The following is a 72,089-nucleotide window of genomic DNA, read 5'->3' on the forward strand; positions in this document are numbered from 1 at the left end:
CTTTACTGCTCCCCATATGTACTCTATGAATGGTATGCTTTGCCCATATAGTGCACAAGAAGCAATACTTTACATTATATCCCAGTACATGTGACAGTAATAAATCAAATCAAATTCAAGCAAACCTGCACAGCCAAAGATGGGAATTCAAAAGGTAGATTGGCCGTGCTAAATTGCCTCTTAGTATCAAAGTAAATACACGGGTAACAGGGATAGGGCCTGGGTGGGATTATTGTCGGTGCAGGCTTAATAGGCTGAATGGCCTCCTTCTGCGCTGTAGGAATTCTATGATTCCCATCCAAATATTGGCAACGGCCATACCAGTCTGAAAAAAAAACCCCAATCTCATCTGATCTCAGAAGCTAAGCAGACTCAGGCCTGGTTAGTACTTGGATGGGAGACTGCCTAGAAATACCAGGTGCCATAGGCAACCTAAAAGAACCCTCCCCCCCAATCCAAACATTTAAGATTCACTGATTGACTGTTTTAGCACAGCTTGAATTAAAAATACTTAAAGATTTTTTTGAATTATCTGGGATTGCATGTGCTTCTTTTTGCATCTTCCAGTGGAAATCTCTCGTGATGTGTCCTGTTATGTGCCCAAAGGAAGTCTGATAATAAAGATTTGATTGTATTCTATGGAGGTAGCACAGTGGTTAGAACTGCTGCTACCTTGCAGAGCTAGAGACCTGGGTTCGATCGCTGGCTTGGGTGACTGTGCGGAGTTTGCATGTTCTCCCCCATGTCTGCAATGGTTACCTCCACATGCTCTAGAGATTTGGAGATTAAGTGGATCTACTCAGAAGCAAAGCTATCTCACTTGACACAACATCTGTGCTGAAGTGTCCCAAGATGTGCTGGTTAGGTGAATTGGCCATGCCAAATTCTCCTTCAGTGTATCTAGATAGGCGCTAGAGTATGCGGGAGGGGGGGATCTTTTGGGTCAAACCAAGTAGACAAACTCAAATTACGCTAGGACAAAGAAAAAGGGGCAGCTCCCCAAAAGGAGGGGGAATGGCCCGAACAAAAACAAAAAGTACAAAGGAAACTTAAGACACGTCAAATCAAAATGTGATTGTCGGGGTCTATAATGCACCTCAGCCCCTGTGGTGCCCAATGGGCATGGAAGGCGTCGACTGTGCCTGCGGACACCGCATGCTCCCTCTCCAGGGACACTGGCCGCGAACGTAGCGGCGGTAGAGGGGCAGACAGTCGGGATGGACGGCCCTGATCGCCCACTGCCTCGACCTATTGATGGCACGTCTTGCCAGGCCCAGGGGCAGGTTCACGAGGAGATCGACATGCGCTAGAGTGTGGTGACTAGGGGATTTTCACAATAACTTCACAATAACCCTACTTGTGACACTTGAAGCAGAGGAAGAAGGGAGGGAAGAACTACATTTCCCAGCGTGCCCCGGGAGGGCAGAGCCGGGCTTGCGCAGGCGCAGTGTGGGGTTGCGGCTGCTGACAGAGCGGCGGCTGAAGCGGGGAGAAAAACGCCGCTTCTGAAATAAAACATCACAACATTTAAAGCAAAAAACGTCTCAAACATCGGGCTGTGTCAAAAAGAATCGCGTGTAATCCCCAAAGGAGAGTCGCCATGGTAAGTGGTGATTGCATTAACCTTCTGGAAGGAATTGAATGCAGGATGAGGCCTAGATTGAGCTCAGCCACTGAAGAGGGGGGGGGTCTCGCCCTACCCCCGCCCCCACTCCACCCTCTCTCTCTATATCCCTCCTCCCCTCTCCCCACCTCCCCCTCCCCCACCCCCACCCCCACCCTCCCCTCTCCCCACCTCCCCCCCCAACCGTCCCCTCCCCACCTCCCCCCCACCCCCCCTCCCCACTTCTCCCCACCTCCCCCCCTCTCCCCACCACCCCTTGTCATCATTCTCTTGCCAAAAAACACCCATTCTAAGGGGAGGAAAGGGGATTATACTTTATTTTTTAATTTCAATCACATTTAGAAATCATAGAATCCCTACAGTGTAGGAAGATGCCTTTCGACCCTTCATGTCTGCACCCACAACAATCTCACCCCAGGCCCTATCCCTATAATCCCACCTATTTACCCTGGTAGTCCCTCTAACCCATGCATCCTCGGACACTAAGGGGCAATTTAGCACAGTCAATCTACCTAACCTGCACGTCTTTGGACTGTGGGAGGAAACCGGAGCACCTGGAGAAAACCCACGCAGACACAGGGAGAATGTACAGCCTCCACACAGTCAGTGACCCAAGCTGGGAATCGAACTCAGGTCCCTGGCGCAATGAGGCAGCAGTGCTCATGAGTGTGCCACCGTGCTTCTGTGGAGAAGTTTATTTTATTGGTGTCACAAATAGGCTTATGTTAACACTGCAATCAACCATGATCATAATGAATGGAGAAGCAGGTTTGAAGGGCCAAATGGCCTACTCCTTCTGTTTTTTGTGTTCTGATGAAGGTACTGTGAAATTCCCCTAGTTGCCACACTCTGGTGCCTATTCGGGTACACTGAGGGAGAATTTAGCACGGCCAATGCAGCTAGCCAGCACGTCTTTCGGATTGTGGGAAGAAATCAGCCAGAATCATAATGAATGGCGGGGCAGGCTTGAAGGCCCGAATGGCCTACTCCCCTCTGATTTTCTGTGTTTCTGATAAAGTAACAGTGAAAAATCCCCAAGGCAGAAAATACTGGAAAATCTCAATAGGTCTGGCAACATCTGTAGGAGAGAAAAGACCCTTTGTCAAAGCTAGTTGCCACACTCTGGATCCTGTTCAGGTACACTGAAGGAGAATTTAACATGGTCACTGAGAGACTGTAACTGTCAGGATAGATTGAATGGGTGTGGAACTTTCAGGCCAGAGAAAGTTGTAGTGAGGTGACCTGTTGGAAGTCTTCAAGATTATGAAAGAATAGGAGAGGGTAGATGTAGACAAATTAATCCACCAGTGAACTGAGGAGAAAATTATTTACCCGGGGAGTGGTGACAATGTGGAACTCAGTCTTGTAAGGAGTAGTTGAGAATAGCATGGTAACGCCAGATAAGCACATGGGGAAGGAAAGGCCGTAGAATATAGTGATAGGATTAGATGAGAACATATGGAAGCAGACATGTGTGGAGCATCTACCCTGGTCTGGACCTGTTGAGGGTGAATAGCCTGTTTCTGTACTATTAACTCTATAAATCCAAAAATGAAAATATGACAGATCAGTAACTTTCCAGGGAATAGACTGTCTAACAGACCCACGTGACATTATGGTTCATTTTTATAAGCTTCCTTTTCAGCGGCATGGTGGCACAGTGATTAGCGCTGCTGCCTCTCAGCACCAGGGGCCTGAATTCAGTTCCAGCCTTGGGTCACTGTGTGGAGTTTGCACGTTGCACGGGGGGCGGGGGATTCTATGATTGTTCTGTTCTTTCAGCTGTGCCATTCTTCAAATGTGCAAATTTCATTTTCTGTTGAGCTCAGTCTTGTCTCTCTGGATCAAATTTAAAAGGGGTATCCATAAAAACACAAGTTGACATTTCAGGAATACATTGTACTGCGGCACATGAGGTCCAAGAAACGAGCTTGTCATTTCCTTAGGACTTGTGTAATTCCAGCATTTTCTACAAGTAAGAAAATAAATTAATGTTTTGGGAATAGATTCTGCATTGGAAATGTGACAAGTGAATGAGATGTCACTATGAAAAAGTGAAGAGGACGACAATAATAAGGGAGATTTGAGTTAGGATCATAGATTCGGAGAGAAAAGGGCTGACATTTCGAGTCCAGATGACCCTTTGTCAACTTTGACAAAGGGTCATCTGGACTCAATGTCAGCTCTTTTCTCTCCTTCCAGATGCTGCCAGACCTGCTGAGATTTTCCAGCATTTTTTCTTTTAGTTTCAAATTCCAGCATCCATAGTAATTTGCTTTTATTCATAGTTTCGGAGATGTTTACATCACAGAAGGTGAGCCAAATGACCTACGTGTCTACCTCAGTGCACGGTATGATATGATCTGATCATGAATTCACAAAAAAAAGCAACAAATGGCTTTAATAGCCAATTAGCAGATTTGGAAGGTGAGTAATTTGCTTTACACAGTAAGAAGTCTCACAACACCAGGTTAAAGTCCAACAGGTTTATTTGGTAGCAAAAGCCACTAGCTTTTGGAGTGCTGCTCCTTCGTCAGGTAAGTGGAAGTCCTGTTCAAAACAGCACTTATGAAGAAGACACAAACTCATTTACAAAATAATGGTTGGAATGCGAGTCTTTACAGGGAGTCAAGTCTTAAAGTTACACACAATGTGAGTGGAGAGAGGATTAAGCACAGGTTAAAGAGATGTGTATTGACTCCAGCCAGAATAGTTAGAGATTTTGCAAGCCCAGGCAAGTCGTGGGGGTTACAGATAGTGTGACATGAACCCAAGATCCTGGTTGAGGCCATCCTCATGTGTGCGGAACTTGGCTATCAGTCTCCGCTCTGCAACTCTGTGTTGATGTGTGTCAAAGAACAAAGAAAATTACAGCACAGGAACAGTCCTTCGGCACTCCAAGCCTGCACTGACCATGCTGCCTGACTTAACTAAAACCCCTACGCTTCCGGGGACCATGTGCTTCTATTCCCATCTTATTCATCTATTTGTCAAGATGCTCCTTAAAAGTCACTACCGTATCTGCTTCCACTACCTCCCCTGGCAGTAAGTTCCAGCCACCAACCACTGTCTGTGTAAAAAAAACTTGCCTTGTACATCTCCTTTAAACCTTGCCCCTCACACCTTAAACCTATGCCCCCTAGTAATTGACTCTTCCACCCTGGGAAAAAGCTTCTGACTATCCATTCTGTTCATGCCTCTCATAATCTTGTAGACTTCTATCAGCTCTCCCCTCAACCTCTGTTGCTCCAGTGAGAATAAACCAAGTTTCTCCAACCTCTCCCCATAGCTAATGCCCTCCATACTAGGCAACATCCTGGTAAATCTTTTCTGTACCCTCTCCAAAGCCTCCATCCTTCTGATAGTGTTCGATTCTGGTCGCCATGCTATATTCCAAGTGCAGCCTCACTAAGGTTCTATAAAACATCAACATGACTTGGCAATGTTTAAACTCAGTACCCCGGCCAGTGAAGGCAAGCATGCCGTATGCCTTCTTGACTACCTTCTCTACCTGCGTTGCCACTTTCAGTGACCTGTGTACCTGTGCATCCAGGTCCCTTTGCCTATCAATACTGTTCAGGGTTCTGCCATTTACTGCATATTTCCGATCTGTGTTAAAACTTCCAAAATGCATCACCTCACATTTGTCCAGAAGGCGGCCTTCATGACATATGGCAGTGCAGAGTGACCGATAGCCAAGTTCCGCACACACGAGGACGGCCTCAACTGGGATCTTGGGTTCACATCACACTATTTGTAACCCCCATGACTTGCCTGGGCTTGCAAAATCTCACTAACTGTTCCGGCTGGAGATACTACACATCTCTTTAACCTGTGCTTAACCCTCTCTCCACTCACATTGTGTGTACATTTAAGACTTGATTACCTGTAAAGACTCGCATTCCAAATTATTTTGTAAATTGAGCTTGTGTCTTTATAGGCCCTGTTTGTGAACAGAACTCCCACTTACCTGATGAAGGAGCAACGCTCCAAAAGCTAGTGGATGTTGCTACCAAATAAACCTATTGGACTTTAACCTGGTGTTGTGAAATTTCTTACTGTGTTTACCCCAGTCCAAAGCTGGCATCTCCACATCATAACTTGCTTTACAGCAGAGGGGAGGATACCTCAGTTCGTTTTTCTTAAACAAAAGAAGTTTATTTATTAGTCACAAATAAGGCTTATGTTAACACTGCAATGAAGTTACTGTGAAATTCCCCTAGTTGCCACAGTACAGCGCCTGTTCAGGCCAATGCACTAACCAGCACGTTTTTCAGAATGTGGGAGGAAACCTGAGCGGCACGGTAGCACAGAGGTTAGCGCTGCTGCTTCACAGCTCCAGGGACCTGGGTTCGATTCCCAGCTTGGGTCACTGTCTGTATGGAGTTTGCACATTCTCCTCGTGTCTGCATGGGTTTCCTCCAGCTGCTCTGGTTTCCTCCTACATTCCAAAGATATGTGGGTTAGGTTGATTGGTCATGCTAAAATTGCCCCCTATTTTCCTGAGATCTGTAGGTTAGAGGGATGAGTGGGTAAAATATGGGTCGAGGGGTAGGGCCTGGGTGGGATTGTGGTCAGTATGGACTCGATGGGCTGAATGGCCTCTTTTTGTGCTGTAGGGTTTCTGTGATTCACGCGGAGGTGAATCATACCATGCCGCCCATTCAGAGAGTAGATACTAGGAATTCGGAAGATAAAGGAGTGAGTTAAGCATTGCTGCGCAATGGAAATTTAAGCAAAATGAGAATGACCTCTAACTGGATTATATGGAACTATTCAGTTCATCTGGTCTGTGCTGGTATAAACACTTCACACAAGTCCTCTTTCCTGCACATGTCATATATCTCTCTCAGCCTCCACTTGAAAGCATCTAAACTATTTACCTCAACCATTTCTAATGACATTGAATCATACTGAAAATAGATGCAGCGAAGGTGTGAAGATAACACTGAACCCGGAGAGCTGAAAAAAATGTTTTAATTCATTCATTGTTGGGATTGGTGGCAGGGCAAACACTTGTTGTCCATCCCCAGTTGGCCTTGAGAAGGTCGTGGTGAGTCACCTCCTTGAATCGCTGCACTCACAGTGCTGTTTGGGAGGGAGTTCCATGACTTGAACCCAGCGGTGGTGAAACAACAGCGATTTATTTCTAAGCTTGGGTGATGTCCTGCTTGGAGGGGAGGTTGCGGGTGACAGCGCTCCCACTTGCCAGCTTCCCTTGTTTTTCATTGCAACAGGCTAGAACAACCAATGGAATGAATGTAGGATGGCACAGTGGTTAGCACAGTTGCCTCACAGGTCCAGGGACACTGGGTTCAATTCCCGGCTTGGATCACTGTCTGTATGGAGTTTGCACATTCTCCCTCGTGTCTGCGTGGGTTTCCTCCGGGCACTCCAATTTCCACCCACAGCCCAAAGATGTGCAGGTTAGGTGCATTGGCTGTACTAACTTGCCCCCTAATGTCCTGGGATGTATAGGTTAGCGGGATTAGCAGGGTAAATATGTGGGATTACGGGGATACGCCTGGTGGGATTGTTGTTGGTGCAGACTCGATGGGCCGAACAGCCTCCTTCTGCACGGTCGGGATTCTATGACTCTTAGTGGTGGAGGTCATGGGTTTGGAAGATTCTGTCAAAGCTGCAGTGCCCACAAAGAATATGCAGTACTGTTACTGAAGTTTGCATTTAACCTGGGTTAGGCCAAAAGTGTCAGAGTGACAATAAGAGGAGGCCTAGTTGGTGAACTTCTGTGGAGAAGTTTGAAGCTTATTTTATTAGTGTCACAAGCAGGCTTACATTAACGCTGCAATCAGCCATGAGCATAATAATTGGAGGGGCAGCTCCTGCTTCCATTTTGTGTGTTTCCAATGATGTAACCATTGGGGGAAATATGGATAAACAGATATTCTGCAAAAGAGTCATTCGTTACGCGACTGCATCATGACCAGCATACACAATGAAGGAAGCAACTGTTGATTTAAATCTCCAATTTGATGATATGATTATAGGACTGTGTAAAGTTAGATATATATTACTGCTGTATTACTGTAACATGGCATAAACTAGAACTGAAAATTCCTAGCCCTGAGCTTCAATAGCATTATAGCAAGTGCGCTGTCTGTAAGGCTAATGGGGTGCTGGCCTTCATGGCGAGGGGGATTGAATATAAAAGTAGAGAGGTCTTGCTGCAGCTGTATAGGGCACTGGTGAGGCCGCAGCTGGAGTACTGTGTGCAGTTTTGGTTGCCGCACTTACGCAAGGATATTTTGGCCTTGGAGGGAGTGCAGAGGAGGTTTACTAGGCTGATGCCGGAGTTGAGGGGGTTGAGCTATGAGGAGAGGCTGAATAAACTAGGCTTGTACTCGTTAGAGTTTAGAAGAATGAGGGGAGATCTCATTGAGACATATAAGATGATAAATGGGATGGATAGGATAGAGGTGGAGAGACTCTTCCCGCTCAGAAAGGACAGTAGGACTAGGGGGCACAGCCTCAAGATAAAGGGGGGGCGGTTTAGAACGGAGTTGAGGAGGAACTTCTTCACTCAAAGGGCGGTGAATCTCTGGAATTCTCTGCCCGTTGAAGTGGTGGAGGCTACCTCGCTAAATATTTTTAAGACGCGGGTTGATGGGTTTTTGATAAACGAGGGGATTAAGGGTTATGGGGAGAGGGCGGGAATGTGGAACTGGGCCACGACAGATCAGCCATGATCTTATTGAATGGCAGGGCAGGCTCGAAGTGCTAGATGGCCTACTCCTGCTCCTATTTCTTATGTTCTTATGTAAGAGTTGTAATAGTGCCAGAGATGCTTGTGCTGATGTTCTTGACACATTTGTTTATTGTCATTTTCTCCACCCTACAGGCATAGCCTGTTGTTAATCTTCAATTTGACTTCATGAGTTGTTCTTTTTGTTCCCATGTCCAATCGGCTGCATTTGCCATAACCGTGATTGAGTGCTGGGTGGGTATATCTGCTCACTGAAGCTTCATACAATGCAATCTTTGCGGTGTTTTCGAGAAGCTGGAGTCGAAAAGCGGGACAGTAACTCCCTCCCTTTCCTAGAGTCGCTAATGCTAATTTTAACATTCATATGTCAAAACGCCTGAGATCAACAAAGTCAGTACACTCCGGAGTTTAAATACAGTGTTTTACGGCAGTAGCACAGTGGTTAGCGCTTCTGCCTCACTGCGCCAGGGTCTCCCTGGTTCAATTCCTGACTCGGGTCACTGTCTATGCAGTTTGCACATTGTCTCCCCGTGCCTGCATGGGTTTCCTCCCGGGCGCTCCAATTTCCTCCCGTAGTCCGAAAGAGGTGCTGGTTAGAGTGCATTGACCTGAACAGGCGCTGGAGTGTGGCGGCGAGGGGAATTTCACAGTAACTTCATTGCAGAATTAATGTAAGCTTGTGATTAATAAATAAACTTTAACTCGTCCTGCTCAGTTGGATAAACATCAACAGGATCTTAAAAGTTTGCAATTCTAGAGCAAAATCTTTTGACCACCCAAAGTAAGAATCCAATGGCTTATTAAACAATCATGAAGAGGTGTGTGCGCTTAGAGGTAACTGGTACCCTTTCCACAAACACTAGCTACAATCGGTTTATCCAGCAACATGCCTCTGCAGGAATCTAAGCCTGCTCATCCCGTACTTCAGAAACTTCTATTTTCCTTCCTGATGCTGTTTCTAAACTGAAAATGTAATAATCTATTTTTTTTCTCTTCCCACTTACGTGGATTTTCTAACTGATAGAGTACATGAGCTGTCTGCATCTCCCTCTGCTCCATAACCAGCTTTGGACATTGTGCAAGTAACGCTTTTGGATTTCAGTAACAATTTGATTCTCCTCTATCTGTGAGAAAAATAAAATTTCCTTTGATGAATCACTTGGGATCAGGAGGCTACATCTGGGCTGCTTTCAAACCTGTCTTCACAGCTTAATTGGTTGGAAAGGCACAGTGGTCATTGTTGCAATGCTGGGGTCAGTGTCTGTGTGGAGCTTGCACTGTGTCTGTGTAGGTTTCCTCCGGGTGCTCTGGTTTCCTGCCACAGTCCAAAGATGTGCAGGTTAGGTTGACTGGCTATGCTAAATTGCCCCTCAGTGTCTCGAGATGTATGGATTAGTGGGTAAATATGTCGGGATACGGGGATAGGGCCTGGGTGGGACTGTGGTCAGTGTAGACTCGATGGGCCGAATGGCCTCTTTCTGCACTGTAGGGTTTCTACGATTCTATGGTCAGTGTGCACACCTATTCCCTCCCCTCCAATGCATGCACCACAACTAGAAAATCTGCTTTGCCTTCAAACTTTAAAGTTCAATTTTTAGTTACAAGTAATGACTTACATTAACACTGCAGTGAAGTTACTATGAAATTCCCCTAGTCACCACAGTTCGGTGCCTGCTCGGGTCAATGAACCTAACCAGCACATCTTTCAGACTGCGGGAGGAAATCAGAGCGACTGGAGGAAACCCATGCAGACACGGGGAGAATGTGCAGATTCCACACAGGCGACCCAAGCCAGGAATCAAACCCAGGTCCCTGGAACTGAGAGACAGCAGTGTGGTGCTAACCACTGTGCCGCCTTGCCATCCAATAACTAGCCATACAATTTATTTTTGTTTCCAGAAAGGCATTTTGCTAATCCATTTACAAAAACTGGGACTAGATCAGGCTGCATCCTACTCCCAGTTTGTCTTCAAGTGGGTGTGGTGGTCCAGGACTTGACATACCCAATTCCTGGGATGAGACGATGTCGGATAAGAAGAGACTGAGTATACTAGACTTGTTTTCCCAGAGTTTAGAAACATGAGAGGTGAACTCATTGAAACCAACAAAATATTTAAGAGATTTATCATCGCAAAAGCTGGGAGGATGAGGTGGAGTCTGGAACTTGGAGCCGTAGATTCAGAATGAGTGGTTACCAATCTAGAATAAAGATAAGACATTTCTTCACTCAAAGGCTGTAAATCTTTGGATTTCTCTTCCCCAGAGAGCTGTTCAGTTCTTGAGCACGTTTAAGACAAAAGATTTAAAGTTTATTTATTAGTGTTGTAAGTTGGCTTACATTAAAATGCAATACTGTGAAATTTCCCTAGTCGCCTAGTCTTCTGGCACCTGTTCAGGGCAATGTACCTAACCAGCATGTTTTTCAGACTGTGGGAGGAAACCGGAGCACCCAGAGGAAACCCACACAGACATGGGGAGAAGATGCAAACTCCACACAGACAGTGACTGATGTTTGCTGATTAGGCTAATATTAACACTGCAATGAAGTTACTGTGAAAATCCCCTAGCCACCACACTCCGGTGCCTATTCGAATTTAGCATGGCTGATGCAGCTAACCAGAACGTCTTCTGGACTTGGGAGAAAACCAGAGCACCTGGTAGAAATCCATGCAGATTCTGCACAGACAGTGACCCAAGCTGGGAATCAAACCCAGGTCCCTGGCACTGAAGCAGCAGTGCTAACCGCTGTGCCACCGTGCCATAGGGTTTTGGTTATTAAGGGATATGAGAGTGAAGGAAGGGAAAATAGATCAGTTACAATCTTACTGCGATGGTTCAACAAGATGGTCACACTGTCACCTCCAGGGAGTGATTAGGAATGGATAGTAAATGCTGGCGTTGCCACAAATGTCAATGAATGAATAAAAAAAAACAGGGAATTGAGTAGAAAAGGAAACATGAAAGTCTATAGGGCACAACAAAGGACTAAAGGGTGTCTATCTTTCTCTCTCTCCCTCTCTCAAACAACCAGCACAGATACAATGACAGAATGGCCTCCTCCTATGCTGTATGATCCAATGAAATAGAGTCAGAGGTTTACAGCATGGGAATAGCTCCTGCAGCCAACTTGTCCATGCTGCCCTTTTTTTTAAAACACCCCTAAACTACTCCCAATTGCCCACATTTGGCCCATATCCCTCTACACCCATCTTATCCATGTAACTATCTAAATGTTTTTTTAAAAGACAAAATTGTACCCACTTCCACTACTGCCTTTGACAGCTTGTTCCAGACACTCGCCACTCTCTGTGAAAAAAATTGCCCTTCTGGACACTTTTGTACCTCTTCCCCCCCTCACCTTAAACCTATGCCTCTAGTTTTGGATTCCCCTACCTTTGGGAAAAGATATTGACTTTCTATTTGATCTGTGCCCCTCATTATTTTATAGACCTCTATAAGATCATCCCTCAGCCTCCTACACTCAGAGAAAAAGTTTCAGTCTACTCAGCCTCTCCTTATAACTCAAGCCGTCAAGTCCCAGTAGCACCTTAGTAAATCTTTTCTGTACTCTTTCTAGTTTAATAATATCCTTTCTGTAATAGGATGACCAGAATTGCACACAGTATTCCAAGTGTGGCCTTACCAATGTCTTGTACAACTTTAACAAGATGTCCCAACTCCTGTATTCAATGCTCTGACCGATGAAACCAAGCACGCCGAATGCCTGCTTCACCGCTGTGTCCACTTTCAAGGATCTTTGAACATGTAACCCTAGATCTTTGTTCTGTAACTCTCCCCAACGCCCTACCGTTAAATGCTGTCACTTATGCATCCAGTGGATAATCCTGGATGTCCTAGGGCATCATTACCATATGTTGGAAAGCACCACCAAACTGTCACTAGACTCTTTCCTTCTGCTATCTCTTATTCTACAGAGCCTCCCTGACTGCCCTCCCCCACACCATCACCTGACCCTTGAATCTTTCCTCCCTACCTCAGCTAGCTGCTATTTCTCAATTTGCCTTCGCTTTGTCTTACTTTCACCTTTGCTGCTGCATGGCCTTGAAGCCACTTCGAACTGAATTTTAATGCTCAGCAAAGCAGCCAGCATAATTAAGGACCCCACGCACCCCAGACATTCTCTTTTCCACCTTCTTCTTTTGGGAAAAAGATATAAAAGTCTGAAGTCACTTACCAAATGATTCAAGAACAGCTGCTGCCATCAGACTTTTAAATGGACTTTCCTTGCATTCAGTTGATCTTTATCTATACCCTAGCTATGACTGTAACACCACATTCTGCACCCTTTCCTTTCCTTCTATGTGAATGGTATGCTTTGTCTGTATAGCGCACAAGAAACAATACTTTCCATTGTGGACTAATACATGTGACAATAAATCAAATCAAGAAATGGGCTCAAGTCCTGCTCAGTCTAATAAGATGAAGGTGTTTAGACTTGAATGGTGAGTTTCTACATTGTTTGAAAAGGGTGAGAGTCATAAACCTGACAGCTGATGAAAAAGAGCATCTTCAGATGGATAGAAAGCTGGTTAACAGATAGGAGTGTAGAGTTGGCATAAATGGGCCTTTTTCCAATTGGCAGGCAGTGAGTAGTGGGGTGCTGCAGGATCTGTGCTGGGATCTCAACTGTTCTAGTTATATGTTAATGACTTAGAAGAAGGAACTAAATATATTCTCTCCAAATTTGCAGGTGATACAAAGTTAAATGGGAGGATGAGCTGTGAGGAGGATGCAGAGATGCTTCAGTGAGATTTGGACAAGTTGAGTGAGTGAGCCGATGCAGTATAATGTGGATAAATGTGAAGTTATCCACTTTGGTGGCAAAAGTAGGGAGGCAGGTTATTATTTGAATGGGTGTAAATTGAGAGAAGTGGATACTCAGCAAGATCTTGGAGTCCTTGTGCATCAATCATTGAAGGTAAGCATGCATTACAGCAGGCAATAAAAAAGGCAAATGGTGTGTTGGCCTTCATAGCGAGAGGATTTGAGATAGGGATAAGGATGTTTTGCTGCAATTGTACAGGGCGTTGGTGAGGCCACACCTGGAGTATTGTGTGCAGTTTTGGTGTCCTTATCTGAAGCAGGATGTCCTTGCTTTAGAGGGAGTGCAACAGGCTGATTCCTGGGTTGGCAGGTCTGTCATATGAGGAGAGACTAAGTCAGTTAGGATTGTATTCATTGGAATTTAGAACAGTGAGATGAAATTCTAGCAGGGTTAGATAGGGTAGATTCAGAAGGAATGTCCCCAAAGGTGGGGGAGTCCAGATCTAGGGGTCATATCTTGAGGATAAGGGTAAACCTTTTAAGACTGAGGTGAGGAGAAATTTCTTCCACAGATTTGCCACTTTCTGGGTGAATTCAATCCCACAGAAAGTAGTTGAGGCCAAGACATTGTGTGATTTCAAGAAGGAATTAAATATAGCTTTTGGGGCTAAAGGGATCAAGGGACATGGGAGAGTAGGTGGGATCAGGATATTAAATTTGAAAAGGAGATGCTGCAGAGAGGTCACGCCTGATGCTGAGATAATCTTGGACACCCGCTGCTGACAGCGGGTTTTAAAAAAGATATCCATGTCTCTTACCTTGCTTATAGCAAAAGTTCACTTAAAAAAATGTTACTTTCCCTTTGCTACCCCAGAAAATTTGCCAAATCTTTTGAGTTTAATTTTAATCAAACGGTGAGTATAAATCATTTTAAAAGTTTTTAACTGAAGTGGGATCCATTTCCAGGGCTGTTTTTTAAGCTGTTTTTCAAAGGATATTGTTGCTTTTTCCTGAGGATTTCCTTGTTTTAAACAGAATTCTCCCACCCTACGTTACCAACGAACAATCTAATTAGAAGCTTCATCAGCGTTGTGTCCTGGGCCCCTGAGTTAGCAGACAGGACTTCCTGACCAGTGCCAACACTTCATAGAAGCACTTCAATGGAAAGAAGAATTGTCCTGTGCTCTTTCTCAAAACCAGATGGGTTTTAGCTATTGTAATGTGCAAATGTATGAAGATTTTTGCAACATAGCCAAACTCGGTGTTCAGTTAAATAATTCGGGGTAATCAAATGCAGTAGTTGGTGATAGCTGCATGATTATTTTTTAAATGGATGCCATGGGTGTTGGTATGCTGTGACCAATGGCTCAAATGGACGATTCACAGTTGGCTGTGACCAGTATATAAAACAGCAAGGTGAACATGTTGAACATGGGACAGTATGATGGCACAGTGGTTAGCACTCTCAGAGCCAGGGTCCTGGGTTCGATTCCCAGCTTGGGTCAATGTCTGTGTGGAGTTTGCACATTCTCCCCATGTCTGCATGGGTTTCCTCCGAGTACTCCGGTTTCCTCCCACAGTCTGAAAGATATGCTAGTTAGGGTGCATTGGCCATACTAAATTCTCCCTCAGTGAACCCGAACAGGCTCTGGAGTGTGGCAACTAGGGGATTTTTCACTGTCACTTCATTGCAATGTTAACATAAGCCTACTTGTGACATTAACATATAAACTTAAACTTAACTCTGAAATTGCATGATTACAATGCAGAACTAGATGATCGCAATCTGAAGGCAAAGAGTGATATATCAGGTGGGACTTTGAGCATGGATAAATAGTAATTCACTATACTTGAACCTTGCTGAAAAGAGAGATGTGTTGTCAAAGCTTTTAGCTTGCACGCATCAGGACAAATACAAGAATGCCAAATTTCAGAGACTCACATCAATTTATACTACAGGGGAAAAGGGTGCTGATAGGTTGGATAAGTTGATTCTGATTAATCCCTTAATTAGTGGACATGTCTCTCTTGGCAATGTTCAAGTTCTGTATTATCAAGTAGCTCATTCATGGTCCTAAGCATTAGAGTACATGGGAGCAGTAAGGGTCTGGAAGTAGAGTAGCTAAAGTACATGGGAGCAGTAGTGTCTGGAAGTAGAGAGGTCAGAAGTGCAAGAATTAAGCTGACAATGGGGAGGCGGTGGCCTAGTGGTATTATCGCTAGACTATTAATCCAGAAACTCAGCTGATGTTCTGGGGATCAGGTTCAAGTCCCATCATGGCAAATGGTGGAATTTGAATTTCATAAAAAATATCTGAAATTAAGATGATCTTGAAACTATTGTCGATTGTCAGAAAAACCCATCTGGTTCACCAGTGCCCTTTAGGGAAGGAAATCTGCTGTCCTTATCTGGTCTGGCTTCCGTGTGGTTTCAGAACCACAGCAGTGTTGTTGACTCTCAACTGCCCGCCAAGAGCAATTGGGGATGGGCAGTAAATGCTGGCAAGCCAGCAATGTCCATAAATAATTGAATAATGAATAAATGAATTTTAAAAAATCACTGCAATAGGCTAGAACAATGTATGGAAAATGGGTAGCACAGTGGTTGGCACTGTTGCCTCACAACACTAGCAACCTGGGTTTGGTTCTCACCTTGGGTGACTCTGTGGAGTTTACCTTGTTTTCCTTGTATCTGTGTGGATTTCCTTCCAGAGTCAGAAAGACGTGATGGTTAAGTGCATTGGCTAAGTTCTCCCTCAGTGTACCCAAACAGGCACCAGGCTCTGGTGATGAGGGGATTTTCACAGTAATTTCGTTGCAGCGTTAATGTGAGTCTATTTTCAACACTAATAAATAAACTTAAAGTTAGATGGCTTCAGTGCAAGATATAGCAACACAGTGACCGGAATATGATATCAGGATGTAGAGGTGCTAAATCCACAGCCTGGTACATCAAGCTAAATGATTACTCGCCAGCCCAGATGCTCTAATTTTTTAAATTAATTTACGGGATGGGAGCGTCACTGGGCCAGCATTTATTGCTCATCCCTAATTGCCCTCTGTTTCAGGGGGCATTTGAGACTCAACCACATTGCTGTGGCTGTGGAGTCACATGTAGGCCAGACTGGGTATGGATGGCAGATTTCCTTCTCTAAAGGATATTAGTGAACCAGATGGATTTTCCGACAATGGGTCATCAGTAGATTTTTGAATCCAGATATTTACATAAGAACATAAGAAATAGGAGCAGGAGTAGGCCATCTAGCCCTTCGAGCCTGCCCCGCCATTCAATAAGATCATGGCTGATCTGTCGCTGCTCAGTTCCACTTTCCCGCCCTCTCCCCATAACCCTTAATCCCCTCTCTTATCAAAAACCCATCAACCCGCGTCTTAAAAATATTTAGCGAGGCAGCCTCCACCACTTCAACGGGCAGAGAATTCCAGAGATTCACCACCCTTTGAGTGAAGAAGTTCCTCCTCAACTCCGTTCTAAACCGCCCCCCTTTTATCTTGAGGCTGTGCCCCCTAGTCCTACTGTCTTTTTTGAGCAGGAAGAGTCTCTCCACCTCTATCCTATCCATCCCATTCATCATCTTATACGTCTCAATGAGATCTCCCCTCATTCTTCTAAACTCTAACGAGTACAAGCCTAGTTTATTCAGCCTCTCCTCATAGCTCAACCCCCTCAACTCCGGCATCAGCCTAGTAAACCTCCTCTGCACTCCCTCCAAGGCCAAAATATCCTTGCGTAAGTGCGGCAACCAAAACTGCACACAGTACTCCAGCTGCGGCCTCACCAATGCCCTATACAGCTGCAGCAAGACCTCCCTACTTTTTATATTCAATCCCCCTCGCTATGAAGGCCAGCATTCCATTCGCCTTCCTGACCACCTGCTGCACCTGCAAGCTGGGTTTTTGCGACTCATGCACAAGAACCCCGAGGTCCCTCTGCACCGTCGCCTGCTGCAGTTTTTCGCCCCGTAAGTAATAGTCCTTCCTACCATTCTTCCTACCAAAGTGGACCACCTCACACTTGCCAACATTAAATTCCATTTGCCATTTCCTGGCCCATTTGCCCAGCCTATCTAGATCCTTCTGCAGACTCTCCACACCCTCCGCACAATTTGTCGTTCCCCCAATCTTGGTGTCATCAGCATTATTGAATTCAAATTCCACCATAATGGGATTCAAACAGGGTCCTCAGAACATTAGCTAAGTTTATGCAGTTAATACACATACTGTAGACAGTGGAACCCTCAGGTACAGATAATTATCCAAAAGACTAATGGCATACTGGCCTTTTATTCCTAGAATATTGGGGGTAGAAGTCAAACTTCACCCTTACAGAGTCCTAGTTAGATCACACTTGAGATGCGCTGCAGTTCTGAGCATTGTGTTAGGAAGCATATTGAGCCCCTTGGAGAGAGTGTCATGCAGGTTTACAGGGTGGCATCGAGAATCCAACGGTTAAATTGCAAGATGAGATTACACAAACCAAGGTTGTATTTCTCAAAATTTAGATTATGGGGTGATTAGATCAAAAATTTTGAAGAATTAAGGGGAACAGGTGTTTTTTTTTTAAACTGGTTAGGGAGTTTATAACTAAGAGGCAAAGTGATTGTGGTGACTTGTATAGAATTAGGGAATCCCCACAGTGCAGATGGAAGCCATTTGGCCCATCAAGTCTACACCAAGTCTCCGACATCTTACTAGTTGGCTTCCACAGGGATTAGTGCTTGGACCCCAGCTATTCACAATATACATCAACAATCTGGATGAGGGAATCAAAAGTCATGTTTCAAAGTTTGTTGACAACTTGGTGGGAATTTGTGTGTGAAGAGGTTGTGACGAGGCTTCAGGTGATTTAGACAAGTTGAGTGAGTGGACAAATACGCGCCAGATGCAGTATAATGTGAATGAATTTGAAGTTATTCACTTTGGACGGAGAGATAGAATGGCAGAGTGTGATTTAAATCGATCTGGAGGTGTTGGCGGACAAAGAAACCTGGGTGTCCTGGTATGTTAGTCACTGAAAGCAAGCAGTCAGGAAGACAAATAGTATGTTGGCCTTCATCGCAAGAGGGCTGGAGTGTAGGAGCAAGGAAGCCTTACTGCAGCTGTGCAAGGCCCTGGTGAGACCATATCTGGTGTATTGTGTGCAGTTTCGATTTGTTTATCTAAGAAATGGTATACTTGCCATTGGGGGAATGCAGTGAAGGGTCATCAATCTGATTCCTAGGTGGCAGGATTATTGTGCAAGGAGCGATTAGGTTGACTGGGCTTGTATTCATTGGAATTTAGAATAATGAGGTTTGATTTGATTTATCATCAGTGAAAAGTATTGTTTCTTACATTCAAAGCATACCATTCAGAGAAGGAAAGGAGAGAATGCAGAACGTAGTGTTACAGTCATAGCTAGGGCGTAGAAAAAGATCAACTTAATCCAAGATAGGCCTATTCAAAAGAGGGATCTCACTGAAACGTGTAAAATTCTGGAAGGGCTGGACAGACTGGATGCAGGGATGTTGTTTCTTCTGGCTGGGGAATCTAGAACAAAGGGTCACACTGTCATGATGTGGAGATGCTGGTGTTGGACTGGACTGGGCTGGACAAGATGAGAGATTTATTTGACAATTTATTTGTCAGGTAATGAAGGAGCAGCACTCAAAGCTTGTGATTTCAAATAAACCTGTTTGACTATAACCTGAGTCATGTGGCCTCTTATCTCAGGCCACAGGGGTTAAACCATTTTGGACTGAAGTGAAGAGAAACTTCTTCATTCAGATGGTAGTGAACCTGTGGAATTCTGTACACAAAGCTGTGGAGACCAAGACACGAAATATTTTTAAGAAGAAAATGAATTCCTAGACTCTAAACATGTTGAGGCATATGGGGAGAGCCTGGGGAGTGTGACATTGAGATAGAGAATCAGCCATGATAATGTTGAGTGGTAGAGCAGGCACAAAGGCTGAATGGCCTATGTCTACTTTCTATGTTTCTATGTCTCTTAGCCCAAAGGTTCAAGCCTGGCCTTTCAGGATTGAAGTTAGGAAACACCTCGACAAACAAAGGGGAGTAAAAATTTGAAATTGTCCTTCGCCAACAGCAGTTGAAACATAGAAGATAGGAAGAGGCCTTTTGAGTCTGCTCTGCCATTAATTATGTCCATGGCTGATTGCCCCACTCAGTAGCCTAACACTGCTTTCTCCCCATAACTTATGATCCCATTCGCCCCAAGTGCCATGCCTTGCTGCTTCTTGAATACATTCAATGTTTTGGCACCAGCTACTTCCTGTGGTAGTGAATTCCACAGGCTCATCACTCTTTGGGTGAAGAAATGTCTCCCCATCTCCGTCCCAGATGTGCTACCCTGAATCCTCAGAATGAGACCCTGGTTCTGGACACCACCACCATCAGTAGTAAGCTCCCTGCGTTTACCCTGTCTAGTCCTGTTAGAATTTTAAAAGTCTCTGAGATCCACCCCACCCCCCTCATTTGTCTGGACTCTAGCAAAAACAATCCTAACCTAGTTCATCTCCCCTCATACAACAGTCATGCCATCCCCGAATGGTAAACCTTTGCTGCGTTCACTCGAGAGCAAGAACACTCTTCCTCAGAAAAGGAGACCAAAACTGCACACAATATTTTAGGTTGTGACCTCACCAAGGCCCTGTATAATTCCAACAACAAATTGGTACAAAATTAATTATGAATTTCAAATCCGAGATTGATCTTTGTTCACCAAAGGTACTAAGGGATATAGGGCAATGGGATCAGCTATGATCTCATTGAATGACAGGAACAAGCTCAAGGGGCTAAAAGGCTTACTCCTGTTTCTATATTCTGAAAAAAATAAATCAACTTTTTTTTTTAAACAACTTTAAATGCCAAGGCATAAATGTTTCCTAGACGGTGAATAAACCGCCCAGTCACTTATGTTGTTATAATTAGAGGTAGGCAAATTAGGTGCATTTGGGCTAAGACAAAGTGACGTCTTAAATGATGAGCTAAAATCTAATCCATTGAAAAATGATTTAGTAATGACAGTGTTCAGACATGCATTACCGTAATCTGTAGAATGTTGCTCTTAATTAAACACTAAATCCTAAACACCCACAAAGTATTTCACCTGAGGGATTTGAGGGAATAAGGTGTGTGTGCGAATGTATGAGTATATGTGTTCTGTTTGGGGAGGAAGGTGGGGAATGTGTAATGTTCAGTTAAATCTTTTGGGGCGGCAGGGACCCAGATTCGATTCCCGGCTTGGGTCACTGTCTGTGTGAAGTTTGCTCGTTCTCCCCATTTCTGCGTGGGTTTCCTCTGGGTGCTCTGGTTTTCCTCCCATAGTCCAAAGACATGTGGGTTAGGTGTGATGGCTTTAAGTTGCTCCCTCTGTGTACCCAAACAAGCGCCTGACTGTGGTGACTAGGGAAATTTCACATTGACTTCATTTCAGTGTTAATGTGAGCCTACTTGTAAATAAACTTGAATGTGTGGTATTTTTCACTCAAATTTCCTTTGTTGAGGAATAGCCATCAGGGCCAAGAGATGTTAAATTTAAATACTCACCATAAAAGAAGTGAAACTTTAAATTTTGTGGACTTTATTCATTGAGGAAATGGATCAAAGATGGATACGTGGAGATCAGCATCATACAATTAAACAGGGGAGATGATGGCCTAGTGGTATTGTCACCAGACAATTAATCCAGAAACTCAGCCAATGTTCTAGGGGCCCTGGGTTCAAATCCCTCCACGGCAGGTGGTGGAATTTGAATTCAATAAAGAAAAATCTGGAATTAAGAATCTGCTGATGACCATGAAACCACTGTCGGAAAACCCATCTGGTTCACTAATGTTCTTTAGTGAACGAAATCTGCCGTCCTGGCCTACATGTGACTCCAGAGTCGCAGCAATGCGGTTGACTCGCATTTGTCGATGGGCAATAGATGGGCAGTAAATGTTGGCCAGTCAGTAATGCCCATGTCCCACGAACAATAAAAAAAAATTGTTTGGTGGAGCAAACCCAAAGGGGCTGAGTGGCTCACTTTTGTTTCTGATTCCCCTAGTATATGACTGTTTCTGATGTGAACATGGAGTGTGATTTTGGGCAGCATGCTGCAATGCAGTCTGCTTCATAGCCACCTGTTCAGAGCAAGTTCTTTTTATATTCTTCCATGTTGCGAAACCAACATTTCTTGCCCGTCCCTAATTGCTTGAATTGAGTGCCTTGCTGAGACATTTCAGAGGGCAATTAAAAGTTAATTACATTTCTGTGGACTTGGAGTTACATGTAGGCAGACCAGGTAAGGATGACACATTTCCTTCTGTGAAGGGAAGTAGCAAACCAGGTAAGTTTTATGATAATTGATAGTTTCATGGTCACCGTTACTGAGACTAGCTTTTAATTCCTGATTTTATTAATTGAATTTAAATTCCAGCAACTGCCGTGGTGGGATTTGAATCCATGCCTTCAGGACATTAACCGGGTTGCTAGTCTTGTGACATTATCACTATGCCACTGTCTCCTCCCTAGGCACAGTGATTCACCTTCAAAATGTGGACATTACGTGCATATGATTGCGTTGGAATGAGACAAGCTGTAGCACTACTTAGGAGCTTCCACGTGCTTATCTGCAGTGGAGATGGGAACTCTGAGAAAATGTTGCTTCATGAATTACATGGCCAAGTATGTTCCAAGTGAGGTTGATGTTAAAAGCTGCTGTTGCAAAACTGGAAACAGTTTATAGAGTCCAAATTTCAAGAATGTCTTGGCTCTTGGGCATCCTAAGCTGCTGCCTCCCCTCCCCCATAAAACTTTTGCCAAGGTGAGTTGCTATTTTTAAATTTCATTTATGGGTTGTGGATGGGCCAGCGTTTATTGCCCATCACTATTAGCACTTGGTAGGATAGTGGTGTGCTGCCACCTTGAATTGCTGCAGTCCCTGTGGTGTAGGTACACTGCCATTAAGGAGGCTATTCCAGGATTTTGATCCAGCGACTGTGGAGGAATGATGATATGTTTCCATATTAAGGTGGTGAGTGACTCGGAAGGGAGCTTGCAGCAAGTGACTGCGACCCTTGTCCTTCCAGCTGGCAGTGGTCTTTGACTTGAAAAATTCACTCTGCAAGCATCGTTTTATCAACCTGCCATGAACTTCATGGCTAAATGCGCCATCTGTTCTGTATTTGCATCATCCAGACCACAAGGTCCCTAGTTCAGTTCTTGGCCTGTGCTGAGCTTGCTGATTTGGTACTGTTGCTGTGATCAACTTGGGGCAATTGCCTGGGGTTTCTACTTCGGGGCAATTTCAAATGGTCCCGACTGGAATATGTTCCTGCACGGAAGTTGAGGAAAGAGGGTGAGATTAGCCCCTTACTCCCCCATTGGTGAAACTGTCCAGGTTTATCGAGAGTGCCAAAGAACTGGCGAACAGCCAACATCTGTGAAAATATCCCCAAATCACAGCTCCGAGCCTTCATTAGGAGAGGGAAACAGAGTTGGAACTGTACTCCTGATTGATTAATCTTGTGTTCTATTTTGAAGATTTGTTTGAAATTTTACTCAGTGTTAATTGGTAGTAAGCAGAGGATTGAAGCCCATATCCTACATTTGGGGTTCAGACAAAGGTTATAAACTATCTGCAGTTCACTGTGTTGCTTTTAATGCCTCAGTATGATTAAAGCCTTGAGTTCACTCTGTTATTGAACACCCCCATCTTATAATCATTTCCAGATATCCATTGGTTTCCATGTAACATGTTCCAGCCCAACTTGTTCTTCATAATTAAAAGGGTGGAGTACACTTAATGGTATAGGCACAAATAGTTTGCTGATGTAACCCTTTCTCTAGCAGTAGAGAGTCAACAAATGGACTTGGGGTGAGGGAGTAGGCAGAAACAACTGTGATATATATTGAAGAAGCCTTTCAGCACTGTGGCAGCACGGTGGCACAATGGTTGGCACTGCTGTCTCACAGCGCTGTGGACCCTGGGTTTGATTCCTGGCTTGGGTCTGTCTGTATGGAGTCTACATATTCTCCCCATGTCCTGAGTGGATTTCCTCCGGGTGCTCTGATTTCCTCCCACAGTCTGAAAGATGTGCTGGTTAGGTGCATCAGCCATGCTAAATTCTCCCTGAGTATACCCAAACAAGAGCCAGAGTGTGGCGACTAGGGGAATATCGCAGTAACTTCATTGCAGTGTTAATATGAGCCTTCCTTGTTACTAATAAACAAACTAAGCTTAGATTTTCATTCTAAATTTAAAGTTTATTTATTTCTATCACAAGTAGGCTTACATTAACACTGCAGTGAAGTTACTGTGAAAATCCCCGATCGTGGTTAGCGTCCTTCCATCTCTGTAAGAAGATGGATGTGGAATAAGTCTGGTAGAGGGTTGAATAGTTTCGTATGGTGCACTTCTGCTGATGGTTGAGGAGACTGGTCTGTAAGAGGTAAGTTCTGCTATGCGAGGTGGTTATCAGGTTCTTTTTGATGCTGGTGCCTGTTGCCAAGTTATAATTGCTACTGATCATCATGTTGGCACATGCTGGCCAATATGTGATGTTCCCATTTCCCTCTATCATTGAATGATGTTTTCCCAGATATGAAAATTGATATTTAGGGTCTTCATTTCAATGCTGGCAAGCATCACTGCAGTGAAGGTCCGACTGGCTTTCTGGTTGTCATTTTCTCGCCGTGCAGAAAATCCTGGGGGATTGTAACTTGGGTGTGTATTTGAATTGTAAATGGAAAATGATACTGAAAACTTGTGCTGGTTGAGGAAGTAAAGACTGGGTGGTGCTGTTTAGAACCTGTAATCACTGATGGGCAGGTCCCCTCCCACACACCCTGCCATTGCTCTCATTCCACCATCAGGAAATAGCTAAACTGCTTAATCATTATGTGGAAAATATCTTAAAGGTAGGCTGAAGGCAAGTGTGTGGCACAGTGGTTAGCACTGCTGCCTCATAGCACCAGGGACCCGGGTCCAGTTCCCGGCTTGGGTCACTGTCTGTGTGGAGTCTGCATGTTCTCCCTGTATCTGTGTGTGGGTTTTCTCCGGGCGCTCCGGTTTCCCCCCACAATCCAAAGATGTGAGGGCTAGGTTGATTGGCCAGGCTAAATTGACTCTAGTGTCAGGGGCACTAGTAGGGCAAACGTGTGGGGTTGCAGGAAAAGGGCCTGGGTGGGATTGTGGTCAGTACAGATTTGATGGGCTGAATGGCCTCCTTCTGTACTGCAGGGATTCTATGATACTACTTTGATAACAACAACCTGTATTCATATCCTGCCTTAAGCATCATAAAACAATGCAAAGTGCTTCCCACATATGTTATCGAACAGAATTTGGCATTGAGCCACAAGGGATTATATTAATCAAAGAGCTAGGTTTTGAGGAATGTGTGAAAAGGAGGAAAGAACTGGAGAGGTTAGGGCCCCGGCAGCTGTAGGCAAAGCTACCAATGATGATAGAGGTTGCTAAAGAGGCCACAAAATGGAGGAATGCAGGCTTGGTTTTTGACTTTGAGAACAGAGGCAATGCAGACTTTAAACCCCCTTATCTTGTCTCACATGTTTTGAGATTAGTCCGCTACACTTTCAAACTTGACCTCTGTACCTGGTACCCAGGTATGCAAGTTATCTAATGCAGATCGAATGTTATTTAATTACCAAAGTTATTGATAGGCTAAGACCCACACCATGGCATATCACTAAGATTAAGAGTCAAAAGGTGGAGGTTGCAAATGGGTAACTGCAGGCTTTAGTTTTACTTGCAGGAGGCAAAGAAAGCTGTGAAAGGTGAGAAGTCCCCAGTTTTGCTACTCTGGGAAATGGTAGCGCTAAAGCCTATATGCTAGAATAGCCAGTCGTTTAGCTAAGCTGTTTTGCTATAGCTAAGATGCTGGCATCTATCTGACAATTAGAAGATTGCCCATCTATATCCTATCTGCAGAAACCAGGATAAATCTAACCCAATCTTATACCAGCATCCTCCCAATCACTAGGAAAGTGATGGAAGGAGTCAAAACTAGTTCCATCAAGCAACCCCAGCGCACCTATAATCTGCTGCTCCTTTTGGGTTTCGCTGGAACTGTGGCTCCGAACATTGTCACAGCTTAGATTCAGACGTGGACACAAGTGTCAGAGGAGAGGTGGGAATTGCTGCTCCCAAAATCAAGGCTGTACATGACTGGAATATAACAGTGAGGAAGCCTTGCAAAACCAGTCAATGGGGAGCAAAGGTAAAAGGATCCACTGGAGTCATACCTGATACAAAGGGGGGGGAGTGGTTGTCAAAGGCAGTCAAAGTCATCACAGAGCTGGGACATGACCATAAGTGTTCCTCTGGGAAGTGTCCTCAACCCAACCACCTCCAGCTGCTACATTAATTCTTATTTTTATTTTCATGGGACGTGGGCATCACTGCCCATCCCTAGTTGACCTTGGAGGGTAGTTGAGAGTCAACTACATTGCTGTGAGTCAAGAGTCACATGTAGGCCAATCCAAGTAAGGACAACAGATTTCCTTCTGTAAAGGACATTAGTGAACCAGATGGGTTTTTCCGACAATGGTTTCATGGTAGCTAGTAGATTCTTAATTCCAGACTTTTTTTGTTCAATTCACATTCCACCATCTGTCAAGGCAGGCCCTTAGAATATTAGTTGAGTTTCTGGATTAATAGTCTAGTGATATTTGGAATTCTATGACATCGAAAGAAGGGGGGGAGGGTTACTTAACTGAGAGCTGATGCAGCCCAGTGAGTATAGGGCTGATGTGCAAGTAGAAGCATGGACAGCAGACTTTAGGATGTCCTCAGGACGGTAGAATGGGGGACACCAATTGGGAATGTGTTAGAAAAGTCAGGGCCTAGAGGTAATAGAAACACAGATGAGAGATTCTGTTACAGGTGAGCTGAAGTAGGGAGGAGTCTGGCAGTTTTACAGAGGTGGAAACAAGTGCCTGAAGTTATGATGCAGGTATGTGGTTGGAAACTCATTTCGGGGTCAAATATGACACAAGGCTTATAAACAGTCCGATGCCAGGGAGAGGATAGAATTGGTAGCTGGGGAATGGAGGATGCAGTGGATCTTCCCAAAACTTTATTGAAGATAATTTGATTATATCTGGTATTTGATGTCAGACAAGCAGTTGGGTAATTTAGAGATAGTGGAGGGATTGAGTGGTGATCTAGGGGTACATGTTCATAGCTCCTTGGAAGTGGAGTCACAGGTGGATTGAGTGGTGAAGGAGGCATTCAGCATGCTTGGTTTCATTGGTCAGAGCATTGAATACAGGAGTTGGGACGTCTTGTTAAAGTTGTACAAGACATTGTTAAGGCCACACTTGGAATACTATGTGTGAAGCAGGGAAAGGGGTAATCAATTTAGTGCATTTTGTACCTTGCCTATCTCTCAAACATAACCTTTCCTTATGGCTGATCTCTTTAAGCAAAAACCCAGCTTGCAGGTGCAGCAGGTGGTCAGGAAGGCGAATGGGATGCTGGCCTTCATAGCGAGGGGGATTGAATATAAAAGTAGGGAGGTCTTGCTGCAGCTGTATAGGGCATTGGTGAGGCCGCAGCTGGAGTACTGTGTGCAGTTTTGGGCGCCGCACCTGCGCAAGGATATTTTGGCCCTGGAGGGAGTGCAGAGGAGGTTTACTAGGCTGATACCGGAGTTGAGGGGATTGAGCTATGAGGAGAGGCTGAATAAACTAGGCTTGTACTTGTTAGAGTTTAGAAGAATGAGGGGAGATCTCATTGAGACGTATAAGATGATGAATGGGATGGATAGGATAGAGGTGGAGAGACTCTTCCCGCTCAAAAAAGACAGTAGGACTAGGGGGCACAGCCTCAAGATAAAGGGGAGGCGGTTTAGAACGGAGTTGAGGAGGAACTTCTTCACTCAAAGGGTGGTGAATCTCTGGAATTCTCTGCCCGTTGAAGTGGTAGACGCTGCCTCGCTAAATATTTTTAAGAAGCGGGTTGATGGGTTCTTGATAAGAGAGGGGATTAAGGGTTATGGGGAGAGGGCGGGAAAGTGGAACTGAGCCACGACAGATCAGCCATGATCTTATTGAATGGCGGGGCAGGCTCGAAGGGCTAGATGGCCTACTCCTGCTCCTATTTCTTATGTTCTTATGTTCTTATAATACCACTAGGCCATCGCCTCCCCTAATGATGTTCATTAATTAGATCTTTTATGGCATTGCCCTTAGACATATGTGCGAGTTTCCCTCCAAGCTAATCACCATCCTGCCTTGGATATATATTGGTGTTCCTTCACTGTTGCTGGGTCAAAATCCTGGAACTCCTTCCCTAACAGCACTATGGGTATACCTGCACCACGAACTGCAGCAGTTCATGTAGGCGGCTCGCCACCATGTTCTCGAGGGCAATTAGGTGTGGGCAGTCTTGTCAGCGATGCCCACATCACTTGAATGATATTTTTAAAAATCCACCATCATCAATATGCGCTGGGTTATCATTCACAAAATTCTAAACTAGACCTGGCATATTGATGCCATTGTTACAAAATAGGACAGAGGCTGCTTACTCCACAATGAGTGGATCACATCCTAATCTCTACAGCCACATCGGAGAAACATTTTTTTAGTTTGTTAGGTTAAAGGTCGGAAGCCTCGTGAAGTATGACTAAATCCCAACCATTTGCTGGTTTGGCATTAATGTGGGGAATATGATGTTTCACTCCAGCCTGATTCTACTGCCACACTGGGAAGCTTTTATCAAAACAAACTTTATTTAACAAAGTTTAACTATAACAATGAATTAGCTTAACATCTAATAATTGAACAATCCTTAAATGTGACAAGATGTGATTCTTAACTGCTAATCTACCCCTATGAGTTCCAATTCAAGCAATATTCCTCTTATAGACTCAAACTCTTCTTCAAAATCAGTTAGCAAAACACAGGCTTACGTGTTTGTACTTAGGTTGCCAGTCCTAGCTCCAAGATGCCCTCCAGAGAGACTGAAGGGGGGTGGGGGGGGGGTAGAAGAAAAGAGAGAGAGAGAGACACATACACTTATTGCTTCTTTCAGGACCAGACAGGAACAGTTTTAAAACAAGAGAAACTGTGTTTTTCTACTGTAAGCTTAGCTCTTCCCATCATCACATGACTGTCAATCCATCTCATCAAAGCCCTATTCTAAAACCCCAGGGAAAACCCAAGTAAACACAGATGCATTAACTCTGTTTCAACAAACACACCATTTAGCTAAAATGAGTTATTATCCTGCAGTCTCAGCATGGAGCTGCATGTTCCTTCAGACAAATCGACTCCTTGCAACAAAACACTGCCTCTTAGAAGAAACATGCTGTAAGTATGTTTCTTAAAGGCACATTATCATAACAAGTGGGGTGGCGAGTTGACATGGGGGTTGGCACTCTGCCTCATGGCATCTGGGACCAGGGTTCGGTTCTGGGCTTGGGTCGCTGTCTCTATGGAGTCTGAACGTTCTCCCTGTTTTTGCGTGGGTTTCCTCCAGCTGCTTTGGTTTCCTTCCACAGTTTGAAAGACATTTGGGTTGGGTGCATTGTCCATGCTAAATTCTCCCTCAGTGTGCCCGAACAGGTGCGAAATGTGGCGAAAAAGGGACTTTTACATTAACACTGCAATGAGATTACTGTAGGCCTACATGTGATATTAATCAATGAACTTTAAAGTTAGAGTAGTAAAGATAGAGTAGTAAACCTTATATCAACACAGTCAAGATCCAGGCAGAAGAAGGTGCATAAAGAATGGCAGCTTTGGGTGAACAGGAGAATATATCAGGGATGTATTGATTGGTGGGAATATATTGACAAAAATAGGAAGAGATGAGAATTATAGAATTGTATAGTGCAGAGGAGGCCCTTTGGCCCATTGAGTCCATACCGACACATTAGTTTGGGAGTTCAGGTGTTTCTAATGAGCAAAAAGTATTTTCTTTTGCATCCTATCACATGGTGGAGAATTGCTGGAAGAGCCTTCCAAAAGTCTGCACACATGTCATGTCCATTTGATTTTAGAGTCACATATGTCTTCTCAGTGTGAGGAACCTTCTCAATTTTTCTCCATTTTATGGATCCCTACAGTACAGAAGGAGATCAACTCTTCCACAATTCCAGAGGCCAGCTCATAGAATCCCTACAGTACAGAAGGAGGCCATTTGGCCTATCGAGCCTCCATAGTCCACCCAGGCCCTACCTCCGTAATCCCACGTATTTATCCTGCTTGTCACCTTGACACTATGGGGCAATTTAGCATGGCCAGTCCACCTAACCGACATACCTTTAGATATTAAGGAGCAGTTTAGCGTGGCCGATTCTCAAACCCGCACACCTTTGGACTGAGAGGGGAAGCTGGAGGACCTGGAGGAAACCCACAGATGCAGGGAGAACATGCAAACTCCACACAGACTGTGACCAAAAGTTTGAAAGAATGGGCCAACCAATTCTCGAGCACTGGACTTCCATACCAGTTTTTGATTTAAGACGTATGTTGCTCGTTTACAGAAACCATCCAATTTGGACACAGCACAATCTCCTGCTGTTTAGTATATTTTGAACCAGCCCAACAGAACAGATTATTTTTCCTATATATTCAGCGAAAAAGCCATTCAACATGGTTTAAAGCTACTAGTAGTTAGATGTTTCCTAGTTGTCATTTGTCTTTGTTCGTCTACTTGCTGCTTTTCTTCAAAAACAATGAGAATTTTATTAGGCCATTGAGACCAAAAAAAATTCCAGCTTTGATCCCTGGCCTGTACTGTAATTGTTAATCTCATCCTGTGGGTGTTGCTTCATTTCATCTCGGTGCCCCTAGGTGAGAGATGGAAAAGTCCTATTGTCTTTTCTACGCTTGACTGCTACCTAGTTACCAATATAGCTGCCCTGTTGTGAGGCTGCTTCAAAAGGACAGGAGTAGTGGCCTGGAGAAAAAGCCCTATACATAGTATGGGCAAATTGGAGGGGAACATGCTTTGCAAAATGCCTAAAGTGTACAAGGAGTATTCACTTGTCACAGTGGTAGTCCGTATGGACTCCAATGACTCCAGTCTATTATCATGCATTTTCATAACTTCAGGGATTGCCATAGAGTATTGGAAGCAGTCTTAACATCGTGGGGCCTTGATCTATGATGGAGTCAATGCCTCGTTCTCCCAAGACTTCTCAGCGGCGATACCACAGAAGTGCAGAGATTTTGAAGAAGTTAGAAAATCTCTGAAAGTTATTGAAATGCTGCTGCTCTGAGGGTTTCATACAATGGGTCTTCAAAGATTTTCAGCAATCCTACTGGGATTGGCTTTTTAAACTCTGCGGAAGACAATGATTTGAGAGCACAATCTGCAGTATCGTTTATCTTGGGCTGCACCCCTTGTCGTTACATTTCCGTCTGTGTTACTCATCATATTGACCGGCTGATCTGGTAAATGAGCACTATGGCTAATTTTGCCAGGGATGTCCATTTATCTTTAATGAAATGCATCCCTTAGTGTACTCCTTCTGTTTGAGGAGGCCTATGCAATATTCATCCGCCTTCGCTAATAATCCCTGCATTTATAATGGTGAAATATATCATATGCTATCTTTTAATCTAGTCATTGCTCATATGAGTAACGCCACTGCAGGGACACGGGTAAGTTTAAGTTTATTAGTGTTACAAGCAGGCTTACATTAACACTGTAATGAAGTCACTGTGAAAATCCCGTCGCCACACTCCGGTGCTTGTTCAGGAACACCGAGGGAGAATTTAACATGGCCAATGCACCTAACCAGCACATCTTTCAGACTGTGAAAGGAAACCCATGTACATATGGAGAGAACGTGCAGACTCCGCACAGACAGTCACCCAGGTCTGGAATGGAACCCAAGTCCCTGGCGCTGTGAGACAGCAGTGCTAATCACTGTGCCACCTTGCTGCCCACTAAGTGGCTTGGTAGAGAGGTTGTGGGTATGATCCTATGAGTCCTCACAGTTGGCGAGGAAAGCCCTCATGAGCGTTGCATATTTAAAAAAATATTTCTGTTATTTTGGGGACAAATAATCTCTGACTTACACCTGTAGATGTATGAACCAATCATGTATCCTGTGAAAAGGCATTGTTTTGTAATAATCGGAACCAAATATGTCTATGTTTTCTCTAAGTACGGGTGGAAAAAATGATAAAGTTGTCCTCTATCAATTTTTGAGGGTTTGCATTTTTTTGTAAAAATGAGAGAAATATTCAATAGAGAGATATTTTTTTAAAATTTCCCCCATGGGCACTAATTCAGTCAGAAAGATGATACCACAGCTAGTTTATCAGTTTACTTTTTCTCTCTTCAGATCCGTTTCATCCTTATTCAGAACCGTGCTGGGAAGACCCGCTTGGCTAAGTGGTATATGCAGTTTGATGATGATGAAAAGCAGAAGTTAATTGAGGAGGTTCATGCTGTGGTCACTGTCCGTGATGCCAAACACACCAATTTTGTGGAGGTATGGTATGGTTGCGGGATTTTTGAGACTGCAAATTCTTAAAATGAGCAATGTTCATTTCCGGGTCTGTACTCATTGAGGTTTAGAAGGATGTGGGGGGGGATCTTATTAAAACTTACAGGATGCTGCGATGCCTGGATAGAGTGGATGTGGAGAGGATGTTTCCACTAGTAGGAAAAACTAGATCCAGAGGGCACAACCTCAAACTAAAGAATAATCTTTTAAAACAGAGGTAAGGAGGAATTTCTTCAGCCAGAGGGTAGTGAATCGATGGAACTCTTTGTTGCAGAAGGCTGTGGAGGCCAGGTGATTGAGTGTCTTTAAGACAGAGATAGACAGGTTCTTGATTAAGAAGGGGATCAGGGGTTGTGGGGAAAAGGCAGGAGAATGGGGATGAGAAAAATGGCAGCCGTGATTGAATGGCGGAGCAGACTCGATAGGCCGAGTGGCCTAATTCTGCTCCTATGTCTTATGGAGTATTGTTCTCCGTCCACAACTCTGAAGTTGGCACTTTACTGCAATCTTTCCCTCCCTCCCTCGCACCCACTCAACACTTTGAATACCAACATTATCAAACACACAGATTTTATACTCAAGCTCATCCTACAACTGTCATCAGCACACGTGGGCACAGTCGGAGTTCTTGCACCACCACGTTATAGTCCAACAGGTCTGTTTGGAATCATGAGTTTTCGGAGCGCTGCTCCTTCGTCAGATGAGTGGTGAGGTCAGGTCAGTACATGTGGACTGAGAAAAGAATACATCACCTTAAGGGCCTTTTTGCTGATCTCTGGCAGTGACAGCTGTGGGAAAGCACATACGAATATTGGATAAAGAGAGGATCAGGCTCATTTGTGATGCTTCTCAGTTGAAAAGCTTACTGACGCTCAGATTGCAAGCTCGCACATAAAGTATGACTACTTTTGACCAGTGATTATGTTTCTGCTATCGTGGTTACTCCCTATAAATTAATACTCAACATAATTCTTAGGAAAGGCAATGAAGAAAAAAAAGTGTGTATATTAGGCAGCATGGTGGCACAGTGGTTAGCAGTGCTGCGTCACAGTGCTAGGGACCCAGGTTCAATTCCCGGCTTGGGTCACTGTCTGAGGAGTTTGCACATTCTACTCATGTCTGTATGGGTTTCCTCCGGGTGCTGTGCTTTCTGGAGTTAGGTTTGTGGGTTAGGTTGATTGGCCATGCTAAATTATCCCTTGCTGTCAGGGGAACTAGTGAGGGTAATTACATGGGATTGTGAGGATAGTGCCTGGTGGGATTGTTCTTGATGCTGACTCGATGGGCAGAATGGTTTCCTTCTGCACTGTAGGATTCTATGATTGCACTGCGTAGTTGGGCTCAGATGGTGGGGGCAGTTGATTGTATTCTTTCCAACAGCCACAGTGGCTAGCAGTGCTATCTTACAGCGCCAGGGACCCGGGTTCAATTCCCAGCTTGAGTAACTGTCTGTGTGGAGTTTTCGCATTCTCCCCATGTCTGTGTGGGTTTCCTCCGGGTACCCTGGTTTCCTCCCACGGCCTGAAAGATGTGCTGATTAGGTGGATTGACCGTGCTAAATTCTCCCGTGGTGTACCCAAACAGGCGCCAGAGTGTGGCAACTAGGGGATTTTCACAGTAACTTCATTGCAGTGTTATTGTAAACCTACTTGCGACACTAATAAATAAACTTAAATCAAGTACCTGGTTTCAGCTGTCCAGTCGAAGACTGAATCCCCAACAGGGAAGGAGGTAAAAATATTCTGCGCAGATTGCTCGCAATTGCAGCAAGCCCAAAAGTTAGCAAAACTTACATTTCTACAGCGCCTTTCACAACCTCAAGCCCTTCCAAAGCTCTTCATAGCCAGCAAAATAATTTTGAAGTGAATTTATTATTCTAGCATAGAAAACATTTTATTTATTTATTAATGTCACAAGTAGGCGTGCGTTAACATTGCAGTGAAGTTACTGTGAAAATCTCCTACACTCTGGCACATGTTTGGGTATACTGAGGGAGAATTTAGCATGGCCAGTGCACCCTAACCAGCACATCTTTCAGATTGTGGGAGAAAACCGCAGCACCTGGAGGAAACCCACACAAACACGGGGAGACTGTGCAGACTCCACACAGACAGTGACCCAAGCCAGGAATCGAACCCGGGTCCCTGGCGCTGTGAGGAGCAGTGCTAACCATTGTGCTGCAGTCAACTCGGCCTATAAAGGCTAATATACTCAACTTGTCCGTAATGAACAACACAGCATGATTCGACATGGCAAAAGAAGAGAAATATTAATTTATACAGATCATCCCATTGGCATCTGGGTAAGCAGTATATCTGGAGCAAAGTGCAAACTCTGATTGTTATTGTTGGAGGAAAGATTGAGGCTCTTAGCCACATATCTTGTGGTTTGTACAGGCTTTATCCAAAAGGAAGTGAGTTACACATTAGGTATGCCTCATCAGAGTGAGCCCAACAGAGTTCATGCATCAGTGAGATGTTTAGAAGCACTATCTAGCAAGACTACATTTATGCAATTGGTACTGTTTGGGAGGTTTAGCTCTGCTAGTGTTATTCCCCACTTTAAAGGAGAAACTATTAGCCTTGACAAGGTGTTTGGACACCTTTCTCTATTGTAAGCATATATAGCTTTGAGAATCCTTAAATAGGAAACTGAAGTTAAAATTCCTTAAAGTTGTGAATGTTGAATCAATCTGAAGGTTGCTATACAGTTTCCGAAATCTCTTCCCGAGAGGGGAAGTACGCTCTTAACTCTAAATGGTGGCTCCGGCCTTGAACAGTCCCGTGTTCTAGTTTGCTCCATTCCTCTCTTGCGGGCATCGTCTCTGTTTCAGTTTATTTATTAGTGCTGCAAGTCGGCTTACGTTAACATTGCAATGAAGTTACTGTGAAAATCCCCTAGTCGCCACACTCTGGCACCTGTTCGGGTACGCTGAGGGAAAATTTAGCACCTAACCAGCATGTCTTTCGTACTGTAGGAGGAAATTGGAGCACCGGGAGGAAACCCACGCAGACACAGGGAGAACGTGCAGACTCCGCACAGACAGTAATTCAAGCCGGGAATCAAACCCGGGTCCATGGCACTGTGAAATAGTAGTGCTAGCCACCGTGGGCTAATTTATTCCATTAGTTATTCTTTGCATGTGATCCATGACGTAGATGGCTGACAGGCTATTTGATCAAAGATGGCAGTGCTCAGCAAGCTCTGTGATGCTGAGATTCACCAATTTATCTGAGGGCTGGACCTTCTGGTATCGTTCTCTGGTGTTACTTTGTATCAGGCAGTGAACTAACCAACTGAAGGAGAAAAGAAAACTCTGCTCGGTTGGCAAGTGGTACATAACGTTTAACCAGAAGATCATTGATTCATTCGTTCCTTGATAATTAATCAGTTAATTCATCTCCCTTGGGCCAACAGTTGGAGTGCGCCAATTAACATCCCAGTATTTTGTTTTCAGATTCTTGAAGCTGATGCTTTTGACGCACTCTGTTTCAAATAGAAATAGGTGTCCCAACACCACAGCTAAATCTGATCATTTGTCACTAAAACTGTGTACAAACATCTGGCAGATTCAACAAAAGAGTTATCCCTCGGATGGTAATGCCTGCAGATGTGTAACCTCGGTAGATGGTATTTCATGGCGTGTATTAACAATGCTGGTACAACTCTGGTGACGCATACCTAATCTGTAACTTGATTGTCTTTGAGTCATTAGTTTCTCACACTGCTCTAATTAGCCCTGTGCTGCGTTGCTGTCAGTTCGTTGTTTTGTTTACTCCTTCGGTGTGATATGAATCGTATTCGTCCTCTGAGTACTGTCAGATTTTTTATTATAAACTGCATGACTTGTGAGCTCAGCGCAGCAGCAGTGGAGCAGTGGGACTTGGGTTCTTTTTGAAAAATACTCATTTTTCTTTAGAAGGTGCTGATTTATGCTGAGGCTCTCACATACCAGACCCACGGGGCTTTTCCTCAGCGATAGACAGTGTACTTATTGCAGACTAGAAATAAATAGCCTTTCCCTTCTATGAATGCCACCACGTGGTATTTTTACCTGGCAAACCAAGATTGTCCATATGTTTTGTCCTCAGAGGTCTCTATGATTCTATAGCACAGAGCCTCCCCCGATTCATAGAGGTCATAGAAACCCTACAGTGCAGAAGGTGGTCATTCGGCCCATTGAGTCTGCACCAACCACCCAGGTCCTGTTCCCGTAATCCCATATGTTTACTCCGTTAATCCCCTGACACTTCAGCACGGCCAATCAATCTAACCCACATATCTTTGGACCCTAAAGGGCAATGTAGCATGGCCAATCCACCTAACCCACATATCTTTGGAGTGTGAGAGGAAACTGGAGCACCTGGAGGAATCCCACACAGACATGGGGAGAACATGCAAGCTCCGCACAAACAGTGACCCAAGGCTGGAATTGAACCTGGGTCTGTGGTGATGTGAGGTGATGCAGCAGTGCTAACCACTGTGCCACCGTGCTGCCCTAAACTTGAACTTTGAACTAAAATTTGAATCCCTGTCCCCATTAACTTGCATCAATCTCAAATTGCTGGTGATAACACATTTCAGTTTTCTGATTTTAGGGCATGTCCTTCAAAGAGGTAACAATGCTAACAGCAGCCTGTGCAAACCTCAAGCCCATGAACTCAAAACTGCTTGACGTCAGGGTCACCCAGGGGCTGGCAGCACTACTGTACATATCTATCAGAGTGTATTTTGATGGTTAAGTAAACAAGACGGCAGTTTTCAATTACAGACCTAACACGACAGACGGGCTGCAGAGCTATAGCACGGTGTTAACCCGGCAACTCACAGATCCATATAGGCCCAATCCCCCCTCTATTCATTTCTCACCTTGAGCCACTCCCACATAGACACCATGAGCTGAAACCACAGAGTACCAACCTGCATGGCAAATGTGAGTGGACATTGTGCCTGGATGGTGTTGGTCCTGTCAAATGTAAAAAGGTTTTGGTGGGCTGGGGACAGACTTCCTGAATAATCTAGGGAGGGGGCCCTTGTCCAGACAATCAGCAATTCCTCTCCCCACCATCAGTGATAGAGTTTGGGTAACTTTTCCCTGTGTTCTGGAATCCCTTCCCCAACACCATGTGGCCTCCTTTGAAAGCCTCCTTCAAATCTGCATGTTTGATTGTGCCTTTTCACCACATTTGCTAGATTCCACATCTGCGAGATGGCGAATCTGTGGAATTCACTACCACAAAGTAGTTGAAGCCAAAATGTTGTCTGCTTTCAAGAAGAAATTAGGTATAGCTCTTGGGGCTAAAGGGATCAAGGGATATTATTTGGTGGGGGGGGGAAATCAGGATATTGAATTTGATGCAGTAAGTAGTCTCACAACACCAGGTTAAAGTCCAACAGGTTTATTTGGTAGCACGAGCTTTCAGAGCGCTGCTCCTTCATCAGGTGAGTGAATTGATGAAGGGACAATACTCAAAGCTCATGCTACCAAATAAACCTGTTGGACTTTAACCTGGTGTTGTGAGACTACTTACTGTGCCTACCCCAATCCAATGCCAGCAACTCTACATCATTGAATTTCATGATCAGCCATGATCAAAATAAATGGCGGAGCAGGTTTGAGGGGCCAAATGGCCTATTCCTGCTTCTAGTTTCTATGAATGCTGCTTCTGCCTATTCCTGCTGCGTTCTGATTCCTCTTGTGCAGTGCTGTGGGAGCTTTTGACATTAAACCTGCTTTTATAAACATTAGTTGTTGTGTAATGGGAAGTAGTTCTGCAAAGATGTCTTGGCGTTGCACATCCGGTGTGGTGATTTATAGACAGGTTTGTCCTACTCTTGCTGCCACTGCCTTTCAACTCTTGATCTGGGTGGATTTCATTTTTCTTCTTCTGTCCTTTTCCACATGCATGACCATTTAGCCAGTCAACACAGAGCTTTGACAGGCTCCATATCTGTCCTTAACAAATGACTGAGCGAGGAGAATAGTGTGAGGAGCAGAGCACATTTATTGCCGAGGCAGGGACTGGCCGCTGACTGACTCTTAATGAGTCATGAAAGAAATATTAATGCTGCTTAGACCCCAGAAACTGACTCAGCAAAAAAGAAATGCTCCTGATGGGAAGGAATGCCAGGGATGATGGACATAACCTAGTTTGTCTCCTGCCAATTGTGATCTGTTTAACAAGATTCAGAAGTGAGGTCAGTCGCTCCCAAGGGTCAGTGAGGCAATGCACCATCCGTACAATACAGGCTGCTGAGATCAGTTCCCTCTCTGGTTGATCTGACCTCGGGCGCATCTGAAATAGAACAAAGAAAATTACAGCACAGGAACAGGCCCCTTCAGTCCTCCAAGCCTGCGCTGACGTTGCTGCCTGACTGAACTAAAACCCTCTACCCTTCTGGGAATCATATCCCTCTATTCCCATCCTATTCATGTATTTGTCAATGCGCCCCTTAGAAGTCACTATTTTATCTGCTTCCACGATACACCCAGCAGTGAGTTCCAGGCACTCACCAACTTCTGTGTGGGGAGAAAAAAAATCGCCTCGTACACTCTCAAACTACAGTACGCCACCCCCCCCCCCCCCCCCCCACCCTGTCCGTCCGTCCATCTGTTTTCCCCCTACCCCTCCCGTCCCCCTGCAAACACCATATATGTACACACACAGAAACACACACACTCCCCAGACATATGCACCCACACAGCGTTGGAGGTATAGATTAGTACAACATTTTAGAAGCAGCCACTAATCGACTGGTCTTGAACACTGCAGTCTCATTTTGCGTCTCTTGGCTGGAGAGATGAAAAGAATCAGCGGAGATTCTCTCTCCTGATTGATGCCGTAAAGTGAACATGTTTACAAAGGGACAGGATTGAGCATGACCTGTGGGGCCTTCCATAACCTGTTCCGCTGCCCTGCTTCAAGACTGACCTGCTTGAGTTGGCACGGTGGCGCAGTGGTTAGCACTGCTGCCTCATGGCGGCAGGGTCCTGGGTTCAATCCCTGGCTTGGGTGACTGGCTTCTTCTGTTTTGTAAAGGAAAGAGTTTGAGCCTACATTTGCTGCCTGTGTTGGCTCCTCAAAAGAAAATTAGGCTTGAGTTCATTTTTTTTAAGAAACAAAAAGTTATATTTACATAGCACCTTTCATGACCTCAGTACTTTAGAACCAATTAATTATTCGAGAGGTGCAGTCAGACTTGTAGGAAAAGTAACCAGGGAGTAGAAGCTTGATGCATTTAAATTTTCAGTGATAGTTACTGAAATCAGCTGTGACGTTCCTTTTGAAGAAACTGCCTGCTTTCACTTGGGCCCCAGGCACAGAAGTAAAAATGTTTATGAAGATGAGGTAAAGTAAAGTGAACATTAGTACAAAAACAGAAAAATGCTGGAAGATCTCAGCAGGTCTGACAGCATCTGTGGAGAGAGGATAGAGCCCGTTTTGCGTCTGGACGTCCCCTTTACGAAAGGAAATTCTGTCGGAGGGAAGAGCAGTACTTCTTCAGGGAAGGTATTTCTGGAAAGAGAACTGGCTGTGAGCTAAACAGATAGAAACAAAACAAAAAAGAGACCTAGGGGTACAGGGTTCATAGCTCCTTGGGAGTGGAGTCACAGGTGGACAGAGTGGTGAAGAAGGCATTCAGCATGCTTGGTTTCAGTGGTCAGAACGTTGAATACAGGAGGTGGGATGTCTTGTTGAAGTTGTACAAGACATTGGTAAGGCTACAGTTCTGGTCACCTTATCGTGGAAAGGATATTATTAAACTAGAAAGAGTGCAGAAAGGATTTAGTAGGATGTTACCGGGACTTGATGGGTTGAGTTATAATGAGAGGCTGGATAGATGGGACTTTTTTCTCTGGAGTGCTGGAGGCTGAGGGGTGATCTTATAGAGGTCTATAAAATAATGAGGGCATAGGTCAATTAGATAGTTAATCTTTTTGCAAAGGTAGGGGAGTCTAAAACTAGAGGGCATAGGTTTAAGGTGAGAGGGGAGGAATACAAAAATGTCCAGAGGGGCAATTTTTTCTGGAACAAGCTGCCAGAGTTAGTATTGGAGGCAGGTACAATTTTGTCTTTTAAAAAGCATTTGGACAGTTACATGGGTAAGATGGGCATATAGAAGGATATGGGCCAAATGCAGGCAATTGGGATTAGCTTAGGGGTGGGTTTTAAAAAGAAGTGCGGCACGGACAAGTTGGGGCGAAGGGCCTGTTTCCATGCTGTAGACATTTATGACTCTATCAGCTCTGATGAAGGGTCTTCCAGACTGGAAACATTGGCTGTATTCTCTCTCCACAGATGCTGTCAGATCTGCTGATATTTTCCAACATTTTTCTGGTATGGTTTCAGATTCCAGCATCTGCAGTATTTTGCTTTTGTCTTAGTGCAAAGGGGTGTTCGCCCGCAATTTAAAGCAATCAAACACACTTTCCCCATTATCTTAGCTGTTTGTTGGAAACCAAGGCACCAGGAGAAACCCCCCTTTGTCAATGCTGCCATGAGATCTTATGCACCCACCTGACAGGCCAGACATTATTTATTATTATTATTATCCCGTATATTAGGATACAGTGAAAAGTATTGTTTCTTGCGTGTTATACACACAGAGAGAAGGTAACAAGAGAGTGCAGAATGTAGTGTTACAGTCACAGCTAGGGTGTAGAGAAACATCAACTTAATGCAAGGTAGGTCCATTCAAAAGTCTGACGGCAGCAGGGAGGGAGCTGTTCTTGAGTCGGTTGGTACGTGACCTTGGACTTTCTTGAAGTTTTATTTATTACTCACAGGTAGGCTTATATTAACGCTGCAATGAAGTTACTGTGAAAATCTCCTAGTCGTCACACTCGGGTGCCTATTTGGGTACGCTGAGGGAGAATTTAGCACGGCCAATGCATCTAACCAGCACGTCTTTGGACTGCAGGAGGAAACCAGAGCACCTGGAGGAAACCCATGCAGACATGGGGAGAATAATCACCATCTGTGTGGAGTTTGCACAATCTAGGAATTGTACCCGGGTCTCTGGCTCTGAGGCAACAGTGCTGACCACTCTGCCACTGTGCCACTTTTGTATCTTTTTCCTGATGGAAGAACTTGGAAGAGAGAATGTCCGGGATGCGTGAGGTGCTTAATTATGCTGGCTGCTTTGCCGAGGCAGCGGGAGTTGTAGCCAGAGTCAGTGGATGGGAGGCTGGTTTGCGTGATGCATTGGGCTACGTTCACGACCTTTTACATTCAAGAATATTGCTATTACAGGTGGTGGCTCAGTGCTTAGTACTGCTGCCTCATGGTGCCAGGGACCCAGGTTCAATTCCTGTCTTGGGTCAATGTCTGTGTGGAATCTGCACATTCTCCCCGTTTCTGCATGGGTTTCCTCCAGGGTGTTCTGGTTACTCCCCCCTGTCCAAAGATGTGCGGATTAAGTGGATTGGCCAAACTAAATTGCTCTTAGTGTCCAAAGATACGTGGGTTGGGGGGGTTATGGGCTAAGCCTGAGTGAGAGTTGATGCAGACTTGATGGGCTGAATGGCCTCCTTCTGCTCTGTAGGGATTCTATGATTCAGGATTAAAAATTGCTTCAAAAAGAATAGGCATGAACAGGAATGGACATGCAAAAAGCTGGAGATGTATTAAGCTTTAAAGTATTTAATGCAAAAAGATTGTTTAATTTCTTCTGTTCCCTTTGCAGTTTCGAAACTTCAAGATCATTTACCGGCGTTATGCTGGTCTCTACTTCTGCATTTGTGTGGATGTCAATGATAACAATCTGGTCTACCTGGAAGCTATCCACAACTTTGTGGAGGTAAGAGGCAACTGCAACTGGAATACATTGATGTAAACGTTGCTTTTAATTTTGATTCTAAACCACTTTTGGCAACCTTCAGTGTCAAGTTGTTGGTGTGGCTCACTCACCAAATGACTGCTCCTGAAATTTAGATGGAAGGAAATAACTCCCGCCATGATTTGGATTCAAACTGCACCACGTGTCTGGTATGTGTGTATGCGCGCACGCACGTGTGCCAATATGCAGCTACAAATGTATTCGGATGAATTGTGACGCCTTCCAGAAACAAACAGCCTGCCTCAATTCACCGTTGAGACTATTAAGTGAAGAATGGACACTTGGATAAGGTGCCAAAGGGCCGCAGCTGTGGCAGGAAGTCTGTGCAAGCAGAGTTTGTGGAGGCACGTTCCTCGGAATTTCCTAGGAAGTTTGTAATGGCTTACTTCCTCCTTTTTTAGTAGAGATATTTAACAGTGATTGTGTTGTCCTTCCAGTAATGCGATGCCACCAGGGCTGGGCTTCAGACAAGAAGTCTGCATCATGTCAGTTGTGCAAATGAGCCATTGTTAAGTGACCCTCCCTGTGTGTTTTAATCTGAGGGGCAAAAACTATTTTCATCTGGAAGAGCCTCCACCTCTTCCCTAAAGGCACTGACTCCAGTTTTATTGGTTTTTCCCAAAGATACAAGTATAAAGTGAAGTAAAAGTTATTTATTAGTCACAAGTAGGCTTACTGCAGTGAAGTTACTGTGGAAATCCTGTAGTCGGCACACTCCGGCACCTCTTTACGTACACTGAGGGAGAATTTAGCATAGCCAGTCCAGCTAACCAGCACATCTTTCGGACTATGGGAGGAAATTGGTGCACCTGGAGGAAACCCATGCAGACACAGGGAGAACGTGCAGACTCTGCACAGACAGTTACTCAAACTGGGAATTGAACCTGTGTCTCTAGCTGTGAAGCAGCAGAGCAAACCGCTGTGCCACCATGCCGCCCAGTTTGTTCTTTGTGTTCTGGGTGTGAATAAACGATTCAACCACAAAGAATACCATGAGTGATCCTGATCCTGATCCTATCCTCACCTCACGTTAGCACACTTTCGAGTGCCACTTTGCTGACAATTAGGAGCAGGGACCCTGCCATTTTCCTTGTCTCTAACTTGGACAGGGTCAGTTAAGTTAGTTCAGCTGGTACCCCAGTTGAAGATCAATAGTACAGACACTGAGGATTTTTTGATTTGATTTATTATTGTCACATGTATTTAGCATACAGTGAAAAGGAACGGAGTTGAGGAGGAACTTCTTCACTCAAAGGGTAGTGAATCTCTGGAATTCTCTGCCCGTTGAAGTGGTGGAGGCTACCTCGCTAAATATATTTAAGACACGGGTAGATAGGTTTTTGGTAGACAAGTGAATTAAGGGTTATGGGGAAAAAGCGGGAAAGTGGAACTGATCCACTTCAGATCAGCCATGATCTTATTGAACGGCGGGGCAGGCTCGAAGGGCTAGATGGCTTGATCCTGCTCCTATTTCTTATTTTCTTATGTTCTTAAATACATACAGTTACTTGAGTAGGGCCTGAGTGGGAATGTTGGTACAGGCTCGATGGGCTGAATGGTCTCCCTCTGCACTGTAGGACTTCTATTCTATATTAATGATTTATAAAAATAATAGCATGAGGACTTTTATTTTAAACACAAAATCATTAGGATGTGAAATGTGTTGTCTGAGAGTGTGATGGAAACAGATTTAATTGTGGCTTTTGAAAGAGAATTAGATACTTATCTGAATAGATTTAATTTGCAGGGTGAGGGGGTAAAAGGCAAGGGAATAGGATCAGGTGAGTTGCTGTTAGCGCGAGCTGGCAAAAAAAAGACGGTTCGAATGGCATTCTGTTGTGTAATCATTTGATGAGTCTGTGATAATTGCTCCCTCCTACAGTGTAGCACCTCCACTGGGTACAATTACAGCTTGGCAATTTAACATGGATGGTTTCCCATTGAAAATGGTGAACGTAGAGGCAAAATCGCAACAGAAAATGCATGCAGATGTAAGAGATGTTATTTTAGATATTGAGAAAAGCAGGCGAAGAGTCGGGGCTTATGGCTTGACAAGTGAGTGAATGATGAATTGAATTTGTTATTAAAAGATAATGCTGGAAATACTCAGTGAGTCAGGTATCCCCTGTGGAGGGAGAATCCAAATTAATGTTTCAGAGTTAAACTCTCAATTTGTTTCAATAGAATACAAGAGCAGGGATGTACTTCTGGGGCTGTATAAGGCTCAGGTCAGACCCCATTTGGAGTATTGTGAGCAGTTTTGGGCCCCGTATCTAAGGAAGGATGTGCTGGCCTTGGGAAGGGTCCAGACAGAGTTCATAAGAATGATTCCTGGAATGAAGAGCTTGTCGTATGAGGAACGGTTGAGGACTCTGGGTCTGTACTCGGGAGTTTAGAAGCATGAAGGGGGATCTTATTGAAATTTACATTATATCCAGGCCTTTGCAGTATCCTGTATGTGGAGATATTTCCATGAGTAGGGAAAACTAGAACCAGAGGGCATAACCTCAGGCTAAAGGGATGATCCTTTTAAACAGAGATGAGGAGGAATTTCTTCAGCCAGAGAGTGGTGAATCTGTGGAACTCTTTGCCGCAGAAGGCTGTGGAGGCCAGGTCATTGAGTGAGTTTAAGACAGAGATAGATAGGTTTTGTTTAATAAGGGGATCAGGAGTTATGAGGAAAAGGTAGGAGAATGGGAATGAGAAAAATATCAGCCGTGATTGAATGGCAGAGCAGACTCAGTGGGCTGTGTGGCCTAATTCTGCTCCTATGTCTTATGGTTAATCAATACCAACTTGAAGACTAAAAACTTGTAGGTGGAAAGGAAGACTGAGGAAAGTAAGGCTTGTGTTGAGATTAAGTGGAAGTGTGGCAGTTCCTGGTTTCATGTTGGAAAGCAGAGGCTTGCAAAAGGCAAGAGTATTTGATGTGCAGGAGATGTGGAAGAAACCCATTGCATAATAGCAAACACTACAGAGGGGCTGGGGATGAGAGCCACTCTGACCAAGAGTCTTCCTGGTTCAAAGCGTTGGTCTGTTCACTGTTCTCAGATGCTGTCAAACCTGCTGAGATTCTCCAGTCTTTTTGGTTTTTGTATGAGAAGTGTTGTCTGTGAGGCAGCTGTCAGTTGAAACATATACCGAAACATTGATGTTTCTCAGAGCAAGTTATTGGATCTTTTTCTGATCCTGGAATTCAAGTGTTGAGTGCTTAATGATGTTTGCCATACAGTCCCACCAAAATGTGACATCACATTATGGTGAAACTCCCACCAACTTTTACAGATGCACCATAGAAAGTATCCCTTCTGGTTGTATCACAGCTTGGTATGGCTCCTGCTCTGCCCAAGACTGCAAGAAACTACAAAAGGTTGTGAATGTAGCTCAATCCATCACGCAAATCAGTCTCCCATCTACTGACTCTGTCTACACTTCCCACTGCCTTGGCAAAGCAGCCAGCATAATTAAAAACCCCACACTCCCCAGACATTCTCTCTTCTACCTTCTTCTGTTGGGAAAAAGATACAAAAGTCTTAGGTCATATACTAATCGACTCAAGAACAGCTTCTTCCCTGCTGCTGTCAGATTTTTGAATGGACCTACCTCGCATTAAGTTCATCTTTCTCTACAGTCTAGCAATGACTGTAACACCACATTCTACACCCTCTCGTTTCCTTCTCTATGAACGGTATTCTTTGTCTGTATAGTGCACAAGAAACAATTCCTTTTCACTGTATACTAATAAATGTACAATAATAAATCAAATCATACGCAGGAACCGGCATAGAATCCTGACAGTTTAGAAGGAGGCCATTCGGCCCATCAAACCTGGACCAACCATAATCCCGTCCAGGCCCTATCCCTATAACCCCATGCATTTAACCTAGCTAGTCCGTCTGACACTAAGGCAGAATTTAGCATGGCCAATCCACCTAACCACACATTTCGGGTGTGGGGGGAACTGGAGCACCTGAAGGAAACCCACGAAGACATGGGGAGAATGTGCAGACTCCACACACAGTGACCCACGTTGGGAATCGAACCCACGTCCCTGGCACTGAGACTGCAGTGCTAACCACTGTGCCATCATAGGATTTTATGATTCTATGATAGTTCATTAAGCACTCAATGCTTGAAGTGCAGGATCTGAAAAATGACCCAATAACTTTCTCTGAGAAACTTCAATGTTTCCATGTATCAATAAACCACTATTTATGCCCGTCGTGGGAGATTAAACCACCACGAATGACATAACCCTTTGAGTGCTTATGCTACCCTCTCCTGATCTATCAGTGTTTTTTTTTAGAGTAACCACTGTTTGTTTCCTCGTCAGGTATGAAACTGAGCTGCCTCAGCTCACGCAGATTCTCATCTCTTTTGAAACAAAAAGGAAAGTATGAAGAAAAATTTAGTAATATTGCTTTGCATCTTGTCTTATTGCAGGTTTTGAATGAATATTTCCACAATGTCTGTGAATTAGACCTTGTCTTCAACTTCTACAAGGTAAGTTATCATACTGCTTCATCGCTTTCCCAAATCTCCCTCCCCCTTTTAGTGCTTTTCTCCTCCTCCCACTCCACTCTGATACTCACTGCTCAGAGTAAGAAAGAGGACAGGGATGACTTAATCTCTAATATATTAGTTTCCCCGTCTGTGTGGGGATTGTTTATTGAGTTGAAATCAATAACTTAGATCAGAGCAAGCGTGGCCCATTTATCCATGCTCGAAGCTATGTATATTCATTCTGTGGGGGCACTTCCTTTGCAGATAGGAGGAATATGTCCACACGTTGCTCCTTTTATGAACTAAACAAAAACTTGGGTGACAGCCATTCCCTAGTTCATTGGTCAGTGTGTTGCCATGCGCAAGCAGAGTTGACCTGCCTGGTTTGAGTTTGAATGCATGTCAGTTGACTGTTCCCTGGTGCATTCTCCATGGCAACAGCTTCATCAATCAGAGTTCACTTGCCAACCAATTGGCACTTTTTTATGTAGTATAATTGTGTGCCCTTTGCAATTGGTGATCTTGTGAACTGTCCTAGTGAATGCAAGATGAAAAGCTTTTTAGCAATGGTGAAGATTTGCGTTGTCTATTCGTAAATTGTCCATGATGTTTCCCCTGGTGCAGAGGCTCTGGAAACTTCTTTCATGGTGGGTGGCACAGTGGTTAGCACTGTTGCCTCACAGTGCCAGGGATAAGGGTTCAATTCCCAGCTTGGGTCACTATCTGTGCAGAGTCAACACATTTTCCCCGTGTCTGCGTGGGTTTCCTCCCACAGTCTGAAAGACTGTCACAAGTGGGCTTACGTTAACACTGCAATGAAGTCCCTGGAGCTGTGAAGCAGCAGTGCTAACCACTGTGCTACCGTGCCGCCCTTTTATTTAAGTTTAAGTTTACTTACTATTAGTGTCGCAAGTGGGCTTACATTAACACTGCAATGAAGTTGCTGTGAAAATCTCCGAGTCACCACACGCTTGTTCAGGTACACTGAGGGAGAATTTAGCATGGCCAATATACCTAACCTTTTATGAACTAAACAAAAACTTGGGCGACAGCCATTCCCTAGTTCATTGATCAGGGCGTTGCCATGCGCAAGCAGAGTTGACCTGCCTGGTTTGAGTTTGAATTCAAAGTGCACAAGAAACTCAAACTCAAACTCAAAGGTTAGGTATATTGGCTGTGCTAAATTCTCCCTCCGTGTGCCCGAACAAGCATGTGGTGACTCGGAGATTTTCACAGCAACTTCATTGCAGTGTTAATGTAAACCCACTTGTGACACTAATAGTAAGTAAACTTAAACTTAAATAAAAGGGTGGCACGCTAGCACAGTGTTAATGCTGCTGCTTCACAGCTCCACGGACTTGGATTTGATTCCCGGCTCGGGTCACTGTGTGGAGTTTGCACGTTCTCCTTGTGTCTGCGTGGGCTTCCTCCGGGTACTCCGGTTTCCTCCCACAGTTCAAAGATGTGTGAGTTAGGTTGATTGCCATGCTAGATTTGCCCCTTAGTGTCCAGGGATGCGTAGGTTAGAGGGATTAGTGGGTAAATGTGTAGGGATATGGGGGTAGGGCCTGGGTGGGATTGTGGTTGGTGCAGACCCGATGGGCTGAAAGGCCTCTTTCTGCACTGCAGGGTTCTATGATTCTATAAACCTAATTAGAAAAGCTTTTTTTACTTATTCGACGTGAGTGTCACTGGCAAGGCCAGCTTTTATTGTCCACCCCTAATTGGTCTCAGGAAGGTGGTAATAAGTTGCTACCTTGAATGCAAATGATTAACTCGTTAGGTCAATTCAGAGGAAGATTGAGTCAACCCCATTGGCTGGGTACAGTGTCATATACAGGTCAGAGCACGTAAAGACAAATTTCCTTTCCTTGCAGTGTAGCGGGTGAGTTTTTCTGATAATCCAGTAACCTCATGGTCACTGCTTTTCATACAATTTTAATAATTGCATGTAAATGCCACAGTTGCTATAGTGGGAATTATATTTGCATCTTTGGCTTAGATAGCACAGTGACTAGCATTGGTGCCTCACAGTGCCAGGGACCCGGATTCAATTCTGGCCTTAGGTGACTGTCTGTTCCTCCGGGTGCTCTGGTTTCCTCCCCCAGTCCAACAATGTGTGGGTTAGGTGGACTGGTCATGCTAAATTGCGTCTTAGTGTCCAAAAATGTTTCGGTTAGATGAGTTAGACATGGTAAATATGCGGGGTTAAGGTGATAGAGCAGGGAGAGGACCGAAGTAAGATATTCTGTGTGTATGAGTCAGAGTCATTGCAGGCTCGATGAGCTGAATGGCCTCCTTCTGCACTGTTATAGGGATTCTTTGATTAGTCCTGTCTTTGATTTGATTTATTATTGTCACATCTGCATACAGTGAAAAGTATTGTTTCTTGTGCGCTACATAGATAAAGTTTATAGAGAAGGAAACAGGAGACTGCAGAAAGTAGCGTTAGTCAGAGCTAAGGTGTAGAGAAAGATCAACTTAATGGAAGATAGGTCCATTCAAAAGTCTGACAGTAGCAGGGAAGAAGCTGTTCTCGAGTCAGTTGGCATATAACTTCAGATTTTTGTATTTATTTCCCGATGGAAGAAGGTGGAAGAGAGAATGTCTGGGATGCATGGGTTGCATAATTATGCTGGCTGCTTTTCTGAGGCAGCGGGAAATGTAGACAGAGTCAATGGATGGGAGGCTGGTTTGTGTGATGGATTGGGCTACATTTATGACCTTTTGTAATTCCTTGTGGTCTTGGGCAGGGCAGGGGCCATACCAAGCTGTGATGCAACCAGAAAGAATGCTTTCTATGGTGCTTCTGTAAAAGTTGGTGAGAGTCGTAGCTGGCATGCCGAATTTCCTTAGTCTTCTGAGAAAGTAGAGGCTTTGGACTTTCTTAACTGTAGTGTCGGCACGGGAGACTAGGATAGGTTGTTCGTGATCTGCACACCTAAATAATAGAAGCTCTCGACTCTTTCTACTTCATCCCAGTTGATGTAGACAGGGGCGTGTTCTCCGCTACACTTTTTTTTAATATCCAATTCAATACAATCAAATTCTCAGCAAGTGAGACATTCCCAATCGAAGCTGACAAGACAGGTTCGCCACTTCCTGCCTTGAGCTTGATCTACATAACCCAAGCTGATTGGAGCAGGCATTGTACCTCCTCCCAAGGGTTGATCTCATTTGCATCTTAGCCAAAAGGCTGAGATGCCACTTTAAAAAAAATTGCTTCAAATGAAGCCCCAGTGAAACCTCATGACTTCAACCAAGTGCAGGACAGCAAAACTACACTTGATCTTAGCCATCTCCTTTGTTTTGTTGACATTGGATTGCCAGTAATATGACCTCCGTGCTACTGTACACCATGACAGTTAACATGGCAAAATTGAAAAAAATTGACAACAGTGACAGAAAAGCGTGACCAAAAAATCGTGGCAGCAACTAATGAGGTTCTCCCGTGTTAGGGGCCGTTCTAACGTAAGATTTTTCATGTATAAATACAACTCAGCTGGATAAACCTGTTTGTTGTCACACTTCCTTGAAATATAAGTTGGATATATATTGTGATCTCTCAATAATAACAGATCAGAAAAATCTCATTGGATCAACATTAAAGACTGTTGATTAAATGTGTCTTGTTTGGCTTTGATTGATTTGATTTATTATTGTCACGTGTATTAGCATATGGTGAAAGGTATTGTTTCTTGCCTGCTATGCAGACGATGCATATTGTTCATAGAGAAGGAAATGAGAGAATGCAAAATATAGTGTTAAAGTCATAGCTAGGGTGCAGAGAAAGGTCAACTTAATGAGAGAAAGTCTGATGGCAGCAAGGAAGCTGTTCTTGTAAATGTAATTCGCCCCCTCAAATGATCTTCTTTGCTATGAGGCATGTCTGTAATTACCAGAGTTTTTTGAGTGTCAGACACGTGAATATATTTCCTCCAACTCCTAACTCGAAGGACATAATCTACAATTAATATACAACTTAATTTTTGTGAACACATTTTATTCATTTACCTATATCCTTCCCCACGTAATGCCGATACCATCACCGTATCCCAAATACGTATCCCAAAATTGCTGTAACGATGTCATAATCTTGCCATTTATTACTTATGCAACCCTTAAGTTTTGAAGTTTACTTATTAGTGTCACAAGCATTAACACTGCAGTAAAGTTACTGTGAAATTCCCCTACTCGACACACTCCGGGCGCCTGCTCACTGAGGGAGAATATAGCACGGGCAATGCACCTGACCTGCACGTCTTTTGGACTGTGGGAGGAAACCGGAGCACCAGGAGAAAACCCATGCAGATATGGGGAGAATGTGCAGATTCTGCACAGACAGTGACCCAAAGTCAGAAATCGAACCCAGTTCCCTGGCAGCAGTGCTAACCACTGTGCCACCGTGCTATCCCATGCAGTCCTATTCTTTGCTTGAGCATGGTTCAGCACAATCCAGTCTTCAAAGTTTTCTTTTGCTAGATGATGGGGAAGAATTAAGCTCACTCACCTACACGCATCATTACTTCTGCCTTGCCTAATAAGCTTGTTAGTTGAGAATGAAGAATTATGTTACTTCGAGGTCTAATGGTCCAATATTTTGTAGAAAATTTCTGCTTTCACTGAGTAGTTGTCTCACCTGGTCTGAAGGGCCATTGGGGGTCTGTAACAACTACTGGCCTTGCCAGCCGCATTCACACAAATTAAAAAAAAACATTTTGTGCAGTAAGATCACTGCAGCGATCTCAGCTTAGCTGATCCAACCTTCATTAACCAATATCAGGGAAGGAGGGGGGCGCACTTAGAATGCAACAATAGGTTTGCTTCAGTGTACCTAGCAACTGAACTGAAAATTGACTAGGATACAAAGAACAGTACAGCACAGGAAGAGGCTCTTTGGCTGTCCAAGCCTGCGCCAGTCACTTTGTCCTATTTAGATCAACTGCTTCTATTGCTCTATTCTCCATCTCTTTGTGATAAGTCTCAAATGTGGCTAATGTATCTGCCTCAACCACCTCACTTTGCAATGCATTCCAGGCCACCACCACCCTCTGTGTAAAAAAAAAATCTTCTACCTCATATTTTCACTGAACCTTCCCCCACCCCACCTTACCTTGAACTTGTGCCCCCTTGTAATTGTCATTTCTGCCCTGGAGAAAAAGCTTCCAACTATTCACCCTATCCATGTGTACAAACATATGAATAATGAGCAGGAGTAGGCCCCTCGAGCCGGCTCCACTATTTAAAGTGTACAAGATGATAAAGGGGGATTGGTAAAGTGGACATGGAGAAGGTGTTTCCTCTTCAGGGCAGTCTAGAACAAGAGGGTCATAGTTTTAGGGTAAGGGGCAGCAGATTTAAAACAGAAGTGAGAAGAAAATTATTTCAGTCAAAGGGATGTCTGTGTGGTTTCCTCCGGGTGCTCTGGTTTCCTCCCACAGTCCAAAGATGTGCGGGTTAGGTTGGCCATGCTTAAATTGCCCCTTAGTGTCCTGAGATGTGTGGGTTAGAGGGATTAGTAGGTAAAATATGTGGGGGTATGGGGGGTAGGGTCTGGGTGGGATTGTGGTCGGTGCAGACTCAATGGGCTGAATGGCCTCTCTCTGTGCTGTAGGGTTTCTATGATTCTGAGATTAACCATGATTGTATTAAATGGCGGAGCAAGCTCCAGGGGCTAAATTGCTCCTAGTTCTTATTCTTAATAAGATCATGGCTGATCTGGTTGGAACTTCAACTACACATTCCTACCTACTCCCCCCAATAACCTTTCACCCCTTGTTAAGAATCTATCTGGCTCTGCCTTAAAAATATTCAAAGACTCTGCTCCCACTGCCTTTTGAGGAAGAGAGTTTAGAGACCTGGGACTCTGAGAGAAAATATTTTTCCCTTCTCTGTCTTAAAAAGTGACCCCGAGTTCTAGATTCTCTGACCAGAGGAAACATCCGCTTCCTTACCACCCTGTCAATACCCCTCAGAATCTTAAAGGTTTCTATCAAGTCACCTCTTACTCAAATAAGCCTAGTGGATACAAACCTAATCTCTACGACCTTTCCTTGTAAGACAGGTAGAGAATGTTTATGTAGAAAAGATCTTTCCACTTGTGACTGAGACCAGAGCTAGGAGGAATAAATATAAGATTGTTGCTGATAATTCCAGTATGAAATTCGGGAGAAACTGTCTCCCAATCCATGGTTAGTCTATGGAATTTGCTCTACATTCTGTAGCTGAGGAAAGATATATTCAAGGAGAAGCTGGATAAGCAAAAGAAGAAAGGAATAGAAGGCAATGTTTGAAGAGGGGTGGGAGGAGGTATATGAAGAGCATAAACACTGAGATGGCTCTGTGGGGAAAATGGCCTCCTGTCTTTCCTTTGATCCAAAAATGAACACATCTATATAAGACTTTGGTTAGGCTGCATTGGGAATGCAATTTTGGTTGCCACATTACTGGAAGGATGCTGATGCGTTGGAAAGGGTGCAGAAGAAATGTTGGAGGATATTGACTGAAGAAAAGTTGAACAAATTTGGATTGTTTTCATTGGAGTGTCGGAGGATGAGGGGGGATCTGATGGAAGTTTACAAGATTATTACAGGCTTGGATAGAGTGGATATTCATTCTTTTTCCCAGGATTGAAGGGTCAATTATTCAGGGGCTTAGAATCATAGAATCCAGAAGGTGCAGAAGGAGGTCAGTCAGCCCATTTAGTTTGCACTGGCCACAATCCCACCCAAGCCCTATCCCCCGTATTTACTCTTGCTAGTCCCCCTGACACTAAGGGGCAATTTAGCATGGCCAATCCACCTAACCCACACACCTTTGGAGTGTGGGAGGAAATCGGAACACCGAGAAGAAACCCACGCAGACATGGGGAGAATGTGTAAACTCCACACAGACAGTCACCTGAGGCTGGAATTGAACCCAGATTCATGCTGCCGATGCAGCAGTGCTAACCACTGTGCCACCATGCCGCCTAATTAGGTGAGGAAGGTGGTAGCACTCCCAAAGCTCGTGATTCCAAATAAACCTGTTGGACTTTAACCTGGTGTTGTGGGACTTCTTACTGTGCCTAGCCCAGCGGGAGGCTGGCATCTCCACATCATAAGTTGAAAGTGAGAGGGGGCAAGTTTTCACACACAGGGTGATGAATACCTGAATGCATTGCCAGAGGAGGTGGTGGAAGCAGATTCTACAACAACGTTCAAGAGGCATCTGGATAGATACATGAATGGCAGGGAATGGACCACCCTGAGGCAAGAAAATATTAGTGTTAGCACAGATTCGGTGGGCTGAAGGGCCTATTCCTGTGCTGAACTGTTCTTTGCAAATACAAGGCAAAGTCAGTAGCTTTCCAGGGAATTGGTTGTCGGATAGACTCACAATAACATTCTGATTTATTCTGAATTTGGTTGAGGAGACTTGTGGTGGTGGTGGGGGGCTTGTTGAGCAGAATGCTCCATTTGGCTGCTTCTTGAACGTTGTTATATAATTCGCTGCCACAAGTACTTTGTAAAGATACCCGCTCCTTACCCAGTGACAAACTATGCCAGCGATGTGAGTATTTCTGGATTTCCACATGCGGACTGTCTTAGTTAGTACTGCTGCCACACAGTGCCAGGGACCCGGGTTTGATTCCTGGCTTAGTTCACTGTGTGTGGAGTTTGCACATTCTCCCTGTGTCTGCGTGGATTTCCTTTGGGTGCTCATGCTGGTTAGGTGCATTGACCCGAACAAATGCCAGAGTGTGGTGACTAGGGGAATTTCACAGTAACTTCATTGCAGCGTTAATGTGAGCCTTACCTGTGACTAACAATCTTTACTTTTTTTCCTCTGTGCTTGCAGGTGTACACGGTGGTGGATGAGATGTTCCTAGCAGGAGAAATCAGGGAGACGAGCCAGACCAAGGTGCTAAAGCAACTCCTTATGCTACAGTCCTTGGAGTAAAAACTTTGGTTGCAAAACGAAAAGATGTTTAAGCGGCACACTATCCTCTCATGTTCCATTGGTGCAAGTGTGCGTGTGTGTGTATACGTATATGTGTGTGAGAGAAAAGAGAGGAATATAGGGAACAATGAATGTTAACCCAATTACTAAAGGAGGATGAGCATTTAACCCGTCAAACCCCACTAAAATGTCCTGTCATGCTTCATCTCGTGTCATGAATTAGTCTGATTGTACGGGGACCCTGGTGCCTCTGGTTATCTGGCTATTGATTAATCAGTACCCACATAAAGCCCTGGGTTTTGGCCACTGCACTCTCAAATTAGTTCGTGCGAGACAAATAATGATTTTGGAGCAAGACAAATTTGATTTTGTCTCAAGCACAATAGCACTGCGATGCAATCTGGACACAAGATTGAGCTTTCTACAATGGAACACAACCTCTCTCAAACCAGTATTGTCACTAGCTCGAAGTGAAATTTTCACATTGTGTCTGCTGGCACAGTTGTACGCTTTGCTGAGAGCCATGTACAGTAACATCAGAAATAGTAGCAGTGGGACCAAATACAAGATGAGTAATACACAAACACATTTGAAGCAATTTGTTCTATGCTTCCCTTGGGTGAAGCGTACAGGTGCCAGTGACGACACTGCAAGGCCTTTGCTGCCTTGCTGATCATGCTGCCAACAACTTAGTTTTCAAGAAGCCAAGTTACTTGGCCCCCAAAGTCATTGTCACTTTGTGATGGTGGCCCACCTAAATTTCTTACCACCTACTCTGACCGGGAGTGTTGTCTTATCGAGGTCTGTTGGAGCTGAATACGTGAGGCCATGTGCATTCTGGATTTCGCAATCTCCTTACTCCCAGGGACCAAAATATAATCCTTGGTTTACACTGAGGAGGAGGGGAGACCGTCTGGAGTCACTGATTTCAGATCTTTCTGAGGACAAGTGATTGCCACAGGTGCACCCAGATGCCATTTTCCCTTCTGACAGGTAAGCACGATGGTAGCTGCCAAGAAAAATCACCAGTCAGTTAGCCAGAATTCTGTAACCCGTATTCGTAGCTTACAGAGAACAGTATTTTCTTTACCGCTTTTGTTTTTTGCACCCCCCCCCCCCTTCCCAAATCAAGTACAAAATGGAGTCTGTGATCTCTGAAGTTGGATGAAACATTGTAGAAGCATTTTACTTTATTCCATTGACCGAGTCTCTGAATAATAGTGACACAGCAGCCTTGTTCCACATTACTGTTAATTAGCAACAAAAACTTCTGGGCTTCTCGAGCTCTCACTTAAAAAAAAATAACTGTGAATGTTGACTGAACACCCACGATGTTAGTCACTGCTCAATTCATACTGTCGCTCAGCTATCTGTTGTTTCGGACTCAGGTCTGTACTTGGGATAAAGCCAAATGTATTTTAAATGTTTTTTTTTAAATTTGCCTAGCCCTTTTTTTTGTTGTTGTTGTGGGTGTTTGAATGAAGGACATGTGTCTGAAAAAGATTTTGGTTTCACTTAGTGAGATAACGTGTTTGTAACCGTCGCTAGCGTGTCACACAATAAATGCTGGAAATGGTCGTTCTGTGTTTGGAGGAAAAAAATTGGGCAGGTACTCAAAGGGCTGGGACGCGTATATGGAGCTCTTCCTGTCCGCAGAGGCACTTGAGCGCATGTTCTGGACTGCCACGCAATTAAACAGCAATGTATATTTATATAGCATCTTTACTGTAAAAACAACCTAAGGAACATTCTTCAACAAAATGTGGCACTGAGCTGCATAAGGTATCAAGGCAACAATCAAAAGCTTGGTCACCGAATCCTACAATGCAGAAGGAGGCTATTCAGCCCATCGAGCCTGCAGAAACAAAATCCCACCCAGGTCCTATCCTGATAATCTTACATATTTATCCTGCTGACACTTTCTTTTATTCATTTATGGGTCATGGGCATCGCTGGCTGGGCCAACATTTATTGCCCATTCCTAGTTGCCCTTGGAGGGCAGTTGAGAGTCAACCACATTGCTGTGGCTCTGGAATCACATGTAGGCCAGACTGGTAAAGAACAGCAGGTTTCCTTCCTTAAAGGACATCAGTGAACCAGATGGATTTTATAGTCATCAGTAGATTCTTGATTCCAGATTTTACTTATTGAATTCAAATTCCACCATTCGCCGGGTCCACTCCAGGTCCCCACCACCTAATCAGCACATCTTTTGGACTGTGGGAGGAAACCAGAGCACCTGGAGGAAACCCACACAGACACGGGGAGGATGTGCAGACTCTGCACAGGCAGTGACCCAAAGCCGGAATCAAACTTGGGTCCCTGGCACTGTGAAGCAGCGATGCTAACCACAAGTCAGAGATAGGTTTTGAAAGTGTGTCTGAAAGGGGGTTTAGGGAGAGAATTTTACTTGGAAAGTTGAAGGCACAGACACCAATCAGAGATCAGAAGGGTTTTTTAAATTTGTTCGTGGGATGTGGTCGTGACTGGCTGGGCCATCATTCACAGCCCATCCCTGAGGATCTGGAATCACATTGTCATTGTGAACTACTGATCATCATTAGACTTTTAACTCCAGATTTTTATTGAACTCAAATTTCACTATCTGCCATGGTGGGATTCGAACCCAAGTCCCCAGAACATTAGCCTGGCTTCCTGGATTAATGTGCCACTTTCTGTACTTAGGTTGTGGGGCTGGAAGAGGTTACAGAGATAGAATAATAGAATCCTACAGTGCAGAAGGAGGCCATTCAGCCCATCAAGCCTGCACCAACCACAATCCCACCCAGGCCTTATCCCCAGAACCCCATGCGTTTACCCTGCTTGTCTCGCTGACATAAAGGAGCAATTCATCATGGCCAATACACCTAATCTGCACATCTTTGGACTGTGGGAGGAATCCGGAAGAAACCCACGCAGACATGGGAGAATTTGCAAATACAGACAGTGACCCAAGGCTGGAATTGAACCCTGGTCCCTGGTGCTGAGAGGCAGCAGTGCTAACCACTGTGCCACTGTGAGGGAGTGAGGCCATGAAGGGATTTGTGAGCAAGGTGACAATGTTAAAACAGGAGTGTTGCTTAACCAGAAGCTAATATCAGTCAGTGAGCAAAGGGAACAGTGTTGGTGCCGCTCTGTTTCAGACAAGACATTAAACTGAAGCCTTGTCTGTCAGCCCAGAGCTTGTAAAGGATCGGAAGTTGGGGATCAAAATAAATTCATGTTTATTTTTCTTGTTTAGTCCAAATGTTCAAAGAGAAGCAAGGGAGCTCTCCTCTGGTCAATATTTAACCCATAACAATCCAATCTGCTGTGTCCCTCCCCTCCCTTCCCCTCCACTCCCCCACTCCACCCCTCTCCCCTCACCCACCAGCTGCTAAACCCCCTTGCCTCACTCACCTTTCGCTCGTTTCTTCCCAAGTTTCCCTCGTGTTCTCTTTTTGAGTTAATTTTGTGGTGGAGACCCACACTCCCTCAATTCGATACCTGCAGTAAACGGCTGAAAATGGCACTTCTCGTCCCCGTGTTAGCCCATATTGTAAATGATTCTTTCTCTTTCCCCTATCCTTAAAAGCTGGAGTTCTCCCCCTCTCACTCTCTTCCCCTGCTGCCTCAGGAGGTAAAGTGTCCCTCCTTATTCTCCCTGACTAGGCTGCAGTCTTTCACACAGTTGACCACACAATTTTCCTTCAAACCGTCTCTGGTGTTGTCAAGGTGGACATGTTCTCTTTCTGTTTCCACCTAACTGTTATTCGAGAATTGCTTGCAAAGGCTTATGAACATATAAGAAATGTGAATAGGCCATTGGACATCCCCGCGCCCCCACATCCAGACAGATCATGGTTTTATCTTCCAGCTCCCATTCCAATTCCCATACCACTGCTTTTGGGGACTCCAGGAATCTATCCCTGCTCTCTTCTTTCTCATCAACTAATAATCACACAATCCCTACAATGCAGAAGGAGGCCGTTCAGCCCATCGAGTCTTCACTGACTCAAACCAGACTCCCATACCCTCTCTCCCGGTTGCCCTAACCTGCCTTACCTACACAACTTGGGTAACTAAGGGACAGTTTAGCATGGTCTACTCCACCCAGCCTGCACACCTGCCAGAATGTGGGAGGAAACCACAGCACCCGGAGGAAACCCACGCAGACATGGGAAGAATGTGCAAACTCTACACATTCACTCAAGGCCAGATTTGAACCCGGGTCCCTGGAGCTATGAGGCAGCAGTGCTAACCACTGTGCCACCTCGCCACTTCTCGGCAACATCTGAAGATGTTAATTTTTAACAAGTAACCTAACGACACTGGTGCTGGTGAGGCCACACCTGGAGTACTGTGTACAGTTTTGGTCTCCTTACTTGAGAAAGGATGTACTGACATTGGAGGGGGTGCAGAATAGATTCACTCAGTTGATTCCGGAGTTGAAAGTATTGGCTTATGAGGAGAGACTGAGTAGACTGAGACTATACTCGTTGGAATTCAGAAAAATAAGGGAGGATCTCATAAAAACATATAAGATTATGGATGGGATAGATAAGATAGAAGCAGGGAGGTTGTTTCCACTGGCGGGTGAAACCAGAGCTAGGGGACACAACCTCAAAATAATCGGGAGCAGATTTAGGACAGAGGTGAGGGGGAATTTCTTTATCCAAAAGGTTGTGAATCTGTGGAATTCCCTGCCCAGTGAAGCAGCTGAGGCTATCTCATTGAATATTTTTAAGGCAAGGGTAAATAAATTTTTGAACGGTGAAGGAATTAAGGGCTATTGTGAGTGAACGGGTAAGTGGAGCTGAGTCCACGAAAAGATCAGCCATGACCTTATTGAGTGGCAGAGCAGGCTCAAAGGGTCCTACTCCTGCACCTAGTTCTTAGGACACCCTGCCCTACCTCAACACCACCTCCAACAGCTTCTCCACTGTTGCTATGGGAATGTCCCAGAGTTGAAAGCAGATAAGCACATGATCAGGCAGCACTGTGAAGATCGCAGCAGTCGAAGTGCCAGTCAGTGCTCCCAGGCAGGGGCCCACACTGGAAGAACAGCCTGGGCTGCTGGTTCCTGCAGAACTTGTCCTCAATCAGAGGTTCGAAGCCTTCACAACGGCACGGGTGGGGGTGGAGTGATGGATTAACCTCCAGGGAAAAAGTGGGATTGATAAAAGATTGTGGTTGAAATGAATTGTTGTTGAAAAAAATCCCCCGGGTTCACGTGTCGCTGGCGGTTTATTGTCCCCTGGTACACTCATTATCAACTGCAAGACTGCAACGGAGGCGCTTAGATAGGGAGGAGGGGAATTTTTACATTTATTATTGTCAGAATTCAGCCTTCTCTCTGAAAAATCTCCCACCCATCGCTTCCCCTTCCCAGCAAGGCATTTTCAGTGTCATTAATATCAATGACAGCAAGCGGCACAATACTGCAATCAGTTGTCACCATGGAAACCAGGTCCCCAAACTGCAAAGCAGCTGCTGCGACTGCACACACTGCTTCAGTCTAGCAATGTATGTGTGTCTGTCAGTGATCTGGGTTGCAGTGTGAATCTGGAGGAGGCCAGAGTGCTGAGCTTGGAAGTGTTAGATCCAACACTGCTGTCCCACCTTGGGCCTGATGCATCTCTGTATTGAAAGGCCTTTCAATACACAGACATGCGTCTCCGAGTCTCACTCTACAGAAACTTGCATGGAAAACAGAAGCAGGAGGAGGTCATTTGGCCCATCAAGCCTGTTGTGCCATTCATTTTGATCATGGTTGATCATATTCAATATCCTGACGCCTCCCACACCCCCCCCCCGGCCCCGCCTTCTCCCTCGATCCCTTTAACCCCAGGAACTATATTTAATTTCTTCCTGAAATCACGCAACGTTTTGGCCTCAACTACTTTCTGTGGGAGTGAATTCCTCACATTTGCCACCCTCTGGGTGAAGAAATTTCTCCTCACCTCAGACCTAAAAGGTTTACCCCCTTATCCTCAAACTATGACACCCCCCCCGCCAATTCTGGGCTCACCCCACCGTCAGGAACATTCTTTCTGAATGTACCCTGTCTAATCCTGTTAGAATTTTCTGGGTAGCTGTTTATGGCCTCACTCATCCCGTAACAGTAAAATCCTGGTCGTTGTCCGCCCCTTGCCCACTCCCAATTCCTGCGGGGACTGGGACAGTAAAATTGTGACCTATACGTTTCTATGAGGTCCCCTTTCATTCTTCTAAACTCCAATGAATATAATCCTCACTGACTTGGTCTCTCCTCATATGATAGACCTGCCATCCCAGGAATCAGCCTGGTAAACCTTCACTGTACTTCCCCTATAGCAAGGACATCCTTCCTCAGATAAGATCACTGCACACAATACACCAGAAGGACAACTCAACACAATGCTGAGGTAACCCTGCTGTCTTTCAGGTGAAGAAACTGAAGCCCGGCCTTCTTGTTAATGTAGTAACACAGCGGCTCAGTGGTTAGCAGTGCTGTCTCACACAGCCCGGGAGCCAGGTTCAATTCCTGGCTTGGGTCACTGTCAATGTGGAGTTTGCACGTTCTCCCCGTGTCTGCGTGAGTTTCCTCTAAAGACGTGTGGGTTAGGTGGATTGTCCGTATTGCTTTTTAGTGTCAGGGGGACTAGCTATGGTAAATGCATGAGGTTATGAGGATAGGACCTGGGTGGGATTGTTGTCAGTGCAGACTCGCTGGACCGAATGGCCTTCTCCTGCACTGTAGGACTCTGATCTATGTTTGAAAATCGTGTGACACTATTTGCAGAAGAGTATTAACCTTCCTTCAACCAACACACATTGATGGGGTCATTTACCTTGTTGCTTGGGTCAGTTTGAGTGGTGGAGAGACTACACTTCAAATGTGGTTCATTGGCAGTAAGCTACTTAAGTGTGAGTTGTGCAAGTTAGTTGGCTTGGCCATGCTAAACTTCCCCTTAAGTGTCAGGGGGGTTAGCAGGGTAAATACATGGGGTTACGGGAATAGGAACTGCGTGGCATGTTACCAGTGCAGACTTGATGTGCCGAATGGCCTCATTTACGCTGTAAGGATTCTCCGATTCTTTTTGTGGCAGCTAGTTCTCACTCCAGAGATGTAAGTATATAGTCTTTTTATTCATTCATGGGGCATGAATGTTGCTGACTGGGCCGGCATTTATTGTCCATCGCAAGTTCCCCAAGGGCAGTTGAGAGTCAACTACATTGATGTAGCTCTGGAATCACCAGACCGGTAAGAACAGCAGATTTCCTTCCCTAAAGAACATTAGTGAACCAGATGGGTTTTTCCAGCAATCGACAATAGCTCCATGGTCATCAGTAGATACCAGATTTTTTTTATTAAATTCAAATTCCACCATCTGCCATGGCAGCATTCGAAACTGGATTCCCAAAACATTAGCTGAGTTTCAGGATTAATAGTCTAGCGATAATACCACTCAGCCATCACCTAGTGAAGGATATTGTCACTGACTTCAGGAAGTGTTGTGAAGAACATGCCCCTGTCTACATCAACGGGGACAAAGTAGAAAGGGTTGAGAGCTTCAAGTTTTTAGGTGTCCAGATCACCAACAACCTGTCCTAGTCCCTCCATGCTGACACTATAGTTAAGAAAGTCCACCAATGCCTCTACTTTCTTAGAAGACTAAGGAAATTTGGCATGTCCACTACGATTCTCACTAACCTTTACAGATGCACCATAAAAAGCATTCTTTCTGGTTGTATTGCAGTTTGGTATGGGCTCCTGCTCTGCCCAAGACTGCAAGAAACGTAGCCCAATCCATCACACAAACCAGCCCCCAATCCATTGACTCTGTCTTCAAGTTCCCACTGCCTTAGCAAAGCAACCAGCATAATTAAGGCCCACATGCACCTTGGGCATTCTCTTTTTCACCTTCTTCCGTCAGGAAAAAGATCCAAAAGTCTGAGGTCACGTACCAACCAACTCAAGAACAGCTTCTTCTCTGCTGCCGTCAGACTTTTGAATGGACTAAATTATCTTTCTCTACACCCTAGCTATGACTATAACACTACATTCTGCACTCTCTTGTTTCCTTCTCTATGAATGGTATGCTTTGTATAGCGCCCAAGAAACAATATTTTTCATTGCATGCTAATACACGTGATAATAATAAATCAGATCAAACCTAGCGACTGATGTCCCTAGTGCAGTAACAAAGGAAAGTTGCCACATGTAGGAGATTGTCTTTCAGATTAGACGCTAAAGCGGTTTGCATTTAATTAAAGCTTAGATGTTACAGGTGAATGTAACTAATCCCATGGCACAGTTCAAAGTGGAGCAGTTCTCCCTAGTGTGCTGGCTAATGTTTATCTCTTAAGCAACACTACTGAAAAAGTAGATCCATGTTGCTGATTGTGGGATCTTGCTGTGTACAAATTGGCCGCCATGTTTACTGCATTACGACTCTCAACTTAAAAATAACTCATTGGCTGTAAATTCCCAGGGGATCCTGAGGTAGTGAAAGATGATATATCAATGTAACTGGTTCCAAAGCTTCACTCTGTCAAAAATACACAGCTTGTCATTTGTTTCCCTGTTTTACTGTTATTCCATGTGTTTATTACATAAACTGGTGAACAAATATGTGCAGGAATCCCTAATCATGTTAAGGGCAGTGTTTTCTTCTTAGTACTTTGGGGTGGCTCAGTGGTTAGCACTGCTGCCTCACAGCGCCAGGGAACCTGCATTCAATTCAACCTCTGTGTGGAGTCTGCACGTTCTCCCTGTGTCTGTGTGGATTTCCTCCCACACTCCAAAGATGTGCAAGTTAGGTAGATTAGGGTCAATTTAGCGCGGCCAACGGCAGGGGGGGATTAGTAGGGTAATTGTGTGGGATTATGGGAATAAGGTCCTGAGTGGGATTATGATCAATGCCAACTCGATGGGCCAAATGGGATTCTAAGATGATTCTATGATAGTATGTCAGAATGGATGTGTTCGTTGACTAATGGCTGGAGTGTGGGGGCGAGTTCTGTGCTGGAACTTCCGGGAGAGTGTCCAATCACACTAGGCAACTCCAACAGCTCTGCAGACTCCTTTGCGATACTACCCAATCCTCTTTTAAGTTTATTTATTTATTCGTCACAATCAGACTTACATTCACACTGCAATGAAGTTACTGTGAAAATCCCCCAGTTGCCTCACTCTGGTGCAGGTACATTAAGGGGCAATTTATCTTGGCCAATCCCTCTAACCTGCACATCTTTGGACACTAAGGGGCAATTTAGCATGGCCAATCCACTTAACCCGCACATCTTTGGACACTAAGGGGCAATTTAGCATAGCCAATCCACCTAACCTGCACATCTTTCAGACTGTGGGAGGAAACTGGAGTACCCAGAGGAAACCTACACAGACACAGGGAGAACGTGCAGACTCCACATAGACAGTCACCCAAGCCGGGATTCGAACCCGGGTCCCTGGCGCTGTGAGGCAGCAGTGCTAACTGCTGTGCCACTGTGAAGACTGGCATAGCATTTTCTGTTTCCATTCTCAGATTATCTGCAGTGTTTTTGCCATTGCATTAGCTCTTCAAATGTTGCCATGAAAAATGGGAGAGGATTAAAATTCATTCCTGAAATCGGGACACCCCCTCCCCCACAATCGAACCAGAATCTCGATGGCAGCCCTTGAAATTGGGGACCATTGGCTGTTGTTCTTGGGTGCTTTATCCAGGCTTTGTAATTGTGTCTGGTCAGGGCAGGCAGACATCTGAGTCCTCTGCTGGAGACTACGAGTACTTCAGGAGAGGACTCGACCAAAACAACTCAACCTGCCAACTCTCGCAGCACTCAAACATATTGCTTAGATGTGACTGTGGAGAGTCACAGCCCAGAGTGATATTGGGATGGGAATGAAAATTCAGAAAATGAGTGAACTCCCATGGCTTGGGCTGCAGTGATAATGTTTAATTGTTTAATAATTGAACTTTCTTTGGAGCAGGTATTTTATTTATTAGTGTCACAAGTAAGGCTTACATTAACACTGCAATGAAATTCCTCTAGTCGCCACACTTTGGTGCATCTTTGGGTCACTGCATTTTAACCTGCACGTCTTTCAGACAGTGGGAGGAGACTGGAGCACCCGGAGGAAACCCACGCAGACACGAGGAGAATGTGCAAACTCCACACAGACAGCGACTCAAGGCTGGGAATTGAACCCAGGTCCCTGGCACTGTGAGGCAGCAGTGCTAACCACTGTGCCACCCTTACAAGGACACTGGATAGTCAGCTCTGATGTGAGGCTGAGAAGGTCCGGAAAAGATTCACTGCAACTGTTTCAGGAATGAGAAATTTCAACGACGTCCACAAATTGTGGCATGGTGGCACAGTGGTTAGCACTGCTGCTTCACAGCGCCAGGGACCTGGGTTTAAAACCCAGCTTGGGTCATGTCTGTGTGGAGTCTGAATGTGGGGTTGAGCCATGTGCTGGAATTTCCAGGAAAATGTCTAATCACACTAGTCAGCTCTACAGATCCCTTTGCAGTATTACCCAATCCTCTTCTAAGTTTATTTATATATTAGCCACAAGTATGCTTACATTAACACTGCAATGAAGTCACTGTGAAAATCCCCTAGTCGCTGGCTCCAGTTTCCCCCCCACAGTCTGAAAGGCATGCTGGTTAGATGCATTGACCATGCTAAATTCAGTGTACCTGAACAGGAGGGTGGTGACTAGGGGAATTTCACAGTAATGTCATTGCAGTGTTAATGTAAGCCTTACTTGTGACAATAATATGTTATGACTGTTCTCCTTGATTGAGGAGAATTTGATAGAGATGCCCAAAGTCATGAGGTGTCTGGGGACAGTCAATGGGGAGAAATTGTTCCTATTCACAGAAAGATCAAGAACTAGAGGGCACCAAATTAAGGTGATTGGCAAATGGATCAGTGGCTTTTTATACAGTGGGTGGTTAGGATCAAAACTGTACTGCCTAAGGATGTGCCGGAGGCAGATTTATTCAGGGCTTTCGATAAGGAATTGGATCATTAGAATCATAGAATCCCTACAGTACAGAAGGAGGCCATTCGGCCCATAGAGTCTGCACCAATCACAACTCCCACCTAGGCCCTATCCCCACAACCCCATGTATTTACCCTAGCCTATCTCTTGGACACTAAGAGGCAATTTAGCACGACCAATCCACCTAACCCACATATCTTTGGACTGTGGGAGGAAACCCATGCTAAAATTAAAAGTCATTGCAGATTTATGGGGTGAAAAGGCAGGGGAATGACACAGAGTGAATTGCTCTTACAGAGAGCCAGCACGGATACGATGACCTCCTGGGCTGTAATTATTCAATGAAGAGGAATGATTCCGCATACCGCCTAATTGCCGATTTGAGACACGTCATGATAGAATGCTGCTGGAAAGAGGACCGTAAGTCATCTCCTCATTGCAGTTAGACATTAAGGCGAGATGATGGCCTAGTGACATTATCATAGAAGCCTACAATGCCATTTGGGCCATCGAACCTGCACCGACCATAATCCCACCCAGGCCCTACCTCCCCCATAACCCTATGAATTTACCCTAGCTAGCTCCCCTGACACTAAGGGGCATGACCAATCCACCTAACCTGCGCATGTTTAGAGTGTGGGAGGTTGATTCTGGAGTTGAGAGGGTTGGCTTATGAGGAGAGACTGAGTAGTCTGGGATTATACTCATTGGAATTCAGAAGAATGAGGGGAGATCTTACAGAAACATATAAGATTATGAAGGGAATAGGTAAGTTAGAAGTAGGGCAATAGTTTCCACTGGTGGGTGAAACTAGAACTAGAGGGCATAGCCTCAAAATAAGGGAGAGCAGATTTAGGACTGAGTTGAGGAGGAACTTCTTCACCCAAAGGGTTGTGAATCTGTGGAATTCCCTGCCCAGTGAAGCAGTTGAGGCTACCTCATTGAATGTTTTTAAGGCAAGGATAGGTAGATTTTTGAACAGTAAAGTAAGGGTTATGGTGAGCAGCAGGTAAGTGGAGCTGAGTCCACAAAAGGATCAGCCATGATCTTATTGAATGACGGAACAGGCTCGAGGGGCCAGATGGCCTACTCCAGCTCCTAGTTCTTATGCTCTTAAACGGGAGCACCCGGAGGAAACCCACGTAGACATGGGGAGAATGTGCAGACCACACAGACAGTGACCCAAGTCAGGAATCAAACCCAGGTCCCTGGCACAGTGAGGCAGCAGTGCTAACCACCATGCCGCCCTAATTTATCACTAGTCTGTTAATCCAAAAACTCAGCTAATGTTCTGGGGACCCGGGGTTCAAATCCCGCCATGGTAGATGGTGGAGTTTGAATTCAATTTTAAAAAATCTGGAATTAAGAATCTACTGATGACCATGAAACCATTGTTGGAAAAACCCATCTGGTTCACTAATGTCTCTTTAGGGAAGGAAATCTGCCGTCCTTACTCAGTCTGGCCTACATGTGACTCCAGACCCACAGCAATGTGGTTGACTCCCAACTGACCTCTGACATGGCCGAGCGAGACATTCAGTTATATCAATCCAAGGGCAACTAGGGATGGACAATAAATGTTGGCCCAGCCATTGACGCCCATGTCCCACAAATTAATAAGAAAAATAGAACAATGGTTTAGAGATCTGTACATAACCTTGCAGATATGGCACCCTACTTTGGCTGCCTGGTTTATCTCTTTTGCTCTGTTAATAAAAAACACTTCACTTCAATGAGTACAGATTCCAATGTTATCAGTGCATCAGATTTATAGTTCTTATCTTCATGTTTAAATTCCTGCATAGCCTCACCTCTTCCTTATGTCTGTAATCTCCTCCAGCCCTAAAACCCTCAATTTCTCTGGGTTCCTTCAATTCTGGTCTCTTGTGCTTCCCCACATCTTGCAGCCCTGTGTTGGTGGCTGTGCCTTCTGTTACTTGGTCCCTATGCGCTGGAATTCCCTCCCTAAATCTCTCTTACAGATGCACCAGAGAAAGCATTCTTTCTGGTTGTATCACAGCTCGGTATGGCATCCTGCTCTGACCAAGGCCGCAAGAAACTACAAAGGGTCATGAATGTGGCCTAATCTATCGCACAAACCAGCCTCCCATCCATTGACTCTGTCTACACTTCCCACTGCCTCGGCAAAGCAGCCAGCATAATTAAGGACCCCATGCACCCCAGACATTCTCCCTTCCACCTTCTTCCGTTGGGAAAAAGATACAAAAGTCTGAGGTCACGCACCAACCGATTCAAGAACAGCTTCTTCCCTGCTCCCGTCAGACTTTTGAATGGGTCTACCTTGCATTAAGTTGATCTTTCTCTACACCCTAGCTATGACTGTAACACTACATTGTGCACCCTCTCCTTTCCTTCTCTATGAATGGTATTCTTTGTGTCTATAGCACACAAGAAACAGTACTTTTCACTGTATACTCATAGATGTGACAATAATAAATCAAATCAAATCAAAATCTTCTCTTGACCCTCCTTTGAAACATTCCCTAAAACACACCTCACCCGCTCCAGTCTCCGTGTCAAACCTGAACTGAGAAAGCTGCCGTGAAACTCCTTGGGGAGTTTCACTACGCTTTGCGGCGCTATACAAGTGCAGAGTGGTTATTGTATCCTTGCCTGCGGAAGCCAAGAAAACATAACTTTAAGGAAACCCACAGGATTTGGAAAGTCCCCAGCTGGAGTGAGCGTGAGGGTTGTGTTTTAAAAAGATCCGGGACCCTACAACGAGGCAGGAGTTGGTTGGAATGAGCCGTATACCAGGCCCTACCTTTGCTGCTTACAGCAGCTATGAGCACAGGCCACACCGAATGTTGGCCACATTTGTGTCCAATTACTTAATTACAGGCAAGCCTGTCAGGAGCCACCCGCTCCAGCTCCTATTTCCTGTCACATGAGCCAGGCTCAGCAGAGAACCAGATGATTTCAGTCAGAGTAATTCTGGCTCCCAACATCAAATGCAGTTTTTGTTTTTTTGTCCTTTTACTTAAAGCCCCCTCTTTTTAAGAAAGCTCTTTCAAATGGAATTATTGCCCATGTGTGAGCGAATGTGAATGAAACCAGCGTGCCACCTGAATTCCCTCACCTCACCCGTCACTCTTGAAGTGTAGGTCCCCGACATTGGCAGTCGGTAGCCTGCAGCTACCTGGGCCCGAAGCTTCAGGATTCCCCCTCCCTAAATCTCTCTGCCTCTCAATCCTCCTTTCCAGTCACCCCTTCCAAATCTTCCTCTCTGGTTGCACTATTGGCGGAGTTGGTTGGAATTAGCCGTATACCAGGCCCTTTATTAGCATCCCCTTAAGTGGCTCGGCCTAAGCTCTCTGCCTGATGGCACACCTGCAAAGCACCATGGGACATTTCACTGAGTCAACGGTACAAAGAACAACCCAGCACGGGAAACAGGCCCTTCGGCCCAACGAGCCCGCGCCGCCTTTTCAACAACGCACTTTCCCACATCTACCCTGCCCTGGGTGTATGTGAATGGAACCCCTAATGTAGCCAGATTCAGGGGAGAATAGTGTAGGGTCAATTTGGTACACCAATCAGCCTAAGAGCACACCTTTGGGGTGTGGGAGGAAACTGGAGCACCCGGAGGAAACCCACGCAACCACAAGGAGAATGCGCAAACTCCCACAGACACAGGCCCAAATCCATGTATCTGCACAGCTAGCAGTGATAGTCACTGAGCTGTTGTGGTGCCTGTTTGCTGGCCCAGGATTAAGCACACATAACGACACGAAGTACTAGGCCACTCTCGAAACCTCCAAGAGCAGCCCATGCATGACCCACCCATGCATGCCCCTCATTTGACAACAATACTATACAAAAGTTGTTTTTCTCGGACAAAGCTTTGGGAGAAGTGCTGGCACCCGGCAGTACAGGCAGTCACCTTCTCAACTACACAATGATAGTTGAGCATCTTTTATACATTGTTAGATAATAGACAGTGCAGACATTAGCTGTTAGCACATCGTTATACATAGACAAGTATGGACATTGACACTTAGCACATCATTGTACGTAGAATAGATACATTTATGCAGTTATGTCCCTATCAATGGCTGATCTTGTTATATACATTTATGCATTTATGTTCCCCCATCAGGGGCTGATATCGTTATCATTGTTTTGGGTCTGCTTTTATCTCAGGTTTAAGGTGCCTCCAGGTCTGACCTGTTTCCTGCAATAATTTAAATACTACAGGTTTTAACCCTTTGTGTACTGTCTGTGCCCAAAGTCAGTGCCTCTTAATGTCTTTTCCCAGAGTCCATTTTGAGCCAGGTAACCATTTTGTATCCTTTAACTTTGATTTCACTTCCAGCAGCCCCCACCGTCCACCTCTGTCCTTCCCTGCCCCACCCTCAACTCAAAATAACTCCAGCATACTTCCCTTCAATACTCCACTGGGACCGTCTCGGACACAGTACGTTAGGACAACAGTGGGCAACCTGAAGTCTGCCAGGGGGTGGTGGGGGTGGGGGGGCGGTCACATGCGGACCATCTGGGTTCTGAGTGCAGTCCCCACCAGACATTTTGTTGACCGTTGCCCATTTATTTACTTATTTATTTATTAGCCACAAGTAAAGGCTTACACTAACACTGCAATGAAGTTACTATGCCACACTCCGGCATCTGTTCAAGTGGTCAATCCACGTAACCAGCACATCTCACTGCTAGAAATCCTAGTAGAAGTTTACACGATTATGAGGGACAGGGACAGGGTGGATAGTCAGAAGCTTTTTCCCAGAGTGGAAGAATCAATTACTATGGGGCACAGGTTTAAGGTGTGATGAGCAAGGTTAAAGGAGATGTACGAGGCAGATTTTCTACCCAGAGAATATTGAGTGCCTGGAACTTGTTGCCGGGGGAGTTGGTGGAAGCAGATACGGTAGTGAGTTTTAAGGGAAGGGTAGGGGGCTTTATTTCAGTCGGGCAGCATGGTTGGTGCAGGCTTGGAGGGCTGAAGGGCCTGTTCTTGTGCTGTAATTTTCTTTGTTCTTTGTCTTTCTGACTGTGGGAGGAAACCGGAGCACACAGAGGAAACCCATGCAGACACAAGGAGAATGTGCAAAATCCACACAGTCAATGACCCAAGCTGGGAATTGAACCCAAGTCCTTGGCCCTGTGAGGCAGCAGTGCTAACTAATGTGCCACCCCCAGGGGCACAGGTGTGCTGCAATCTGCTGATTTTCATTTGGGTAGTTTTTTCCCGAATGGTGTGACTGAAGTGATACGCACGTAAAGTTTATTTATTAGTGTCACACAAGTGAGGCTTACATTAACACTGCAATGAAGTTATTGTGAAAATCCCTTAGTCACCACACTCCTGTTCGGGTGCACTGAGGAAGAATTTAGCGTGACCAATGCACCCTAACCAGCATGGCTTTCGGACAGTGGGAGGAAACCGGAGCACCTGGAGGAAACCCTTGCAGACACGGGGAGAATGTGCAAACTCCCACAGATAGTGACCCAACCTGGGAATCGAACCCGGGACCCTGATGCCGAGAGGCAGCAGTGCTAACCACTGCGTCACCATGCCGCCCCAAAGGAGGAGCTTTACATTGCCTGGGAATCGAACCTGGGCCTTCTGCGAGGCAAGAATTCTGCCAATGAACCACCAAGCAATGCTGTCAGATCTGCTGGTTTTTTTCCCTAGCGTTTTCGATTTTAATTTCAGATTTCTGGCCTCCTCAGTATTTTGATTTTGTCTCTTCTAATCCTGCCGATGGACCCAAAAAAATCCCCACGGCGCTAAGGTGAAGTGGGGGGTTTCTCCCTGCTGTCCTGACTAATATATATCCACAGTAAGAAGTCTCGCAACACCAGGTTAAAGTCCAACAGGTTTATTTGGTAGCAAACGCCACTAGCTTTCAGGGTTTGCCCCTTCGTCAGGTGAGTGGGGAGTTCTGATCACAAACAGGGCATATAAAGGCACACACAGTTTACAGAATACTGATTAGAATGTGAGTCTTTACAGCTAATCAAGTCTTAAAGGTGCAGACAGTTGAGTGGAGATAGCATTCGCATAGGTTAAAGAGATGTGTATTGTCTCCAGACAGGACAGTAAGTGAGATGTTGCGAGCCCAGGCAAGTCATGGGTGTTACAGATAGTGTGACATGAATCCAAGATCCCAGTTGAGGCCGTCCTCATGTGTGCAGATTTTGGCTATCAGTTTCTGCTCAGCGACTCTGCACTGTCGTGTGTCATGAAGGCTGCCTTGGAGAATGCTTACCTGAAGATCAGAGGCCAATCTGACAGCGCAGTGTGGCCTTGAAAGGTGTCCCAATCAGTCTCCACCCTCCTTCTGTATTGGGGCTGGAGGAGTGCAAAAGCGAACTAAAAGGGCCTATCCCTTTAAGACCAGTTCTCCGACCCCTATTTTGAACAGATGATTGTTTGGCATCTGACTTCCTTGCACAACACGATGGGATTTTTTTTTCTCTTCTTCTGCATAAACATGATCCAAGAACTCAACCGCAAACATTCCTGGAGCTCCTTGATGCCATTGTGAGAATGGCAATCTTCCAAAAAACTTAACACAAACCAGATCAGCAATCCCTGCCTCACACAGTGACTGACAACAAGCACCCAGAGGATAAGGGGATCTCACTCTCACGTCTCTCTCTTTCTCTGCCTGTTTTTTCTCTGTCCCTCTGTCTCTGTCTCTCTCTCTCTCTGTCTCTCTCTCTCTCTGTCCCTCTTTCTCTGTCCCTCTCTCTCTCTGCCCCTCTCTCTGTCCCTCTCTGTCCTCTCTCTCTGCCCCTCTCTCTGTCCTGTCTGTCCATTTCTCTCTGTTCCCCTCTCTGTCCCTCTCTCACTGTCCCTCTCTCATGGTCCCCTCTCTCTGTCTCCCGCCCCCCCCCTCTCTCTGTCCCCTCTCTCTCTCTCTGTCCCCTCTCTCTCTCTCTAGCTGCCCCCTCTCTCTATCCCTCTTTCTGTACCCTCTCTCTCCCTCTGTCTGTCTCCTCTCTCTCTGTCTCTCTCTCTGTTCCTCTCTCTCTGCCCCCTCCCTCTCTCTCTTTCTGACCCCTCTCTCTGTCTCCTCTCTCCATGTTCCCCCTCTGTCCCCTCTCTCTGTCCTCACTCTCTGCCCCTCTCTCTGTCCTGTCTGTCCATTTCTCTCTGTTCCCCTCTCTGTCCCTCTCTCACTGTCCCTCTCTCATGGTTGCCTCTCTCATGGTCCC

General features: G+C 44.9%; 1 protein-coding gene and 1 pseudogene across 1 annotated transcript; both read left to right on the plus strand.

The window, feature by feature from the left end:
• Window positions 1-307: 307 nt before the first annotated feature.
• On the plus strand, window positions 308-430 carry LOC145362289 (5S ribosomal RNA; annotated as a pseudogene).
• A 1,015-nt stretch (window positions 431-1,445) lies between these two features.
• ap2s1 (adaptor related protein complex 2 subunit sigma 1) lies at window positions 1,446-55,492 on the plus strand. Its single transcript, XM_080218293.1, has 5 exons — window positions 1,446-1,603; window positions 31,466-31,615; window positions 41,318-41,431; window positions 45,914-45,973; window positions 53,813-55,492. The coding sequence occupies exons 1-5, from the start codon at window positions 1,601-1,603 to the stop codon at window positions 53,912-53,914; spliced, it is 429 nt and encodes a 142-aa protein (XP_080074419.1). The 5' UTR covers window positions 1,446-1,600; the 3' UTR covers window positions 53,915-55,492.
• The last annotated feature ends 16,597 nt before the right edge of the window (window positions 55,493-72,089 follow it).

The sequence above is a fragment of the Carcharhinus amblyrhynchos genome, unplaced genomic scaffold (assembly GCF_965287045.1).
Source record: "Carcharhinus amblyrhynchos unplaced genomic scaffold, sCarAmb.v2.hapA scaffold_37, whole genome shotgun sequence".
In the NCBI taxonomy this organism is placed as follows: Eukaryota; Metazoa; Chordata; class Chondrichthyes; order Carcharhiniformes; family Carcharhinidae; genus Carcharhinus; species Carcharhinus amblyrhynchos.

Bases quoted from the DNA above. Each gene is read 5' to 3' on its own strand.
- ap2s1 (XM_080218293.1), top strand. The intron at 31,616-41,317 runs GTATGGTATGGT...TTCCCTTTGCAG, and splicing joins AACACACCAATTTTGTGGAG to TTTCGAAACTTCAAGATCAT. The intron at 41,432-45,913 runs GTAAGAGGCAAC...GTCTTATTGCAG, and splicing joins CTATCCACAACTTTGTGGAG to GTTTTGAATGAATATTTCCA.